Source organism: Vigna umbellata, chromosome 1, assembly GCF_029865625.1.
Source record: "Vigna umbellata cultivar VRB3 chromosome 1, Vumbellata_1.0, whole genome shotgun sequence".
NCBI classification, from domain to species: domain Eukaryota; kingdom Viridiplantae; phylum Streptophyta; class Magnoliopsida; order Fabales; family Fabaceae; genus Vigna; species Vigna umbellata.
The window spans coordinates 19,989,308-20,049,987 of NC_142165.1; the positions used below are offsets into that span (position 1 = coordinate 19,989,308).

General features: G+C 33.8%; 6 protein-coding genes and 2 long non-coding RNA genes across 10 annotated transcripts in view; 6 read left to right on the top strand and 2 right to left on the bottom strand.

Moving 5' to 3' along the window:
• Positions 1-16,688: 16,688 nt before the first annotated feature.
• LOC148204869 (uncharacterized) lies at positions 16,689-17,851 on the top strand. 2 transcript variants are annotated; one of them, XR_015784618.1, is made up of 3 exons: positions 16,705-17,095; positions 17,216-17,414; positions 17,513-17,851. It is a non-coding gene; the product is annotated as an uncharacterized LOC148204869 (long non-coding RNA). The 2 variants fall into 2 exon arrangements; XR_015784617.1 differs by having other exon boundaries at positions 16,689-17,414.
• Positions 17,852-23,402: 5,551 nt separating this feature from the next.
• On the top strand, positions 23,403-24,171 carry LOC124841888 (17.9 kDa class II heat shock protein-like). Its single transcript, XM_047318269.2, has one exon. The coding sequence runs from the start codon at positions 23,530-23,532 to the stop codon at positions 24,004-24,006; it is 477 nt and encodes a 158-aa protein (XP_047174225.1). The 5' UTR covers positions 23,403-23,529; the 3' UTR covers positions 24,007-24,171.
• A 4,294-nt stretch (positions 24,172-28,465) lies between these two features.
• Positions 28,466-29,222, top strand: LOC124841990 (17.9 kDa class II heat shock protein). Its single transcript, XM_047318380.2, has one exon. It carries the CDS (start codon positions 28,564-28,566, stop codon positions 29,038-29,040), a length of 477 nt encoding a protein of 158 aa, XP_047174336.1. The 5' UTR covers positions 28,466-28,563; the 3' UTR covers positions 29,041-29,222.
• Positions 29,223-31,863: 2,641 nt separating this feature from the next.
• On the top strand, positions 31,864-32,618 carry LOC124841981 (17.9 kDa class II heat shock protein). Its single transcript, XM_047318369.2, has one exon. The coding sequence runs from the start codon at positions 31,980-31,982 to the stop codon at positions 32,454-32,456; it is 477 nt and encodes a 158-aa protein (XP_047174325.1). The 5' UTR covers positions 31,864-31,979; the 3' UTR covers positions 32,457-32,618.
• Positions 32,619-33,807: 1,189 nt separating this feature from the next.
• On the top strand, positions 33,808-34,626 carry LOC124841971 (17.9 kDa class II heat shock protein-like). Its single transcript, XM_047318359.2, has one exon. The coding sequence runs from the start codon at positions 33,963-33,965 to the stop codon at positions 34,437-34,439; it is 477 nt and encodes a 158-aa protein (XP_047174315.1). The 5' UTR covers positions 33,808-33,962; the 3' UTR covers positions 34,440-34,626.
• A 12,184-nt stretch (positions 34,627-46,810) lies between these two features.
• Positions 46,811-47,856, bottom strand: LOC148204870 (uncharacterized). The gene is made up of 3 exons (XR_015785079.1): positions 47,447-47,856; positions 47,246-47,361; positions 46,811-47,043 (listed from the first exon to the last, which is right to left on the bottom strand). It is a non-coding gene; the product is annotated as an uncharacterized LOC148204870 (long non-coding RNA).
• A 6,876-nt stretch (positions 47,857-54,732) lies between these two features.
• Positions 54,733-56,104, top strand: LOC124841879 (putative WRKY transcription factor 51). Its single transcript, XM_047318258.2, has 3 exons — positions 54,733-55,078; positions 55,231-55,372; positions 55,835-56,104. The coding sequence occupies exons 1-3, from the start codon at positions 54,853-54,855 to the stop codon at positions 55,956-55,958; spliced, it is 492 nt and encodes a 163-aa protein (XP_047174214.1). The 5' UTR covers positions 54,733-54,852; the 3' UTR covers positions 55,959-56,104.
• Positions 56,105-58,692: 2,588 nt separating this feature from the next.
• Positions 58,693-60,680, bottom strand: part of LOC124841955 (protein PLASTID MOVEMENT IMPAIRED 1-RELATED 2) — a 4,081-nt gene continuing 2,093 nt past the window's right edge. For both annotated transcript variants that reach the window (XM_047318343.2, XM_088099691.1), the window contains 2 exons: positions 60,100-60,680; positions 58,693-60,004 (listed from right to left, as the gene is read on the bottom strand). The exon at positions 60,100-60,680 is cut by the window's right edge. In XM_047318343.2, coding sequence (XP_047174299.2) covers positions 58,948-60,004; positions 60,100-60,680 — 1,638 coding nt within the window. In that variant the 3' untranslated portion in view covers positions 58,693-58,947. The remainder of the gene's footprint in view (positions 60,005-60,099) is intronic.

A 60,680-nucleotide genomic window follows, 5' to 3' on the forward strand; every position in this document is an offset into this window, starting at 1 on the left:
CACGACACACGACATGTCGCCTAGCCATGTCGACACACAGTATGTCCAACATACAGGACGCAATGTCATAGAGGGCAGCTACAAATAAGCAGTTACACATGTTACACATAATTAGCTAACCAACACCATGAATCACGGAGGTAGTTGACTCGGTATCAATACACAATCTGGCAGTTACAACTCCTAGGCAGTCAGCTTCGGTAACTGACCGGATTGCCAGGTAACGGTTTATTATTACTGTTTTAAATACACAGAGCATCTGAGAAAAAAGGTACGTTTTTCCCCTAAGAAGAAAGATATTCTTATTTTCAGACAACACCCTTGTTGACTTGAGCGTCGGAGTATCTTTGCAGGTACCCAGCCCACCTTGTTCAAAGGAGACAGAAAAAAGGTAACACAGTGAAAGCAGCACAGAGAGACAGCGCAGAGCAAGTTTGTTAGGTTCGTATCTCGTTCTCCACACCCCTACAGAAACATTTTGGCGCCCACCGTGGGGCCGAGATTACTATCCCAACAACGACCACCGGAGCTATGGAAAATTCAGATACGCACGATTTGATCAGGCAACTGCAAGCGCAAGTTGAGGCACAGGCACAAACCATGCAGGAGATTCAGCGCAAGCATGCAGAGGAGATGGCGGCATTGAGAGCGCAGATCCCAACACCAGAGTTATCTGCTTCAAACAGGCAGGAGGATAACGAAGCGAGCCATCATGGGGGACCCTCCGAACGTGTTGGTGGAGGAAGGAGGGGGCCTACTCCTGCGCGCCTCACCAACCTGCTTCCATTCACGGAAGCCATCATGCAAGCGAATATGCCGGACAAGCCTCCCCCAACTCTGGAACGCTATAATGGATCTGAAGATCCTGATGACCATCTACGCAATTTTATCGATACCATGGCATTCTACACAGACAGCGATCCGGTTATATGCAGAGCTTTCTCTTTATCCCTTAAGGGTGAAGCTTTGGAATGGTTCCATAAACTTCCCCGCAATTCCGTAGATTGCTTCGCAACCATAGAATCCTTATTCCGAAAACAGTACGCAGCCAATCAAAAGCCGGCAATGACTGCTACGGAGCTCGTCCATACCAGGCAGGAGAAGGATGAGACTTTGAAAGCTTTTATGCAGCGATATATAGAAACGGCCAGGCGAGTGCCGGATATTACTCCCACTTTCATCATCAGCAATCTGTCATCCTGCTTAAGGCCGGGACAGTTCTCGGAACAGTTATATGCTGATCCCCCATCATCCATGGAAGAATTGCAATCCACTGTGGCAAAATTCATTCGCATTGAAGACCACCGTAATGCCAATGCCAGAAAGAAGCACCACCAAGATATCCCCAACCAGGAAACTAAAAAAACGAAGCGACCCCCCAACGACTACAGACCGGACCGAGCACCTCGGAAGGAGTCGGGGTGGATATCTAAATATGATCACTACACGACACGGAAGAGTGCAATACGGTAAAAGACGAGTTAGAACGGCTCGTCCGTGCGGGTTATCTCCAGAGTTACATCAAGGAGAGAGTTACCGCAAGAGCAACAACTCCTCGTCGAAGGGACCCTCCCAGGCGAAGTCCCCGGCGATCTCCCCCTAGAGATGATCGACACCGCAGGCGATCACGCAGTCCGCCTCGACGCATAGAGAGGGAACGCTTAGTCCGGGGCCGCATCGACACTATATCTGGTGGTTTCGCTGGAGGAGGCGTGTCGTCTTCAGCGAGGAAACGACATTTGAGACAGCTGAAATCGGTCCATATGGTCGAGCGACAGGCTCGGTCGATCCCGGACATCACGTTCACGAATGCTGACTTCCACGCTCCAGACCCTGATCATGATGATCCTATGGTCATCACGGCTAACATAGCTCGATATGATGTCAGCAAGGTCCTCGTTGATCAAGGAAGCTCGGTCAACATTTTATATTGGTCCACTTTTCAGAAAATGGACCTATCCGAGGATCTCATCGCCCCATTTAATGAGCAGATTGTCGGATTCTCAGGAGAGCGAGTAGACACCAGGGGATACCTTGATTTGCGAACTCGACTCGGAACCAGTCGGGAGGCACCTGAACTTCGAGTTCGATTCTTGCTGGTCGAGGCGAACGCATCATACAACGCCTTGCTAGGGCGTCCCTGTCTGAACGCATTTGGAGCAATTGTGTCTACTCCCCACCTCGCCATGAAGTTCCCAACAAATCATGGTACTATTTGTACGGTGAGGGCCGACCAGCGAACGGCCCGACAGTGTTATGTGGCGGGGTTAAAGGTCACCCCTTTTATTCCAACAAAGAGAACAAAAGTAGTCGACGCAGCAGTAGTCGACCTAGACCCCCGAACCAATGTGGACGAGCGCCTTCATCCGCAAGGCGAAGTCAAGCTCCTATCCCTGACGAGTGACACGTCTAAAACCACCAGCATCGGCAAGGATCTCACCTCAAACGAGGAGCAGGCCCTAAGTCAGATACTGCGAAACAATGCAGACTTATTTGCATGGACAGCCGCCGACATGCCAGGAATTCACCCAGGAGTTATGTCCCACAAATTGTCCATCTTCAGGGAGGCGCGACCAGTCGCCCAGAAGAAGCGTAGGTTCGGAGAAGAAAAGCGTCAAGCCATTCAAGTTGAGATCGACAAGCTGATAAATGCCCGATTCATCAGAGAGTTAACATATACCACATGGCTGTCGAACGTGGTTATGGTCAAGAAGTCAAACGGTCAGTGGCGGATGTGTGTCGATTTCACTGATCTCAACAAGGCATGCCCCAAAGACTCATACCCCTTGCCCAGCATCGACCGCCTTGTAGATGGAGCTTCTGGTCATGTCATTTTCAGTTTTCTGGACGCTTACTCGGGGTACAACCAGATCCCAATGTACCACCCCGATCAAAGCAAGACAGCCTTTATCACTGAACGCGCCAATTACTGCTATGAAGTAATGCCGTTTGGATTAAAAAATGCCGGAGCCACTTATCAACGCCTCATGGATAAGGTCTTCCATCATCAGATAGGGCGTTGCATGGATGTGTATGTGGACGACATGGTAATTCGCAGCAATTCTATAGACCAGCACCTGCAAGATTTGAAGGAGGTCTTCGGGCAACTCAGACGATACAGCATGCGCCTCAACCCTTCCAAATGTACTTTCGGCGTCCCAGCCGGAAAATTCTTAGGATTCTTGCTCACACGTCGAGGCATTGAAGCCAACCCCGACAAATGCAGGGCGGTACTCGACATGACGGCTCCGAAGACCCTAAGAGAGGTACAGCGTCTTGTGGGTCGCCTAACCGCCCTGTCACGGTTTATTCCAAAGCTGGCCGAACACATCAAACCCATCCTGAAGAATTTGAAGAAGGGTTCCACTCAACACTGGGACGAGGATTGTGAGACTGCATTCAACACTGTCAAGCGCATCCTCACTAGTCCTCCAATCATGGCTCGACCAGACGAGGGGTTCGACTTACAGCTATATATCTCAGCTTCCCAGCATGCTGTCAGTGCTGCCCTGATACAAGAAGCACCCTCCTTCAAGTTGATCTACTTCATCAGCCGTACACTGCAGGGGGCGGAGGAACGATATTCTCGAATCGAGAAGCTCGCCTTGGCCCTTCTCAACGCCTCTCGACGACTTCGCCCGTACCTCCAGAGCCATCAGGTGGTAGTCCGTACGGATCATCCCATAGCCAAGATCCTCCGCAAGCCAGATTTGGCAGGGAGAATGGTTGCCTGGTCCGTGGAACTATCCGAATTCGGACTCCGTTACGAGCCACGCGGATCCATCAAGGGTCAGCATCTGGCAGATTTCGCAGCTGACCTCACATCTACACCGGCCGACTCCCCTACCACATGGCTACTCAGTGTCGATGGTTCCTCCGACAAGAGGGGAGGTGGAGCCGGGATCGTTCTAGAAGGCCCGGACGGTGTGGTCGTAGAGCAAGCCATCATATTTAAATTCCCTGCCAGCAACAACCAAGCCGAATACGAAGCCTTGGTTGCAGGCTTATCTTTAGCCCGAGAATTCTCAGTCGATCATTTAGAGTGTCGGATGGACTCAAAGTTAGTAGTCAGCCACGTCAACGGCACCTATCAAGTCAAGGATAATCAACTGCTGCGATACTTCCACAAGGTTCAAACCTTACTACAGGGCTTCGTCACAGTTAATATCATCCATGTACCCAGGGAACAAAACGCAAGGGCTGATCTATTGTCTAAGTTAACTCATTCTAAGGAGCGAGCACAGCTATCATCTGTTATTAGAATGACCCTCGACCATCCTGGGGTGGAAACTTTCGCCATCGATGTGTCGGCGCCCGTAACCGACTGGCGACAGAAAGTCAAAGATCTTATGGAGCAGCAGGACAAAGGAGGTAGCATTACGGCAGCCGACTCCAAGAAAATCGCGCGTTTTGTATGTATAGGCGACGACCTATACCGTCATGGTTTTAGCTATCCTCTATTGAAGTGTATATCCGCAGAAGAGGCAGACTATGTGATACGTGAACTACACACCGGGATATGTGGATTTCACTCTGGCAAGCGGACCTTGAGAGGCCGTGTTCTCCGTGCTGGATATTACTGGCCCACTCTCGACCACGACTGTGAGACATTCGTCAAGAAATGCATCTCCTGTCAAGCACATGGCCACGATATCCGTGCACCTCCCGAAGACTTGCACAATATTGTCTCTCCTTGGCCATTCGCCCAGTGGGGTCTCGACATAGTGGGACCACTGCCAGTCGCCAAAGCACAAAACAAATTTCTCCTCGTGGCGGTCGACTACTTCACAAAATGGATCGAGGCGGAGCCATTATCCATCATCAGTGCACAACGAGTGCAGAAATTCATTTGGCGCCTGATCTGTCGGTTCGGTCTCCCTAAAAAGATCATTACCGACAACGGTCGCCAATTTATTGAACGCAAGTTAGAGGATTTTCTCAGCAGTTTGGGCATTAAGCATGTCACGTCATCAGTCGAACACCCTCAAACAAACGGCCAAGCCGAGGCCGCGAATAAAGCCATCCTGACAGAATTAAAGAAGCGACTCGGCGAAGCCAAGAGTTTATGGGTAGAGGAGCTACCAGAGGTCCTGTGGGCATACAGATGCACACCCCACGGATCTACAGGTGACACGCCATTCAACTTAACATACGGCACCGATGCCATGCTCCCGGTCAAGATAGGCGAACCCTCATTAAGACGACAAATCACTGATATGTCACTTAATGAAGAGCAATTACGGACAAACCTCGACGTACTTCCTGAACGTCGAGAGGTTGCCACCATCCGCGCAGAGGCCCAGAAACGCATACTATCTCGACGATACAACACAAAAGTCAAGCCCAGAGCCTTCAAAAGCGGCGATCTGGTATGGCGAAAGCAGGGAGAGGCTCGGAAAAATCGAGCCCATGGCAAGCTTGCAGCTAACTGGGAAGGACCCTTTCGGGTTACAGAAGACATGTCGAACGGTGCATATCGCCTCCAACAGCTTGATGGACAACCAGTTCCCAATACCTGGAACGCCACTCATCTTAAATATTATTTTAGCTAATATCCGTTTATTGTTCATTTCTTTTCACAACTCTATCAAGTTCAGTTATCAAATAAAGATTACATTCCATCATGCTTATTGTCTCGATTTATTTATCAATGTTATGATGTCGAGTCCCAAGGCTGTCGTACAGGACACTTCCACCTACAAAGGATTTAAGAGCAGACCCATTAATCGATGTTCGCCCTTGAACATCCAACACATGTGGAACACACTCCCATTAATCGATGTTCGCCCTTGAACATCCAACACACGTGGAATACACTCCCCTTACTCGATGTTCGCCCTTGAACATCCAACACATGTGGAATACACTCCCATTAATCGATGTTCGCCCTTGAACATCCAACACACGTGGAATACACTCCCATTACTCGATGTTCGCCCTTGAACATCCAACACATGTGGAATACACTCCCATTAATCGATGTTCGCCCTTGAACATCCCACACACGTGGAATACACTCCCATTAGTCGATGTTCATCCTTGAACATCCAATATCTGGTAGAGGTTCACCCTCGAACACCCAGTATTTTCTTCACTCAACCATCGTTCTCAACTGTCACACGACATGCTATCAACACACTCGACACTCACACTTAGCGATCACTACAGCAAATACATTGCAGAATCAGCTAAGTTAAAAAGCAAACCGCAAAGTCGCCAAACATACAAGTCGAGCATTCATAAAATTATCAAAGTTTAGCATTCATAGTCGTCAACCAAATATTCAAGTATGTATCTACAGACCTTCCCTACATCCTAATCTATTACAATCTTAGACGAGTCGCCTTCAACAGCCTCAGCATTCTCCTTGGCGGGCTCGTCTACTTTCATCGCTCCTTCGGGCTCGTTGTTGACGGCCACCTCTTCATCTTCTTCCCCCTCCAGGACAGCATCCTCTGGTATTTCTTTCAAAGGCTTCAGGTGGCCTTCATGCACGTCCTTACGGACGTCAAATTCAACTCCTTTAGTGGATACTTGAAGCAAGTGCCCGACTTGCCTCAAGGCTTTCCTGAAGCCCTTCTTATGTTCATCCATAACCGCATCTTTCAGCTCCTCAATCAACTCCTTATGTTCAAAGACTTCTACCTTCAGCGCGTTCCTCTCTCGGGCCACTATCAGCATGGAATTCTTTGCTTGATCCAGGTCCCGCGCCATCTGCTCGCGTTCTTGTTGGAAGGCCACATCAGCTTCCTTCAAACGTACCTCGCCCTCCTTCAAACGTTCTTCCATACGCTTCTGCCTGGCCTCACAGCCAGCATGGACCTCGCCTAGTTCTTTCAGTTGGGCGCGCACCTTTTCCAACTCGGACCGCATCTGACCCCTATCCGAAGCATACGCCAGATGCCAAGCCAACGCTTGTGCTCGTGTGTTCATCTCTAGCAAGCTGTCAGCAATCTGTTGCTCGCTCATGTTTTCAATCACCTTCTTCTCTGAAACATCCAGGTTGAGGTCTACCCTATGACCAGGCATGAAGGCACGATCCCATATGCCCTGCGGCAGGGGGCGTTCATTTTCTTCAACCACCTCCTTACTTTTCTTTGTTGCCTCGCGGTTGATGTCGCCTGTCTTGGATTTCCTTTTGCGCACGAAAGGCACCTCAGCTAATGTCGTCTCCGCAGCCGCTGCCACCACGACGGGAGGTGGACCAGATGGTGGCACCGGCTGGCATTGTTGCCCAGCGGACGACCCTGGACGATTACCTTCATCCCTCTCATCGTCGATGGTCTGAAACCAACTGCGACCACTTCCTTTCCTCCCCATTATCTCTGCAAAACACCAAAACCCATCCAGCATGGTCAGCAACAACATAGCAATTTTCAAAAGTAAAAAGCAAAGACACATACCAAACACCCTCGCCCCCGCGTCATCGAACTCGAGACATTCCATAATCTGACGAGAAGAGAAGGGGCGTGGCAACGAGGTCAACACACTCAAAGCCTCCAACTCTTCGATCGTCATCTTATCTTCCGACCACGATGTAAATCTTAGAGGATCCTGGGTCCAGTATAAAGGAAACCTGGGATTCCCCTCACCATCGAAAAAGAATTGTCGACCCACATCGTTGATCGACACCTTGAAAAACTTTTCCTTAAAACCCCTATAGGATTGCAAGTACAGCTCTAGGAGTGCGTTACCCGGGTCAGAAATTAGTGATACCCACCCTTTCGTGGCCAACGGTCGACACCTAAAGAAATACAAAAACAAGCCTACAGTGGGCCTAATGTCTAACGCCCGACATACTACGGCAAAAGCCTGCATATACCCCCAGCTATTAGGATGCAATTGACTCGGTGCAACATTTAGGGTACGTAGAACATCCATTTGGAATGTGGTAAATGGCAACCTCACATACAAATCGTAAAACAAGGCAGCATAACAATAGAAGAAATCATCAGAGGCATTTTCCCTACCATAGCATACCCTTTCGTCATCTCGACAAGCTTTCAACTTTATACATGTCTGATACTCTAGGGTTCTTAACAGGCAACTATCCTCAATCCAGTTTGTTAATATAGCCTTACTCCTAAATTGACTTCTAAGCTCTTTCACCTCACGCGCCGCCCACGCGTACTCATCTCCGCTAATCAGAGATATTGCACGACCCCCGGGGTCCTCACCGCACACATTTCCGTATATAAAGGCCTCTTCCCCATGAGGTATGGTGGTAACCTCAGGATATCCCGCCGTAGATGACGGCCCCGGCATATCGCCACCAGTATCCTGACCCTTTCTTTCCATTATCAATAGTAAGTACACTAAGACAAAAGAGATTCTAGGGTTACCTGGTTGTTTCTCGTAGTAGTGAAGGCAACGAAATTGACGAAGAAACAATCTCGTTCGCAGTATACACTCTCAGTATTTGCTCTTCTGCCAAAGTGAATAAACCTCTTTTGAGTCGTGTTGAAGAAGCCAAACCGTTTAATTATCAGATGCCGTAGGATTATTTTTAATCTAACGGCTCCTAGCTAGCGTCCCCTCCTTTCTCTAAAGGAGCGGGAAAACCCTAAAATTCGTAACGCCGCGCACAGCTGTCATCCACATCTCCTCGTTTCTTCCACGTCTCCTCGTTTCCTCCACGTCACCTCGATTCTTCCAACAATACTCAAAAGCCCTTCGTAACTCGGTCCCCTATTTACTCGGACTTGGGGGGCATGTACTGTAGGATACTTAATTCCCCACAGGTCAATCAACAGCCCGACAACAGTCGATCACCAATAGCCCGACAACAGTCGATCACTGTACTATGGGACACCTAATTCCCCAAAGGTCGACCAATAGCCAGACGACAGTCGATCATAGAGCATGGTCGACCGCTTGGTCCTCGACAACCAACATCGCGATAATTAACAATCACACGACACACGACATGTCGCCTAGCCATGTCGACACACAGTATGTCCGACATACAGGACGCAATGTCATAGAGGGCAGCTACAAATAAGCAGTTACACATGTTACACATAATTAGCTAACCAACACCATGAATCACGGAGGTAGTTGACTCGGTATCAATACACAATCTGGCAGTTACAACTCCTAGGCAGTCAGCTTCGGTAACTGACCGGATTGCCAGGTAACGGTTTATTATTACTGTTTTAAATACACAGAGCATCTGAGAAAAAAGGTACGTTTTTCCCCTAAGAAGAAAGATATTCTTATTTTCAGACAACACCCTTGTTGACTTGAGCGTCGGAGTATCTTTGCAGGTACCCAGCCCACCTTGTTCAAAGGAGACAGAAAAAAGGTAACACAGTGAAAGCAGCACAGAGAGACAGCGCAGAGCAAGTTTGTTAGGTTCGTATCTCGTTCTCCACACCCCTACAGAAACAGGTTGCAAACCATTTTTCATATAAATAATTAGAGGATATAAATAGATTTTAGGTAACCAGAGAAGACTTTTTTTTAATTATCAAATACTTATTAGAAATAAACTATTAATCTCTTATTGTTTTGATTAATCTACTGTAATAGAGAATAGAGCGTCTACTTGGGTATGTTGGATCAAGAAATTTGAAGAGAAATGTGATGATATATTTGCGGGATTGAGAGAAGAGTTGTCTTCACTCGAGTGCGGGAAATAGGAGTTCGGTTTCTCTGTTGTATAAAACATACGGAGTCTATATTATGTTAGTAAAACGGTATCGTTTCACTTTTATAATTTAAAAAAAGTATATATTATATTAAAAATGATAATTTTTTAGTTTAGGATTTATTATTGTTTATATTAATAGGGTTGAGGATATGACTCCTTGCTTGATTGTCTGATTATCTTAAGTATTGTTTTCCAAATAGTTCCTTGTTGTTCTAGAGTTGTTTGACTATAACGAGGATCATCTATAGAAAGCACTCTCACATTCATGTGTAAGCTATTTTCACAATAAGTCTAATAAAAAATAGGTTATGAAAAAGTGTTATTTACCTCAATGTCAAACCTATATTTATAAACATCGTAACGATCTTCTAATTAAATTAGACCCATTAAATGTCAATCAACAGTTGTTATTGTTCTCATTAATCGTCAATCAATGACTTTTATCGTTCCAATTAATTATCCTTTAATTACCTTAATTACCTTAATTATTGCCCTTGCCAATCAGACATTGGGTTATTGGCACCCTTCCCGGTCCATTGATCGAATGGGCGCTCATACCATAAACTGAATTATGATAGTTCTACTGACCACCCCATTATCCTCTCCGCCAGGTCTTGTTTTCTCAAAAATTTTGCTATGAGATGATCGGTTCTGACGACTACTTGGTGGTCTAGGAAATAAGGCCTTAAGTGGCGAGCGACTCTGAGTAGAGCCAAAGTGATCTTCTTTATCCCCTGGTATCTCGCCTCAGTGCTCTGGAAAACTTTACTGATGAAATACACCAGCTTAAACTCTGGAATTTATTGAACCAAAGCAGCACTAATCATTTGCTTCTGAAACGGCCAAGTAAAGCTGCAACTTATAACCCGATGTTGATCGACCCATAATAGGACACCTAGTTAGGATCTCTTTTACCTCTGTAAATGATGCCCCACATTGTTCATCCCACTTGGTTAGGGTATTTTTCTTCATAACCTTCAATATTGGTCTAACCCGCTCTGCTAACCCAGGGATGAAACGAGATAAAGAGGTCAGACGCCCAACCAACCGTTGCACTTTTTCAGATTTTGAAGGCTTCTTATCTCCATCACTACTCGGCATTTATTTGGGTTGGCTTCGATACCTCAAGATGTCAGCATGAAACCTAAGTATTTTCTCGCAGCTACCCCGAAAAGTACATTTGGTTGGGTTCAATCGCACCCCGTACTTGCGCACCTGGCTGAACACCTCTATCAGATTCTTGACATGATCTTCCACTAAACGGCTTCGGACAACCATATTATCAACATAAATATCCATGCACTTTCCTATATGATGCCGGAACACCTTATCCATCAAACGCTAATATGTGTCCCTTGCATTCTTGAGCCCAAACGACATAACTTCGTAGCAATAGTTAGACCGCTCGGTGATTTAGGCTGTTTTCTCGCTATTCGGATGAAACATAGGAATTTGGGTTAGCTAGAATAGGCGTCTAGGAAAATAAGTACCTGGTAATCAAAGACTACATCTACTAAGTCATCACTACATGGAAGAGGGTAGGCATTCTTAGTACATGTCTTGTTGAGGTTAGTGAAATATGTACACATTCTCCACTGTCTGTTCGCCTTCTTGACCATCACTATGTTGGCCAACCAAGTGGTGTACATGACTTCACGAATAAAGCCAACCTCCAGGATCTTCTTAACCTCTGTGTCCACCGCTCATTTTTTTTCTTCACCCAACCTCCTCTTCTTCTGTGCTACCAGACGTGTTTCCTTAAACAAAGCAAGTTTATAGACATTATGCTTGGATGTATGCCAAGCATGTCCGCTGTTGTCCATGTGAAGAGGTCTTTGTTTCACTTTAGTTCCTTGCAAGTTTGCCTGGGTCATCGTAAGGCCACTCCCAATAGACGTCACTTGTTCCTTCGTCCGCCCTAGACCAAACGATTTCACCTCCCCTAAGGGTTCCATTCGATCATCTACATTGGTACATGAATCTAAGTTAGTCATGGCGACCTCCGAACGTCTGATCTTTCGACGAGGAACAAAGGGTTCTACTTTCAAATATGCTACATAACATTCTTGAGTTACCTTCTCATCAGTTAGAACGGTACAAATGCTCCCTTTTTTCGAGGGAAATTTCATAGTCAAATGGGGTGTTGAAAAATTAGTCCCAAAAGCATTCAAACACGACTTGCTTATCAAAATGTTCTAAGAGGTATTAGCTTCTACCAAGAGGTACCTCACCTTCAACTCCTTCACATCCCGATCGGTCCCTAGGTACGTTCTTAAATCCATGTACCCCTTAATATCCACTCGCTCCCTCACAAATCCGACAATCTGCTCGTTGTAAGGAATGATGAGGTCTTCTGATAGGTCTATTTACTAAAAGGTTTTCCAGTAAAGGATATTTACAGAGCTTCCCTAGTCAATCAACACCTTACTAACACTATAACGAGCTATCACTGTAACGAGTTATCACTGTCTTTATGACCATGGGGTCATTCTGATCGGGGTGTGGGGTGTGGAAATCTTCATCCAAAAAAATGATTACAGGCATCAACCTTTGCTTCCTGTCCATATGGTGAACGATTTTCAAGCCCCTTAGATGTTTTTTTCGTGTCGATGCATATGATCCTCCCCATGCGAAACCAACGAAAATTGTATTCATATGACCGTGCAATGGACGATTTTTGCTTTAGTTTCTACTTCTACTCTGGCGTCGATTCTCATATCAATGCATGTTTCGCTGAGGAGGTCGACCATAATTGCCATGGCCTTTGGCGGCCTGACACACAGGCTGTTGGCGAACGGGTCGACTTTCAACGTCGTCGATAGATTATTAAGTATAAACTCCTGACTCACATCCTTCACCTATTGAATAGTTTTGTTATAATGGTCCATGAAGTTTTTTAACAATTCATTTTTACCTTGTTTGGTGCTTATTAACGCAAGATAAGTAAGACTTTGAGTTCGGCTAGACCATATTGTCTGTCGAACAAGGTACGTATGGTGGTGAAGCAGTCCACCGTGTTTAGTGGTAGCGTATTAAACAAGCTAATGCCTCCCCTTTTAGAGACAAAGAAAACGTTCGACACCATATCGGGTCACTTGATGAATAAAAAGCCATGGTGTTTGCAAAGGATCGAAGGTGCTCGTCAGGATCAGTTGATCCATCATATTTCTCAAACACAATGGGCATTTTGTTTCTAGCATTTGTGCCTCCATAGTTGCAATCGTGAACGGGTGCAAACCCTCTGCCTTATTAGTTTGGACGAAATAGGTTATCCTGATCATGACGCTATTTACCTCCTATCCTATTCTGCCCGACTTTCCTGCCTGATTGTTCTCCCTCGTAGGGACATGAGTAAGCGATATCGACTGTTGGGCAGATTGTTCCCTCCGCCTTACAGTACGCTCGAATCTTAAAGTTGTTATCTCTGCATCACATCTCCTATGCATCTCCTGCATTTGTCGCTGCATTTCTCGAATCAACTCCATCGGATCTGGTTGATCTCCTATGTTCCATGTGGTTACCATTGGGTTTCTTCTCTCATCCTCGACACCAAAATGTTTCTTTCAATAGGGTCGAGGATCTAACTCCTTGCTTGATTGTCTGAATCTCCTGAGTATTTTTCTCTTAATAGTTCATTGTTGTTCGTGAGTCGTGCGGTCTATCCGGTGGTCACCTATATAAAACACTCCGACGAGCTATTTTTCTCGATGAGTCTAATAAAAACTAGGTTATGAAAAAATGTCGTTTACCTTAGTGTCAAACCTATATTCATAAACCTTATAATGATCTTTTGATTCAATTAAACTCATTAAATGCTCATTAATAGTTGTTATTATTCTCATTAATAGCTTATCAATAACTTTTTTCTTGATTAATTACCTTAATTACTACCCTTGCTAATCGGACGTTATTGGCGCCCGCCCGGTCCATTGACCCAACCGCGGTCATAGAGTAAAATTATCTTTCTGGTTATATGTATTTTGGCAACTCTTGAAGTTGGACAACGATGACTTGTGAGAATGAAATTAGGGTCACCAGTGGTTTTTGGGACTGGTTGCAGTGACGACAGTGCAAGCGTTCATTCACTTGCGGAATTCTTTCGTCTTCATGTTGCGTCTCGCCTCCTCCATTGGCACCTTTGCGATGCAATTGTAGAAGCACCGTCTGTTGACCATGTCAGCACCATCGTAGTCTTTACCCCTGTGTGAGGTTTGTTCTCTGTCCAATTGGTTTCTCTTTCCGGTAAACATCCACCACGTTTTTGTACTCACTAAAGGAGGTGTTTCCGATTGCGAATACTAAATCCTCTTTCCCTCTGGTTAATTGACTTTTCTGATTGTGCTGTCTTGGTTATTTGTTGTAGGTGGGTGTTGACTATGATGGTGCCTCATAGAGCCACACCATTTTATGCCTTTTCGGTTGACAGGTTTAGAAACACATATTGATAAGTTGTCAAATGCTCCTACATACTTGATTCATGATTTTGATCTAACTTTCCAATGCTCCTCCCTCTACAAAAGAGAGAATGAATTGTTGCACAGAAACCCTTCACATTTTTTTGGCATAGAAGTTAATTGTAGTACTCTGTTGTATTTAAGTATAATTTTTGTACATATGCAAGAAGTCATGTCGTATATATTTGTGTAATAGTATTTATTATTGTAGCACAATGTATTGTAGTACTTATTGGAGTAAGTAGAAATTGTACTAATCACCTTAATTCTTCTTTTATAGCAGAATGGTCTTATTTTGTATGTCTTTGGAGGAGTCAATTTTTATATTATTTATGTTCATTATCCTCGTTGCAGATATACAGTATCCTTGAAACTATGTCATGCATGCTTTTGAAATTTCAAAAGCCTTTTAAGTCATGTCTAATCAAGAATTATCATAGAAAAAATATGAATGATATTATTTTTCTTTGGATTAAACATGTGTTAGTTTCTTAACTTTGTTAAAAAATAGAAATTTGTTTATATTTCAAATTTTAATAAAGTCTGATTTACAAACTTGAAAAATAAAGAAATATAGTTTTTTTAACTCATTTGTATTAAACTTTTATGACATGTGAAACACGTTTATAATATTTAAGTTGTTTATATCGTTTCATGAATTTTAAATCCGTCGGTCTCAAACTTATAAGCCTAAAAAACACTATTTAACAAGTTCAAATAAATTAGTATTATTGAATTCAAATGAATATATATATTTTTCAAAATTTAAGTATAAAAGTATATAAAAATTCGAATTTTAATTTCGTGTTAAAGTTTACAAAAACGCAAAAATGTTTATCTTGTTTTCATTTTCTATATATTTATGTTATTCTCATCTTTATTATATATTAATAACTAAGTATTTCATTAAACTTAGATTCAATGTAATATAATAATAAAATATAATGTTCATATACTATTTATAATGAGTAGAATATTTAAATAACTGAAATAAAGTAAAATGAGTATGAAATAGCTAATTTATAAACTTATAAGTCTTCCCTTAATCAATACTTACTTGTTATTTGTTATTTAGTGAGTATGTTTATCACTCGAACATGAAATAAATATTATAATTGTGAATGATTTTACATAACAATTCCTCCATCTTTTTTATAAAATTTTGTGGTTATTCTATGATTATGCCAATGAAACAGTGAACATTTTTTTATTATATAGATAACTATTTATGAAATTAAAAATATTAAATACATTTCTTAATTCCTGACAGAAACTTTAAACATTAAATAAAATAAGACGAATTAAGTATCACTCTCTAAATATGAATTTATTAAGTAGGATCCTTATTCTATAAATCAAATATAATTTTTATATGTTCTTCTCTTTAACATCATTAAAGTATTTTTTAAAGAACAAAGTCATGATAAAACTAAACTTAAAGTACAAAAATAAACAATACTTTATATATAACACTAACAATATGATCTAAATATACTTAAAATTAAAGTATTTTATGTGTTTTTTTTTTATGTTAAGTATCATCTTATTTTCTTGTATTACCAAATTTTTTAAATATCTTAAGATACTATAATTGAATTTATTTTACTAAGTGAAGTTTAAACATGGATGTAAAGTAAGAAATAAAACGTAAAATTCACACTAGAAATCATTAGAAATCAAATAGTTGGATAGTTCTGTTCATTTTTCAGTAAAATAGGATAACATGATCAATATACTTAGAAATTTAAATATGTAAATAATATTATTTAATCATTTTTATTTTTTATTAAAATATTATATTCTTTTAAAGTTTTTATTGAAAAGACAAATTATATAGTTTTGTGTTATTTTACAATTTTTAAATTAAATATTGGAGTATCATTTTTTTTATAATGTTATTCTTTCTATTTTGAAAATTATAAATAATTGTAATATCTAATTGCATTGTCTTATTATTATATTTTCTATGTTTTTTTAATAATACCTTACCTAATTTAACTTTAAGGTAGAGATTAATATGATTAAAAAAAATAAAAGTAACAATAATTTTAAATTTAATTAACTTTATTTTCCAGAATATATATATATATATATATATATATATATATATATATATATATATATATATAAAGAGCTGTTGTAAATCATATTTACTTTTCAGTATGAGTTTATGTTTGGATTAAAAGATAAATCTAAAAAATTGAAAATAAAAAAGGGAAAATTTGGAGGTGAAATTGTTTAAACAAGAGATATTGTAAGAGATGAAGAGAAATAAAAGAGATATGAAATATTTTATAAAATAATAAAAAGTAAAAGATGTATACTATTATTTTTTATTAGTATCATTATGATTATTAATTGTTATTATTATTATTATTATTATTATTATTATTATTATTATTATTATTATTTCATTATTAAAATATTAATCTGTTTATTTTATTATTATTAATTGTAATATTTAATTTTATTAATTTTTGGTATTATTATTATATCATGTATAGACTTTTTCTACTTTATATGAGGAAGGAAAATTTAAAAGGAAAAAAATATGACATCAGATTTGACCTAATTTTTTCCACTTTAGTACTCCCCTGTTATCCATTGCTGAAAACAAATAGCGGCTAGGGTTCTCTCTGTTGTTGCATTCTCAAGTTTTCTTCTTTTGTGCCAAATCCTTTCACAGTGAGCCCCCTTTCCCTGACGCTCACAATCTTCTCCACGCTTCTTCTATTTTCCCTTATAAGCATATGGAGATCAAGGGAATTTAGCCCTGAATTTGTCATTCTTTAAGCGTCATTTGTCATGAAAGTTGAGTGCTTTCTTAACCTAATTCAGATAAATCACGTTGGATTTTTGTATTAGTTCAAGAAAGCATTCAAATTCATGACAAGTGATTACACAAGAATATGTCAACCGAATTACTGCCAAGAAAGCATTCATAAGGATGTGGTAATGCACAGCGCAATTATTCACACTATATTCAAAGGTAGAGTTGCAGACGACGGTTATGGTTTGTATTCTGAAATTATTGCCAAGGGAATTTTTCATAATCTTTTGATCTATAATAGTCTAGTTTATGGTTTTTTCATTGCTGATAATTTACCAGAAGCTATTGGTTTTGTAAATGAAATGATATTGAACCGTCTCGGACCGACAAGGTGGATAGCCGGAATGTGATCGATCCGGCTTCAGAAGAACCTTGATCAAAATAAAGGTTAATCTTAAGTTGGGATTGGGCCTTCACCGATCCATCGGTACACCAACTATCTCTATATAGACAGAAGAGGAGGAAAGGGAAAAAAAAGGTTAACTTTTCTTTCATCCCTTTACTATATTTTGCTGACTAGATCGGAATGTTTTATTCTTTTTAGAGGTACCGATGGTGGGAGTGTTATTTTGACAGGTACCTCTGACAGGTACCGATTAATGGACTAATGAAAGAGTGGATGAGGCCATGAATCTTTCAGGAAATACATGGAGGAATGAGGAATATGGTTCCTGAGATAGTGACTTATACTTCTCTTATCGATGGTTTATGCAAAATGTGAAAGAATCCCTTCTGTTTAGATCTTATATTGATGAGATGCATGATTGAAATCAATAACCAGATAGCTTTTCTGTATTGTAGTAATGATTTTAATGTATTGCTGTGTTTTACATCTATTACCATAGAACCTGTAGCAGGGTGAAAGACAAGATTGCATTAATTTATAGTAACCAAACTAATGTTATTTTTCCTGTCTCTCTGCATAATCGTTTGTGTTACTTCAAGTGCTTCAGATGCTAACCAAACTGGTTTATGGTTTTAATGTAGTTTCTACTTTTCAAACCTCGGTTTCAAAAGTAGAGAGATAGTTACAACAACCAGGATATTGACCAACATTCTTTTGTCAAAACATATAAATAACAATAAAATAGTTAAACTAAAAATTTAGGCATAATAAGAGATATGAAGCATAATTTTTCTTGCAAAATGAGCAAACCATAAATATGTTATCATCTATACCCAACATGTGTTAACTCAAGGAGATGAATTAGATTTTTTTTTAAATCTAAACTGATACTTATTCTCTAATTGTAAACTGGGTTACAATAATCTAAAGAAATCTGTAAAAGTTTAAAACTACCCATATCATGTGTCATATGGGTGATTACCTAAAAACCAGGAGCTAAATTTTACCATCCTAGTCTTGAATCAAATCTAAAACAACTTAAATACAAAATAAAAGTTTAAATAACTTAACTACTAACAATCCGTTCTTTAAACTAAATGATTAAGACATCTAGTTTACTTTTGAGGCTTCAATCATATCTAACATACTTCTAAACTTCAGAAATTGTTGCAATTTGAGTGACTTAATCATTATATCAGTTACTTAATTTTGAGTGTTGCAATTATTCAACTTGATTCTTCATTTTTTAACAATATCTCTTAAAAAATGAAATCTAAAATCAATATGCTTGTTTCTAGCATGAAATACTAGATTTCTAGACAGTTTAATAGCTGAAATACTATCACATAAAACTAGATGTTTCGGTTTGTTAAATCCAATGGTCTCCAATATTCTCTTAATCCAAATGCATTGGCATGCATCTGATCTAGCAGTTATATATTCTGATTCTCTTGTAGAAAGTGTTACTATTGGTTGCTTCTTGAAGGACCATAAAACTGCTCCAGTTCATAGAGAGAATACAAAACCTAATGTACTCTTCTTATCATCTATGTTTTCTTTTTATCATCTATGTCTTCAGCAAAATTACTATCAATATAAGCCATCAATATTGTATCTTCTTGGTTCTTCTAGAAAATTCCAAATTTGGTAGTTCCTTTCAAATATCTTACAATATAGTATATTATATTTAACCAAAGTGTAATGTGAACTTTGTATTTCTAACAATCCTTCACAACTTGACCGAGCAAGAACACCAACTTCTTCCCCATCAGAGCAAATTCCTGATTTGAACGGTCCAAAAGGTTTATTGATAACGACATCAAGGTTCTGTGACATGCCTTCTTACCTTTATGCTTGTGTTTTCTTTCAATGTTTCTAACCTCATCAAGTCGGCAACTTCTATTTTTCTTACCTTTATGCTTGTGCATGCAATTTAATGTTAGGTTCGTGATATTTAATTATGATGTTGCTTTTTCATCCTTGGAAGTACTTATAGTGAGTGCATTGGTTCAGGTACCAAATACCAGAGACTCTCATACTTAAATACATTATATTTGTTTGTCTATCTATCTATATATTGTGCTCTTTGGCAATATTATTAAGTTGCATTGTGTTGCCTTACAAGTTAATATCACTGTGATTTATATCATCGTGTTATATCAATGTGGTTATTAGTGTTTCTATGAATAAATCTCTGATATTTCATGTTATCTCAAGGTCCTTATTTTTATTTTATTTTTGCTTATATTACTGTTAAACAGTTCTTCCAATGTTAATAATGGTCTTACAATATGCTTTCCCATTCGGTTTAGGAAAGTTAGCTGTAAGATTCTTTGCTATTCCTTGAGCATAGTTTTTTATGCTATTCCTTGAGCATATTTTTTTGCTCTCTGTTAGTCACTTTGTGCTTTGAGTTTGACATTTTTGCTATTTGACTACTTATATGCTCTCTTTGACTCAGGAAAACTCTGCTGTTTTACAAGTAGTTTTAGCCTAAAATAGAGTAGTTGAATATTCCATAATTATGTTTTCTACTCAATAAATTGAGTAGCTCTGTTGTGGTCTAAACATACGAAAAAATGATATACAGAGAAATAGATATCGAAGACGATGATTATATCCCTGATAAAAATAATTAACACCAAAAATTGATAAATGTTATTATGTAACACATTGTACCTTACATGCTTATTATGTTTATTTTAAAGAAAATGTTTTTTTAACAACTTGTTTTCACCAAATACATGTGTAATAATGTGGTGACTTGTGATTGGTTCATTTTAAATATTTTTTAAAAATAAATTTAAACAAAAATGAATAAAATAATAATACGTGGTTATTGTCAAAAATTGATATGAAAAATTCTTATTTTAATTTTCACCTTTGCACCTACTTGGCTTCGATTGGAACATGGTTGTTTAGTAGACATGCTTTTTGTTTACCTTTTTGTTATCAATCAAAGGAGTGCAAAAGAGGAAAGTATCCACTCGTGATGGATCAAAGTGAACAACCAATTTAGGAAGTAACTACCTAATTATGAACATTGTCATATAAGTATAATTTTGTAAGCACTTCATGTTGTCTCTATCACTCTCTGCCAGGTAATTATTAGAGTGGTTCATGAGATCCTTCTCCTATCATATAGTCTGGAAGCCGATATATGAAGTCGACCTTTTTATGCACGAAAAGAATCTAGAATTTTGAACAAGAATATAAAACTGAATGAGAAAATGTTTTAAAAAATTTACCTCAAGATCTCCAATTCGTAATTCATCTCCATCATTAACTCTAAGAAGGGGAAAACACCATGGTTAAAGATTAAAGATCCAAGGAGAAATGGGAGAGCCTTCTAACACTCCAGAAAACCTCAAAGGGTCTCTTTTAGTCACCCTAGGTCGAAAGTGAAGTGTGAAAGAAAGAAAAATCTTCGAACACTAAAAAAAAAATTGTTGTTACCTACAACCAAAATTCATATACAAGGTTGAAAATTCGTAGGTAAAACAGTGTTACCTACAAATTACATACAGACAAAAATTCATAAGTAAAATGATCGTAGATAACATTACATACGTATTTATCCATAAGTAAAATTTGTATGTAATTACTTACGAATAAATTTGTATGTAACATAATCGTCAGCTTTAATAAAATAGCTTGGTTTTTAGAACAATTATATAGACTTGGACATATATTTAAGTACATATACTATGTATATATAAGAAATACTCATTAAATAAATAATTTCAATACACAACAATTTTCATACATAGAAGCTCTAAAATTCAAATATTGTAAAATACAAATGTCTAATACTAATAAATAAAGTCTAGAGTCGTTAAATACTTAAACATATTAATTACTAAAATATGAAATTCCTTAATTCTAATAATCACTATAAAAATGAAAATATATGTTTCTAATTTTAATTTTATTAATAACTAAATAAATATAATCATAAAAAGATAAAATGAAAAATGAAAAAAAATAGTATAAAAATTATATTTTAAATATAAGTTATTTTAATAATTTATTAAATGACTAATTAATTAAAAACTATAAAAAGATAAAATTAAGAATAAAAAGATAATATAGACAAATTAGTTTTAAAATAAAATAAATAATAAAAGTTTAAAACAAATGTTATATATGCTAGAAAATTAAATCTAAATAAAAATATTAAAATTAGAATAAAAAATAAAAAATAAAATAACTTTCATGCACATGACATCATATAAATAAAAATAAAAAATATGAAATGAGAAAAAAATATTCATTTTTATACACTTATTAACAAAATAAAATAAATAATAAAATAAATTTTAGAAATATATATTTTAAGGTTTTCTATTTAATTTCTAATTAATTTAAAAAATTTATAACATCTTTATAAAAAATAATTTTAATTATGTTAGTTTTTTTTTATTGTAAGAACCTAGAAAATAGAGTACTATAATTGATAAGTGTTTTAAAATAATGAGATTCAGTATTTTAATGTTAAAATAATTCAATAATATAAATAGAATTTTCATAAACTCATTTCATTATCTAAAATACTCATAATTTTTCTAGAACTCTTCCCTTATCTTTTTTATCTCTCTCTAAGATTTTTTATTCCTGAATCATCTGTTTGACGATCAAGAAGTGTTTAGAATATCAGAACAGTGAACTCTCCAATCTTTCGGTTTCTTTGTAGACCAAGTAAGTTTCTGCTCTCTTTTTTTAATTCGTAATTTGAGAGACATGCGACTAAAATTTTCTTGCATGTGTCGTTCACCTCTCTTTTCCAGATTATTGTTGATAAGAGATCTTAAAGACTTCCTTTGATCACGATTTTATGGTTTGTAGGTATTTCTAGAGTTCTCTAAGATGAAACAAAAATAGTATACTTGATAGATCTGCATAATTTTCCAAACAAGTAAGGAAATTGTGTGTTTGTCATAAATTGTTGTTTTACTTTTAAACTTATACATATATATATCACAATAAATCTATTTTAAGTATTTTAGTATTTAATTTTTAATATATTAATGTTTTATACACATTATTTAAATTTTAATATTTATGTGTTATTAATTTTTTAATATGTGTTTTTATTTTTATTTTTATTTTTTTTAATATTTTTTGTTATTTAATATTTCCTGGGGTGTAGGGTTTTGGTTTTCAATTTTCAAATACAGTTTTAGTCAAAAAGTTTGTCTAAAAGTGTGCACAAGTTTGGCTGATTTTGAGAAGGTTATTAAGGTAATCACGGGAATGCAGGTTCAGAACATGAAAGTGCAGTGGGAGAGCTTAAGGTTTAATAGGTATTTTGGTTTAAATATATTTAAGATTGATTTAATATAATTTTTTGTTTTCTTATTTTAATTTTTGTTGTTTTTAATTTAATTTTTTGATTTTTAAAAAATAACTAAAATAAGGATTAAATTAAAAACAAAAGTAATTAAAAACTTACACAAAATAAATTTCTCAAATAAGATAAAATATTAATTAAGTCAATTAACAACAGAAAAGGATAACTAGAAAGAAAATAAATATTTCTATTTTTTAAAAAAAGACATATAAATAAAATATATTAAAAATGCTATTTTTAAAATTTTGTTGTTACCAATTTATATTCTATTCTATTAATAAAGTTTATAATGGTTTCTAAGATAGTAATCACAAATAGTATAAATATTATCTATTAAAACAAATAGTATAAATACTATCAGAATGTGCAAAAATTTGTAATGTTTCGAATATTAAGTCAGTTTTTAACACTTCATAAGAACTGACTGCTTTTAGAATGGATAACAATTTTAATACTTTCGAAAATTACTTCAAAAGTAACTTCAGAAAATTACTTTCTACAAATAGTTGTTAATACAATAACTTATATAAATTCTACAATATAAAAAGTATATTAATATGACTTTAGAAAGTTAAAAAATAGTGGCTAGCCCAATAATGACAGTCTCTTGTAATTGTAAAAAGTTTCAAACCAGATAGATTTTAAATAAAGAAAAAAAAATAGCAAAATTCTATAACTCTCTAGAAGCGTGAGAATCTCTGTAGAAGATGTAAATGACTGAAGCTACTAGAATATAGAGAAAGATTCCACAATACGCTTTGATTTTGTCCAGAAAGTTCCATTTCTTTCTGGAATAATCTGTCCCCCTTATAAATTGCTCTTTCTAATCCCTCCTCATCACAGAAACGTAGCAAATCAAATACAGAGGAATATTCGCAGATTCAAATACAGAAAGAGATGGATTTCAGAGTGATGGGTTTGGAATCTCCATTTTTCCACACGCTGCACCGCATGATGGACATGTCAGAGGAGGGTGCAGGGGAGAAGACAAACAACGCTCCGACACAGAAATACGTGCGAGATGCGAAAGCGATGGCTGCAACAGCTGCGGATGTGAAAGAATATCCGAATTCCTACGTGTTCCTGATCGACATGCCGGGGTTGAAATCTGGTGACATAAAGGTTCAGGTTGAAGACGATAACGTGCTTTTGATTAGCGGGGAGAGAAAGAGGGAAGAAGAGAAAGAAGGGGTGAAGTTTGTGAGAATGGAACGAAGAGTTGGGAAATTCATGCGTAAGTTTGTTTTACCTGAAAATGCAAACACTGATGCAATCTCTGCTGTGTGTCAAGATGGTGTTCTCAGTGTTACTGTGCAGAAATTGCCTCCTCCTGAACCTAAGAAGCCTAGGACTATTGAAGTGAAGATTGCTTGATATGGAAGAACTGAACAAATGAAAGTCTGTGTCTCTTAGTGGCAAAGAGTTGTTCATTTTCACTGTTACAAGATGTTTTAGCTTGGTTTTGTTGTAATTTCTTATCAATGTCCTCTTTTGCTTTCTAGTTCTGTGATAATGTCAGCAATGATTTTGGTTTAATCATCTCAAATTTCTAATTCTTCTATCCTTTAATGCAGATCTCTCATTTGTTATGGAATAGCAGAATTTAAGAACAAATTATATTAATCTTGATGATATCATGAATATGTTCATCACATATAAAAGAGAAAAACAGAGTTTTATAATTTCTTAAACATCTTCCCTTCAAAATGTTATAAAGTCTTTATATTACAAAGTCTCGTTTTTTTCGTTTTTTATTTTTGGTAGTTGAGTTAGTATTGGTTGATTTTGTGATAGTTGAGTTTATGTAATTAAGTTTATGGTGGTTGAGTTTGTGTTGATGAGTTTGTGCTATATAATTTTGTTTGTTGATTGAATTCAATTACAATAAATTTATTGTTGGATGATCCTTCTTTCGCTTGATTCGGATAGTTGTAATCACAAATTTTGCAAGGTTGTAAGATAGTGAATTTATATTTGTTCGAAGAAGATTCAAAATATTGTTTTTGAAACTTAGATAATATTTGTGAAACCATTTCAAGATGTGTAAAAAGTTGAAGTGACAAGGATTATTCTTTGATCTTATAAAAGAAGAAGTCGAAGGAAAGTCATTACAATTAAAAATATTTATGACAACATCAATCGTAAACAATTTTTTTTTATTTTTTATTTTTTAAAATTATTTTTTAATCTAATGTCTTCAGGTTTTTCAGGTTTTTTAGGATGTTTTAAATAATTTAAATATTTACACCTAAACATAGAGATACCAAATACATATTAAATATTTTTGAATTATATTATCTGCATTTACTCTTTAAGAAGAATATATATTAAATATTTTTGAATCATATTATCTGCATTTACTCTTTAAGAAGGATTCTCTTAAAGATTATTTCTTAATTATTAATATATTTATACAATAGTTTAGATAATTAAAAATATTTGTAATCTTTTTAATTTAATTTTGAATTTATTTTTGAGTTTTATGTTTTTAAGCCTTTTTTAAGATTTTTTTTTGGGTGGTTGTGCCTATATAAAATATTAGATATATATGTAGACACTTTTGAGTTATATTATATACATTTGTATTATTTTGAGATATGACTATCTTAATTTTTAAATTAGAATTTTGATTATTATAAAAAATTAATGTTTTTACGAAAAATGTTTACTTAACTTATCAATTTGTTAGATTATAGTGTTTAAATTTTTGTCTTATTTTGCATTTTTTTATATTTTTATTATGTCTTTTGAAGATTCAAATTCACAAAAAAATAATATTTTTTTTGGACAGATTGTATCTTTGTCTTTTTTGGATAGAACTTTTGACGCTTGCAAGAACGTGTGTTTATCATATTAAAAATATATGAAGTTGCTAATATTTTCTCATCTTTAAACCCGACTTCAATGTCTCTTCAAAATAAGTTGAAAATTGAATTCATTCAAACAAGGTATGCTGATAACTTATTCAATATGTACGCTTCCTACAAAAGAGTGAAAGACATTTAGGATTCGTTAAGTCTCAAATATATATACTACTGAAGAAGATGTTGTGTGATAGATTCATTATAAGAAACTTTGTCATTAAAAGATTATAAAAGATAATGACATATAGACTTAAAATTATGAAATCAATCTTCAATGACATACAACATTGCAATTTTCTTTGAGATGATAAATGATAATAGATATAAATATTTCACACATGATAAACTATTTAAGAAAAATATTTTTTATTTTTCACTTCATCTTCTTCCTTCTAAAGTCAAGGATTCTTTTACAAATGTCAGAGCTACATATTTATCACTCAACATCATCTTTTTTATCTTCTACTCACCGTAAAAAAGATATCATAATGAATGAAAACTAGAAGCTTTTACTTAAGTTTGAGTTGTGTGAAAGTGTAATTGCAAAATTCAAAACAACTAGTCGTGTGAGAGTTGAATCATAACCACCACTTTTAGGTCCACTCTTCTAGGTTCTCTATCTTAAGTTTGCCTTTAAGTTCACCACAACCAAGCTCGTCACCTCCATAACCTACCTAGGTCCACCACTGCTAATTAAGTTTATTATATCCAAACCCACTACCTTAACCTCTACCAGCCTCACCACCACCAAGGTCTCTTATAACCATCACCTTCAAATCCTCCAATATTGCCAATCACCTTCAGATCCTCCAATATTGCCAATGACATGTGTACATTAATCCCATCATATATAACTAAATTGATGTGTAATTGTAAGAAATAAAATAAAATCCAATTATGTACAACCATGTGGATGTTTGACTATAATTCTATGTGAAAAAATTATTTATCACATAATTTTTTGTCATTTGTTATCAAAGACGCTTTACATTAATTTATAAAATGTAAAGACAAAATTAGTATATACTTTAATTCACAAATGAAATATAATTGAGTCAATAATTCAAAAACCAAAAAATTATTTATTCTTAAAATTTAAAACTATATTAATTACATTAGTGATTATTGTTTTATAAATTATAATTTATTCCACATTTTTTTAGAAGAGGAAAAAAATGACATTTTATAGAAGAATATAACTTATTTATTTTTGTAATAATCTATCTTTATGGTTTAAGTATGATTTTAGTTTTTGAACTTTGACGTAAAATTGAAATTTGTCTGTATATGAAACTTTGATACATTTTGATTTCTAAACTTTAAAAATGAATAGATATAATCATTTTAATTAAATTACATTAAAAAAAATTTATAAACGTGACATGTAAAAAAAATTAAACTAATTAAATTAAAATAGGCTTAAAAGCTTATTTCGTTTTCATGTTAAGAGGTGAATTTCTCTTTAGTACCTGGTTTTAAAAATGAAGACATTGGGTTACTATGTTTATGAAAAGTGTATGAATAAGGTCATGTCCGTTAAGTTGACAGGACATTAAGTCCATGCTGATGTGCTCATACTTTTTCTCTTCTCTCTCTTGCTGTCCAACTTTTTCTCTCGCTTGTTTAGTTTTTTCTTTGATGATTTGTTGAACTTGTTCTTTCTTTGTGTACTTTATTCATATACTTTTGATAACGTAGGGACATACCCAATGTTTTCATTTTTAAAACCGGGTACTAAATAGAAATTCACCTCTTAAGATGAGGACTAAGTAAGCATTTAAGCCATTAAAATATTATATTTATTCACTTTTTAAGTTTAAAGTTTAAATGTATCAAAGTTTCAAAATTTTATTTTTTATCAAAATTTAAGAACTAAAAACATACTTATCATTTTTATAACTAATAATGATGATTATATTTTGTAATTTTTAAGCTATGCATTTGATTATTAATTTTATCCTTATCAATATAAACTATTTTATTAATTATTTTATTTTTTAGATTTTGTAACTTTTTTAAAAATTATTCTTAGATATATGTATTTTATAAATTTAATAGCATTTTTTAAAAGTTTAATAATATTTGTTTATTTTAATAATAGTTAGAAGAATTAATTATTTTTTCATAAGGTAGATGTGGATTAATAGTTTTCATTTAAGATGACAATGTAGATTCACTTGTATCATTTTGACATGTTGATATTTGGTGTACAAAGACTATATTAGGTTAGTCCGTCCTACAGAAAAAATAATAATAAGCCTCCAATTAGATCATGTAAATAAAATTAAATATAAATATTATAATAATAATTTAATTTTAATATTTCAATCTTTATTCATTCCATAAATCTATTATTTACAACAACATTAAAATAAATCAAGTACACAAAAACATTAAAATTCACATTAATAAACAAATATAAAAGTTAATTTTTTTGAATAATAAAATATAAAAATAAATTATTATTTAAAGTAAAAAAAACTATGATAATCAATCAATATTAGTTTCAACAAGAAAACTTAAAAAAAATTACAAAATGAAATAAAATAATTATGTCTGACTTAAAAATTAAAAATTTTATTTACCTCATTCATTATTAACTCTCACTTATTCGAGTCATAAAATTAAAATATTTAGTTCACTGTGAACCTTTCCCAACTAAATACCGATGCCTCTTGTCATACATAATATTTCTAGTAGTTTATAAAAAAATAATGTAAAAATTAAGAATTTATTACAAAGCATAAGTTAATATTTTCATTAGTTAAATAAATATTAAAAGTACTAAGGAGAAAATGAGATAATAGTAATAATGACTTAAATTCTGGAAATTATTAGAAGGATCCGGAAAGTCAAGGACTAATAACATAACCCAGTCTTCTTCTTCCAGTAGCTTCTATTTGCAATTAGCGTATTGGCTTACATCAGAAACTTCCATTTCTATCTGGAACAAGGTACATTCCCCTTTAAATAGCCACATACGTTCTTCCCAACGAAGAAATATCCACAAAACAATTCTCAAACAAAAATTGGCTTTCTAAACAGCTTTCCTCGTATCCGAAAAGTGATGGATTTCAGAGTGATGGGTTTGGAATCTCCATTGTTCCACACACTGCACCGCATGATGGACATGTCGGAGGAGGGTGCAGGGGAGAAGACAAACAATGCTCCGACACAGACATACGTGAGAGACGCGAAAGCGATGGCTGCAACAGCTGCGGATGTGAAAGAATATCCGAATTCCTACGTGTTCCTGATCGACATGCCGGGGTTGAAATCTGGTGACATAAAGGTTCAGGTTGAAGATGATAACGTGCTTTTGATTAGCGGGGAGAGAAAGAGGGAAGAAGAGAAAGAAGGGGTGAAGTTTGTGAGAATGGAACGAAGAGTTGGGAAATTCATGCGCAAGTTTGTTTTACCTGAAAATGCAAACATTGATGCAATCTCTGCTGTGTGTCAAGATGGTGTTCTCAGTGTTACTGTGCAGAAATTGCCTCCTCCTGAACCTAAGAAGCCTAGGACTATTGAAGTGAAGATTGCTTGATATGGAAGAACTGAACAAGTGAATGTTTGGGTCTCTTAGAGGCTAAGAGTTGTTTACTTTCACTGTTACAAGATGTTTAAGCTTGGTTTTGTTGTAATTTCTTATTAATGTCCTCTGTTGCTTTGTAGTTTTGTGATATCAGCAATGACTTTGGTTTAATCATTTCAAATTTCTAATTCTTCTATCCTTTTAGGCCGATCTCTCATTTGTTATGTGTTTAAATAATGGAACAGAAGAATTTAAGAACATATTATATTCGTCTTGTTGATATATGAATATGGTCATCACATATAAAAGAGAAAAACAGAGCTCTATAATTTCTTATATATCTTCCCATCTATATGTTATGAAATCTTTATATTACAAAATTTATTTTTGGTTTTTATTTTCGTTGAGTTAATATCGGTCAAATTTGTGTTAGTTGAATTTATGTGATAAGTTTCTGTTGATTGATTTTGTTTATTAAATTTGTATTGGTTTAGTTTGTGTTGTCTGATCATGTTTGTTGGTCAAACTTAATTACAACAAATTTGTTGTTTAATGATTCTTCCTCTGTTTGATTCGGATAGCTGTAACAATAAGTTTTGTAAGGTTGTTGCTTGTTTTCAATAAGAAGGTACGATTAATAATCTTTATTCTTTTAACCTCGCCTTTAATTCCATCACTAGTAAGTTGGTGACCTTTATAACCCTTCCTAGGTCCACCACTACTAAGTTCATTATATTCAGACTCAGACTCACTACCCTAACTTCTACAAGCCTCACCACAACCAAGGTCTCCCGATAACCATCAGATCCTCTACTGCCACCAACGTCATTTATACATTTAATCCAATCATATTAACGTGTAATTGTAAGAAATAAAATAAAATCCAATTATATACAACCATATGGATATTTGACTACAATCCACCGTGAAAACTATTTGTCACAATTGTTTTTAATGATGTTTGTTGTCAAAAATATTTTACACTCTTTTGTAAAATATAAACATGAAATCACTACATATTTTAATTCAAAAACGAAATACAACTGATTCAATAATTCAAAGACAAAAAAACATATTTATTCTTAAAATTTAAAATTATATTAATTACATTGATTATCATTTGTTTATCAATGGCTTAAATGCCTACTTTGTTCTAAGAGGTGAATTTTTGTTTAGTACCCGGTTTTAAAAATGAAGACTGAGTTCCTATCTTATGAAAAATATATGAATAAAGTCCACAAAAAAAGAACAAGTTCAACAAATCATCAAAGAAAAAACTGAACAAGGGAGAGAAAAAATTGGACAGCAGAAGAGAGAAGAGAATAAATATGGTCACATAAACATGAATTTAACGTTGTTCCTGTCAGCTTAACGGACAGGACCTTATTCATACACTTTTCATAACATAGGGACTCAATGTCTTCATTTTTAAAATCGGATACTAAACAAAAATTTACCTCTTAACATTAGGACGAAGTAAGCATTTAAGCCTTTATGAATTATCTATTTCACATTCTCTTGTATGAAGAAGAGGAAAAATAGATATTTTATAGTAAAATATAACTTGTTTCTTTGTAATATGATTTATATTTTTATAATGGTTAAATATGTTTTTAGTTTCTAAATTTTGAAACAAAATTGATTTTTTTTTTCATGTTTAAAATTTTGATTCATTTAGATCTTCAAACTTTAAAAATGAATGGATATAATTTTTTAATTAAATTACGTTAAATTTTTTAGCATTATAAAATCAGTTGATATTTTAGTAAAACATGTCAAATAATGTAAACAATTCAAGTATTAAGACGAACATATTTAACATGTAAAAGTTAACATAATTGGGTTAACATGACTAAACTCATTCATTTTCTAAGTTTAGGATCAATGTTTTAGATATAGATAAATTTTAATTTCACATTAAAATTTAAAGACTAAAAACATATTTAACCATTTTAAAACTATTAATAATGATAATTGTTTTTTAGTTATTCTTAGAAATACATAATTTACAAATTTAATAACATTTTTATTAGAATAATAGTTTGAAGAATTATTTTTCTTTTTGTCATAAACAGCCGTAGACTGTGTTTTCAGTTAAGGATGACAATGTAATAAATTCACTCATGTTATTTTTACGTGTCAAACGAATGGATTAGGTTAATCCTCTTGCATAAGAATTTTGAACTACTTTTATTGATCTTTCAAAAATAATGATAAACCTACAATTAATCCATCTGAATAAAATTAAATATAAATATTATAATAATAAAAATATTTTAATATTTCAAATCTTTGTTTCATTACATATAAATCTATTATTAACAACAAAATTAAAATAAATTAAGTACACAAAAAATTAAAATTCACATTAAATAAATATATTAAAGTTAATTTTTTTATGAATAATAATATATAAAATTAAATTATTACTTAAAGTAAAAAAACTATGATAATTAATCAATATTATGTTAAAGAAGAAAACTTATAAAAAAAACAATTAACAAAATAAAATAATTATGTTTAACTAAAAAATTAAAAATTTTACACAAAATGTGTTTATCTCTTCCATTACTAGCTCTTATTAAAAATGACAAAAAAATATTTGTGAGGGTGATATTTGTGATAAAATTCTTTATAAATAATTTGTACCTACGAATGTTTATTATTTATAAATATTGGATAATTGTAATAATGAGTTAAATTCCAGAAATTATTAGAAGGATCCGGAAAGTCAAGGACTAATAACGGAACCCAGTATTGTTCTTCCAGAAACTTCTATTTGCAATTAGTGGTATTGGCTTACATCAGAAACTTCCATTTGTTTCTGGAACAAGGTAAGTTCCTCATTTAAATAGCCACCAACCTTCTTCCCATCCAAGAAATATCCACAAAACAAATTCTCAAACGAAAATCTTGGCTTTCTAAACAGCTTTTCTCGTATCTGAAAAGTGATGGATTTCAGAGTGATGGGTTTGGAATCTCCATTGTTCCACACGCTGCACCGCATGATGGACATGTCGGAGGAGGGTGCAGGGGAGAAGACAAACAATGCTCCGACACAGACATACGTGAGAGACGCGAAAGCGATGGCTGCAACAGCTGCGGATGTGAAAGAATATCCGAATTCCTACGTGTTCCTGATCGACATGCCGGGGTTGAAATCTGGTGACATAAAGGTTCAGGTTGAAGACGATAACGTGCTTTTGATTAGCGGGGAGAGAAAGAGGGAAGAAGAGAAGGAAGGGGTGAAGTTTGTGAGAATGGAACGAAGAGTTGGGAAATTCATGCGCAAGTTTGTTTTACCTGAAAATGCAAACATTGATGCAATCTCTGCTGTGTGTCAAGATGGTGTTCTCAGTGTTACTGTGCAGAAATTGCCTCCTCCTGAACCTAAGAAGCCTAGGACTATTGAAGTGAAGATTGCTTGATATGGAAGAACAGAACAAATGAATGTTTGTGTCTCTTAGTGGCAAAGAGTTGTTCATTTTCACTGTTACAAGATGTTTTAGCTTGGTTTTGTTGTAATTTCTTTTTAATGTCCTCTGTTGCTTTGTAGTTTTGTGATAATTGCAGCCGTGATTTTGGTTTAATCATCTCAGACTTCTAATTCTTCGATCCTCTTTTGACATATCTCTCAATCGTGTACTGGAATAGCTGAATTTAAGAGCTAATTATATAGATTTTTTCATATCATGAATGGTCACCATCACATATAAAAGACCAAAAACGGAGCTTTATAATTTCTTAAATATCTTCCCATCTATCACAAACTAATATCATGAAAATTGAAGTGGTAGAATTGAAGTGGTATAACCTTTTGAAACAGAGACTCTATTTTATTTGCTGGTGAAGAACATGATAACATGATGAGAGTGATGGATTTCAGAATTGTTCTATCGTAGATTTCTATTGAGCTAGGTGAATTTATCAGATAAGTGAGTCAGGGAAATAAAATTTTCTAGAAACTTAGTGTATTAATGAACTGGATATTGATATTATGGTAATAAGAACAATAAAATAAAAGATGAAGACACTTTAAAATGAAGAGTAAGATTTCTGATAACGAGTCCTGTTACAAGTTTCTTGGTTAGTCACATTCTTTTTAAGAGTTATAATCGAACCACTCTATTTCCTCCGTTACATTTGCTAAAAAATAAAAAAGTGTTTATATATTTTAAAATTATATATTTTCTGTTTTTTAATTTACAACTATATTACGAGAATTCATATTACCTTATTTTTAAATAAATATGATTATTCAGTCAGAGAATGCTCTCGTGTTAAACTCTATAGAAAGTGCAATTGTCAGATTTTTAAATCATAAATTTCCGAGATGTAGTAAATTTTAAAATTTCAGAAATTAAAAAGAATGTATCACTCAACTTTCGTACAATACTTCTCCTTCCTCCGTTCCTATTAATTTTTTAATTTTGTTTATCTATCATTTATATCAGTTATCATCCTCGTATTAACTATATTATATTTCACATCTTTTTTGGAGAAGAGAAATTTTTTATATTTTATCAAAGAAATTACTTATTCTTTCGTAATAATTTAGATAAATAATATAACTATTATTTTACAAAATTAAGCACTCATTAAAAATTAGAAAAGTTAATATTTGATTAATCAAATAAACCTTAAGCGTATTAAGGAGAAAATGGATAATAATAATGACTCGAACATTCTGGAAATTATTAGAAGGACCCCGAAAGTGGAAGACTAAAATAACCGAGCCTTGTGTTCCAGAAAACTATTTGCATTTAGCGCGTTTTCATCAGAAACGTCCATTTCTTTCTGGAACAATGTACATTCCCCTATTTAAAAAGCCACCTACTTTCTTCCCTACCGAGAAACATTCACAAAACTAAACAAAATTTCAAACAAAAATCTTTGCTTTCTAAGCGGTTTCTTTTGCTCGTATCTGAAAAGTGATGGATTTGAGGGTGATGGGTCTGGAATCTCCTTTGTTCCACACGCTGCACCACATCATGGACATGTCGGAGGACAGTGCAGGGGACAAGACACACAATGCTCCGACACGGTCATACGTGCGGGACGCGAAAGCCGTGGCTGCAACACCTGCAGATGTGAAGGAATATCCGAATTCCTATGTGCTCCAGATCGACATGCCGGGTTTGAAATGTGGGGACATAAAGGTTCTGGTTGAAGATGGTAACGTGCTTTTCATCAGCGGTGAGAGAAAGAGGGAAGAAGAGAAAGAAGGGGCAAAGTATCTCAGAATGGAACGAAGGGTTGGGAAATTCATGCGCAAGTTTGTGTTACCTGAAAATGCAAACACTGATGAAATCTCTGCAGTGTGTGAAGATGGTGTGCTTAGTGTCACTGTGAAGAAATTGCCTCCTCCTGAACCCAAGAAATCAAGGACTATTGAAGTTAAGGCTGCTTGAGTTTGCTAAACTTTTTAAGAACTGCATAAATAAAGATATAAACAGAAGAGACAACAGTGTTGTCTCTGTTTGAGTTCTTATCTTCCTGTTAGAAGAGTTTTATGGTTGACTGTGTTGTGTTTTTGCTAAAGTGATTTGTGGCTTTTAATGATTTCGTGAATATAAGTAAATTATGTTACTTTAACTATCTTCTTCTCCTTTTGCTGTCTGATTAGCAGAGTTGTCCTAATTTTCAAGATGTACTGATCCTTTACCAATTAAGTTGTGATCATATCCAAATTATTACAACATTGAGAATAAATTTTGATATCGTGTTGTATCAGTCCAGTATCCTGCAGAAAGTACAAATAAGTCACCAATATGAGCATAACATTCCAAGTAACATCATGATACAAGGTTTTACAAAAGCACTGTAATGGTTTTTAAGGGGAGTTTTACTTTAACTGAAGAGGGTACTACTATCAGCATCTATCTCTAATACATTCAAATCTAATAATTTGATTGAAATCTCCTACTGACATTGGTGCAATTCGTAAGTTTAGTGACAATTCGATTCTCAAAATACTTGTTACATGTGCACCAAATGATCCACAGCACAAGAACGTCATTGTAAGCTATATTCCCTCATTTCTTGTCGACTGTAACACGTTCAAGATTTATGAGGGAAGACACATATTGTCCATTCCCAAAGCTTGTCAAGGTTGGGTTGCTCATCCACTGAAGTATATAGTGTCATAACATCTTGACCATAGCTAATGAGGATAAAATGCCAATAGCTATTAAGGATGAACTATAATTAACATGGAAGGTTTAGGCATAAATCACACTAACAAAATCTTAAAAAACTAAAGGTAAATTATCTACACAACCTAGGTCCAACTAAATTAAAATCCATAACTTCATTCACAAGCTAAATTACTACACATTCAATATAACATTTATTATGATTTGATTTAGAGTTAAAGTATGTTTTAGAGACACACTCCACCTTGAATGTTGGAGATAACTCAATCCTACCATATTTTAGACTATTTGGAAGTGAAGTGGAACATCACATATTACGATGTGAAGACTGAAAAGTGTGAAGAAGTATTTTACGCATATTTGATCTGTGTATGAAATATATATATATATATATATATATATATATATATATATATATATATATATATATATATATATATATATATATATATATATATTCAAGGTCAATATAGACAAATGAATCTATTATTAAGCTTATTTTTTAGAGTGTGAGTATAGTTAAAATATCAAAATTAAAACATACTTGTACTTAGAAGTGAATAATTGAATGAATTTATCTTAGCTAGAATAACATAGTTGTCATTGAAAAAATTAAAATATTTGTAGGTATTTTAAATTTCCACAATCCAGTTTCAGTTGTCTGAAAATGAATTCCTATAACCAATTATAGAACCTAGAAAAGAAGAAAAAAAATTGATAGATATTATGAAAAAACACAACTTTAATGAAGTAACTTCTTGCAATTCTATAATTTTAATATAGACTTAATTATATATTTAGTTCTCGTAGTTTCGTTGGTTTATTTCGCTTAATTTTTTTTTTTGGTTAATTTAGTTCTTTTACTTTTTAAAGTTGACATAACTGTCGTACGTGTAACACGTCAATTCACGAATTTTTTTATTTTTTATTTTTAAGTTTTTATTTTATTTTCAAAATTTTATAATTTTAAAAAATTATATAAACAGTCATATCTTAAATCATATATAACCGTGCAAGTAATAAAATAATAAAATGAATAAGTTCTGATATTGGTTTTCTACATAGACTTACGTTGTTTAGAAAAAAAAATATATTTATTCATTAATTTACGTTAAATAACTTTTGAATAATAAAAAGATTTAAATTCTTTTAGAATAATTCTAAGATCTAGACCGCCATTAAATGTATAAAAATGCTTATGAGAACTACTTCATGTATCAAATTAATATGAAATCACTAAATAATATATTTCTAATGTCTATTCTAATATTTTCATACCATTATTTATTACGGATTAGAGACAAGTCTAAATTTATTAATAAAAATCTTAATTTTTAGATCTTTTTATTAAAATTTCACATTAAGTATTAAGTTTGGATGTCTACATACGCAGTCAATTAATTATTTTATTCTAGTCTAGGTCTCAACATTGTGACCAATAATAAGATATCCATAATGCACTTAATAAATTATTATGCAGTTATCAACGAGAATAGAAACTGTTTCGGTGGAAAGTTTTGGGACCGAGAAACTAACCTGTTGATGTGTCGGGGCTGCTCGCTCGCCTCCAAACTCCAGCTGCTGGTCGATCGGTGTTGGCGCAAGCCGATCGGTCTCCTTTTGGACGGGGGTGGATATACCTGCAAAAGGTACTCCGACGCTCAAGTTAGGCGTGTGATTTGAAGAGCCTCGGCTCTTGGTTGAATATTTAGTGAATGATGCGTAAGTGAAACGTACCTGGCTTTTGGCCCTGGCTTTGTATTTATAATTTACCTCATGGATCCTGAGCTGATATAAGCCCAATAAAATATAAACAGAATAAGATATAAACAGATTACCTAAATATCTGGTTGGTTGTTTGTAACCGCTCGGTTAATATTTCATACTATACATTATGCCCCCCAAGTCCGAGTTAAGCGTTTGGCTTTAGCCATGGTTAACTATAGGACTTATGAGTTTGAGGGAGGGTGTGTTTGTTGTATTGGTGAGCTTCTGCCGCTCTTGTCGGTGGTTGAAGAGAGTTCTTTTTAGAACTTTTTCCATGTAAAGACAGACCGATGGCGTTTTACCGCTCGTCCTTCAACAGGAATCGAGAGGAATTTTACCTCTCGGTCTTCGACAATAAGCGAGCGGATTTTACCGCTCGACGATCGACGCTCGACGATCGACATTAACCGAGCTGGATTTACAGCTCGTCCTTCAACAGAAACCGAGAGGAGTTTACCTCTCGGTCTTCGACATTAACCGAGAGGGCTTTACCTCTCGACCTTCTACTTTAACCGAGAGGGGTTTACCTCTCGACCTTCGACATTCACCGAGAGGGATTTACCTCTCGACCTTCCATTTTAACCGAGAGGGGTTTACCTCTCGACCTTCGACTTTAACCGAGAGGGGTTTACCTCTCGACCTTCGACATTAACCGAGAGGGATTTACCTCTCGACCTTCCACATTTACCGAGAGGGGTTTACCTCTCGACCTTCAACATGAACCGAGCGGGATTTACCGCTCGTCTTTCAACATGAACCGAGAGGGATTTACCTCTCGGCCTTCGACATTAACCGAGTGGGATTTACCGCTCGTCCTTCAACATGAACCGAGAGGGATTTACCTCTCGGCCTTCGACTTTAACCGAGCGGGATTTACCGCTCGTCCTTCAACATGAACCGAGAGGGGTTTACCTCTCGACCTTCGACTTTAACCGAGAGGGGTTTACCTCTCGACCTTCGACATTAACCGAGAGGGATTTACCTCTCGACCTTCTACTTTTACCGAGAGGGATTTACCTCTCGACCTTCGACATTAACCGAGAGGGATTTACCTCTCGACCTTCCACATTAACTGAGAGGGATTTACCTCTCGACCTTCCACATTTACCGAGAGGGGTTTACCTCTCGACCTTCGACATTCACCGAGAGGGATTTACCTCTCGACCTTCTACTTTTACCGAGAGGGATTTACCTCTCGACCTTCGACATTAACCGAGAGGGATTTACCTCTCGACCTTCCACATTAACTGAGAGGGATTTACCTCTCGACCTTCCACATTTACCGAGAGGGGTTTACCTCTCGGCCTTCGACATTCACCGAGAGGGATTTACCTCTCGACCTTCCACTTTAACCGAGAGGGGTTTACCTCTCGACCTTCGACTTTAACCGAGAGGGGTTTACCTCTCGACCTTCGACTTTAACCGAGAGGGGTTTACCTCTCGACCTTCAACATTAACCGAGAGGGATTTACCTCTCGACCTTCCACATTTACCGAGAGGGGTTTACCTCTCGACCTTCAACTTTAACCTAGGACTTACCGTTCGTCTTTGAGAGGGCTTTACCTCTCTCCCGAGAGGGATTTACCGCTCGGTCTTCGACCTAGGAGTGCTTCCTAGGGAACGGGCTTTACCGTTCGGCTTTGAGAGGGTTTTACCTCTGTTTTGAGCTAGGATTGTTTCCTAGTGAACGGGATTTACCGTTCGTCTTTGAGAGGACTTTACCTCTCTTCCGAGGGGGATTTACCGCTCGGTCTTCGACCTAGGAGTGCTTCCTAGGGAACGGGCTTTACCGTTCGGCTTTGATAGGGTTTTACCTCTGTTTTGAGCTAGGATTGTTTCCTAGTGAACGGGATTTACCGTTCGTCGTTGAGAGGGTTTTACCTCTCTCCCGAGGGGGATTTACCGCTCGGTCTTCGACCTAGGAGTGCTTCCTAGGGAACGGGCTTTACCGTTCGGCTTGGAGAGGGTTTTACCTCTGCTTTGAGCTAGGAGTGCTTCCTAGTGAACGGAATTTACCGTTCGTCGTTGAGAGGGCTTTACCTCTCTCCCGAGGGGGATTTACCGCTCGGTCTTCGACCTAGGAGTGCTTCCTAGGGAACGGGCTTTACCGTTCGGCTTTGAGAGGGTTTTACCTCTGTTGGTTGAAATTCTTGATCGACATTGGTAACCGATGATCGAGCGTGAATTGCTCGGTTTTATTCATTGCACAACGAAAGTTTAATAACAAAAGTCTAAATCAAAAATTTAAAGATGACATTAAATAGAGATTTGGATTGCTATCTTCAGTTTATAACTCCGCGAACCGATCGTTCACGATGACGAGCAGGACTGCGACTATAGTCTCGCCTGCGTTCGTTCTTCCGATACGCTCGTTCGGGACTTCTTCTTGTTTCTTGTATGTAATTACGGAGGTGTCCTGCCCGAATGAGACGTTCTATTTCGTTTTTCAGCGTAATGCATTCTTCTGTGGTATGCCCCCGATTCTGGTGGAAATGACAACTCTTCCTTTCATCTGCGTATCTTGGAGATGGCTTCGTTTGGAGTGTGAGAAGTTCAGCGTTTAGAGCTTCTTCAAGAACTTTTGCCCTAGGTGTGTTGAGGGGTGTATAGTGATTAAATTTAAATGTTCGGGAAAGCTCCCCGCTTTTACCATTATTGCCGAACGGTCGTTTACCGTCCTTCCTCCCTCCACTTGCCTCAGTTTCTTGTTGTCGCTTTCGTTGTGAAATTCGCATGTCCTCCATGCGGATGAATTCGGCTATCCGTTCTTGGAGCTCCTCCATTGTTTTTGGCGGTCGTGCATACAATTTCTCAGCAAAGTACCCTGGTTTTAGACAGGAAGGCAAATTGGTGATGATAAAAGATTGACTTACCTCTTTGACTCGTCGTGCAGTTTCCATATACCTTTTCATAAAGGCCTTCAAAGTTTCTCCCTTTTCCTGTTTAGTATTTACCAATTCCGCCGGCGTTACCTCCTGATTACGATTGGAGGCGTATTGCCTTTTAAAAAGGTTTTCCACAGTGGCGAAGCAATCCACTGTGTTTGGGGGAAGAGTGTTATACCACTCTAATGCTTCGTCCTTGAGTGATAAGGAGAAGGCTCTGCACATAACCGGATCACTGTCCGTGTAGAACACCATTGCATTGGTGAAAATCCTGAGATGATTGTCGGGATCTGTCGAGCCATCATACTTATCCAATACAGGAGGGTTCCTTTCTGGCATTGGAGTTTGCATGATGACCGCAGTGAAAGGGAGCAGACTGGAGGGCCGATCGGTTCGTAAGGGGGATGGTTCCCTTCTTCCCCGATCGTTCGGGTCAGTATGCCGAGATGGCTGCTGAGTGCGACTTCCAGCGTTATCATTGTGCCGGTTGTTACCCCGATCGGCTGTAGACTCCGAGTGCTGCGCGGACTGTTCGGCACGACCGCGCTCTGCTCTCAACATTGCAATCTCTTCTGCGTGCCTTCGTTGCATCTCTTGTTGTGCGTGCGTCTGTGCTTGTATGGTTCTGGCTTGTGCCTGTATTTGCGCCTGCATCTGCGCTATCAAATCTCTGGTCTGTTGTTCTTCCTCCATGCTCCTCGTGGTCACCATTTGGGTTTGCCGCTCGGCCCCACGGTGGGCGCCAAAATGTTTCGGTGGAAAGTTTTGGGACCGAGAAACTAACCTGTTGATGTGTCGGGGCTGCTCGCTCGCCTCCAAACTCCAGCTGCTGGTCGATCGGTGTTGGCGCAAGCCGATCGGTCTCCTTTTGGACGGGGGTGGATGTACCTGCAAAAGGTACTCCGACGCTCAAGTTAGGCGTGTGATTTGAAGAGCCTCGGCTCTTGGTTGAATATTTAGTGAATGATGCGTAAGTGAAACGTACCTGGCTTTTGGCCCTGGCTTTGTATTTATAATTTACCTCATGGATCCTGAGCTGATATAAGCCCAATAAAATATAAACAGAATAAGATATAAACAGATTACCTAAATATCCGGTTGGTTGTTTGTAACCGCTCGGTTAATATTTCATACTATACAGAAACAAAAGTAATGGGAACGAAATATATTGAATAACAAAAATCATAAAAAGTTAAGATACATTATGTCTAACCTCGTGAATAAGGGAGTTAGTTACTCTTATACATTGTGAACACTAAAAAATAAATAATGATGAGTGCCTCCGGTTTCTAGAATGAGTTTCTACCCAAGAATTGAATTTCAACTTTGTAAAACCTTCTATTTATAGATTTTTAGAAATGTAGAACACGCTGGATTAAACTTGAAATTGTACTTGAAGTAACTAACTCTATTGATAACTGATTTTGTTGATATATTTTTTAATCCTTAGTGATTTTCACTTATGTATAAAATTATAAACCAAATACTTATCTTTTCCAAATTATTAAAGAAAGCCTTAATTATCTACAAAGATAATAATCAAAATACCAATAAAAGATAAAGTATTATATTTCTTAAATTTATCTATAAAATCTCAATATCTAAACATATAATAATTAAAATATCAATAAAAGAGTATTACTTTATTAAAACATAAGGGTGAATACTTCATTTATTGAAGAAACAAAAATAATTATCTGTATAAAGATACTTATATCTTTTCTATTTAGAAATTATCACGATTTAATCAAGGTTAATATGCATTTTTCATACATTAAAAAACAAGTACTTGAAATAAAATTCAAAATTAATTATTCAAAATATTTGTTTCAAATTTGAATCATACTTTAATTTATTTGTTATATCATATATCACAATTAATTTACTATTATAGACTTTAGATTATTTAAATATTTTATTTGTGTAAAATTTTAGAAAATCATGTTTTAAAATTGTTAATGAATTTAAAATAGTGAAACTCAATTATTTTAATACTAAAAGTTTAACGTATAAATAGAATTCTTATAAACAACATTCATTATTCTAAATCACGTCATATCTCTAAAATTCTCTTTCTTTAGAGTTCTCTACCCTCTATAAACTTTCTAACCACTTGTTCATTTGTCTGAAGATCGGAGACCACCTGAGTAATTTTTAAGGCGAGATCTTCAACTGTATCCGATTAGTTTATGTAAAAGAGTAAGTTGGTTTATGCTCTTTTCCTTAGTCTATGCGTGTTTTTGTGCATGCAGATGGTTTTAGCTTGCATGTGGGGTCTGAGTCTCCTATAAGAATCTTTACTGATAAATGGTCTTAATGATGTATTCTGATCGTGTTTATGTTGTTTGTATGAGCATATAGAGTTTCTTGTGCTTTTGGAATTATTGTACGATCTTTAGAGCCATTTTGTCATCTGACACGTAAGAGAAACTAATTACATTGATTTTAACTGATAAACAACTTATAATTTCTGATTATATGCTTGTATGATAGTTGGTTTATGAAATTGAGTTGTTTGTTGAATTATGACCTATTGAGTTAGGTTAGAGTTTTAAATCATCTTTAGTGATCATATGTTGAAATGTTGATATCTTGTATGGTTGAGATTGTATTTGAGGTGAATTTAGTCATTGAATTGTGCATAACTTGATGGTTGGTTGTTTTGACATCTCTGGTGTGTTAAACTGATTTTGCAGAACTAGAATGACATAAATCTATAAAATTTTGTTATGTAGAATTATGCACACTCGTTGGGCGAGGATATTGTTAACTTTATGGCAAGTGAACCAATTCGTTATAAGTATTAAAATGGAAGTCCAAGTATCGTTTTTCTTAAGGGATTTGTGCTTGTTCGTCTAATTATTGTTATTTACTAACTATAGCTTTGATAAAAGTATGGTTTGATTCATAGCAAAGTAAAACGCATTTATGACAACAAATTTATAAGTTTAGTAAAATGATTCACTAAAAGCTTCATTAGGATTGAATTTCATAAATCAAATGATGTAAAAACTCTATACAATATATCTCTATCTAATTCAAGCATTCACATCAAAAGCATACTAGTCCTAATTCCTTAGGGGCAAGTTTTAAATTTATATGTTAAATTACTAATTCCTTAGTCAAATAAGCATACAATTTGCATTAAAATCAAATGTCTAGAATGACTAAGAGAGATTGAATCCATTCCTAGAACCAATCCTCTTGGGTGCTCTATTTGTGTCTATGTTTCAATTCATTCTCCAATGATTAGATACATTAAAAAAGGCATGATATTCCAACATACACATTACTATTCTAGATAAAACATATGAAAAAAAAATTATATTGCACAAGGAAATTTACATCATGTTGAGTTTATTACACCAAATCCTAATTAAATGGGAGTTTAACTACTCCTATGAATCTATAACATACAAGTTTGATGGAAATTGATGATTGAACGAAGTCTTGATTCCCTAGAGTCGTCTCTGACCAAATTTCGAGTTTCTATGCGTTTCCACACACCATAATAACCAACTTCTTTTGTTCATTCACGATTAAATAACCACTTTCAAAAATTACCCTTTTGTTGGGTGAGAATACACATTCATCGGGCGAGAATAAACTTTTGTTTCGCTTTTAAGTGATCTGTCTCACTAAGCGAGTCAATATACTCGCTTAACGAGTATCTTTCTCCTTCATTGAGTGAGCAAATGGTTGCTACGCAAAAAGGGTTGTGGCAACAATCTTCTTTAAATCTCTATTTTTCTACACAACAATCTACAAAAGACCACATAATATTTAAATTAAAATAAATAGAAAAATTTACATCCTTCCATGAGAAAAACATATAATACATGAATAAATACAAATTTAAGGTTAAAAATAGGCATGAATAATAAGTATTTATAACACTTATCACATAATAGTTGTACTGCTAGTTAATTATCATATAATATTATATTTAGTAGTTATACATTATTAAATGAGACGTTACAATTTGCTCTAATTTCCAATTAAGATACAAATTAACTTTCATTTAATTAAATGAAAATAAGAAATAAGCATAAATATTTAAGTGCGCACATACACATACATATATAAAAAACATAATTTGGAATATTTCTAAAAAAACATAAGTAATATAATATTTTGGTTGAAAAATTTTCATTCTTTACTAATCTTTTTGTTCCATGTTCAAATGAGAATTGAAAAAGAAAGGTTAAATTATTTCAATGTTCTCAATTTTCGTATCAAAGTCACAAATCGGTTCCTTTATTCTTTTTTGTGTCAATTGATCCCTAATTTTGAAAAATTGATCCAATCTGGTCTTTGTCATTAAATTGGTTAAACAATGTTACATAAATAGGTGATTAGACATGTCGTTATAGAGTTTTTAAATGTCGTGGCTGAATAAAAACGAATGTGATGTGAAATTTGGTTTTTTAAAAATTGAAAATTGGTGAATAGCAACAACCTCACCACTGGTGCAGCCAACTAACACAATCAGTGATGGAAAGGGAGAACAAAACCTTGCGACACCACAACCAATATCGATCTACTACAGATTGTACATCCTAACAACACGAAACCTTGTGACTAAGCAAGATCTCCACCTCTGGTCTCGCTTGTAGCTCTTCCACAATGCTTTTGCCAGGGAGAAAAAGGAACAGTGTGCCTCCCAAGAATGGCTCCTCAAAAGTAGAACGAAGAGCAGAAAGTGATTTGGAAATTTTCCCAATTTTAAGGTTTTGTAAATAAATTGAGATTTTTCTATTGTTTGGTTGCGATTCGAAACTCACGAGACAAAAGAACAACAACAATGTGAGGGAACAAATGAAACAAAGAAGAACGGGCCAGGAAACAAACACAAAGCAACACAACGCGAACCTAAGCTAGTGAAGAGGGATTTGGAGTCGCTACATGGGACATCCAAGTTTTGTATTTCCTTTTTGTCAATTGTTATATAACAAGACAAGAGCATAAAGCAATTGAGAATATTTTCCAATTTTAGAGTTTCACAAAGAAGTTAAAAATTTCCCAATTGTCTAGTCATGGTTCAAAACTCACGAGACACAAGAGAATATCCACTAGACTATCAATAAGATTTAGTGGTAACCCATGATAAAGATAAAAAGATTTAGTAGTAGCAAAATAAAATCTAGCATTAATAACTTTACTAAAAGACCCTAATTTCAATAATTAATTTTTCAATCCCTAAACTTTCTTAATGAACCTACTAATTGAATTCCTAATTTTTACACAAAATCTATTTTATCAAATATTCACCAATTTTTTATTTTTAAAAAACCAAATTTCATGTCACATCATTCTTTATTAAACCGCGTACATTTTTAAAATTCGCTAGTCAATATTTATTTTACTTCGTTTTAGTTAACGCTAATCTAAGGATAATGACATAATATGTCAGTTTTTTCAAATTATTTAACAAAAGTAAAAGAAACAAAAGTTGTGAAGTTAAAGTGACTATGAGCATGAAAGAGAAAGAAGGTTTAGAAGAGTGAGTGGACCGCACAAATTTTAGTATTTGATGGAACTGTGAAATTCATAATCTTAATCTTCTTTCTTCCAATCATCACCGTGTTTTGGTTTACTATGTTCCAAGTCAATGTGCCTCCACTCTTCTAATCAAATTTTGTTTTGTATAAATAAGGTTAATTTTAGGGCCATTTTTTCAAACATTATTATCTGTTTAAAATCTTCCATCCTAGTGATTTCATTAACTTATAGTTCTGACCAAAAAACAAAATAACATTCAGTTCTTCGTCTTTTCAAAACTTATTATTATAAAGTATTGTTATTAATATCTTGTGTGAATAATACATCAATAATTCTATATTAGAAATTGAATGACGCATACCAATATATTATTATTGTTTGATTTTAAAGCGTGTGAAGATAAACATATATATATATATATATATATATATATATATATATATATATATATATATATATATAATTTTTATTAAAAGAAAACATGAAATTATATAATTAAAAATGGATTTAAGTATTTATTTTTTAAAATATTTTCATGTGATTGAAATTTATTAAAAATTATAAATTTTTGTAATTTTCATCACCGCTGGAGAGAAGAAAACAAAAGGAAAGAAAATATGAGAAAATGGTGAGCTTGATTGGATGGCAATAACACAAAGTATGATGAAATAACTTATGTGGGATCCACTGAAATGTAGATAGGAGAGTAGAAAAGTATGCACGATGAACATTTGTGTGGAGGTTTGTGATTTTTTTAATTGCTACAAATTGATAAGTATGATAGTTTTTATGAATAGAGACAAATTTTGACACTTAAAAAATATAAAATAGCTTAAATGACTTTATTTATTTATAGTCTTATATATGTTATCTATATTCAAATATTTTATATAATAAATCACTTTAGTATTTAAATATTAATTATTAAAATCAGTATCCATCACAATTTGAAGACATAATTAATTAAGAACAAACAAAAAATTCAAAAAAAAAAACAACAAAATTCATATACAAAGATTAAGCAACTTTCCTTTTGAAATACTAGTGATATTTTTATAAATGTCCAAAAATAAATTTTAATAAGGATCATTGCTGACTCTAAATAGTTTTTACAAATAACTATACTAGAGATGATCACAAAGAGAATATTAGAGAGCATATATAGTTTATAAATGTTTTTTTCTAAATTCATTAAACACAAAAATATGTGGTGGGCCCTTCCATAAAAAATATGTGGAACCCTAAAAAGATGACTTTGACCACTTTTGTGGACTAGTATGAATGCCATGTCCATGTTCATGGTTTACTGGATTACCATAAATTGATGTATAGAGTGACGAGTCAACGAAGTTGAGCTTGAAAGTCAAGAAACTTAACATCTAACTACTGCCATTGTTTTTTCGGAAACCATCATTTTTCATCGTATTTTTTTTTATTATTATTGAACTTTTTAGTTAAGACATCATATCAATTTACCCAAATTAAATAAACCATATCAAATTTAAAAGATTGTCATTAGATCTCAATGAATACAATGTACTTTTTATGAAAGATAAAATGTTTTTAAAAAGAGTGCCATTTTGGAAAGTAATAAAAGCACAATAACACGAACAATGTTTTAGCATTCTGGAATGACGGTTCTGAAACGGATGATTTACCTCGTCATTGCCGTTGGGCTGTTTCTGAAACATATTGATATTGAGCACCTGCAACCAGAAACACAGTGCACACAGAAGTAAGTTACGCCAAAACAGTGATCTCCAATGGCAACACAATGCATAACATCGAAAAAAGTACAATAATGGCAACACCGAAACAGTCGTATGAGCACCAATTACAATGAATAAGAGATGAGCAGTGACAACAACCAGAGTCCAATTAGGGATGGCGAGGAAGAGGAACACTCACTTGAGGAACAATGTGCAGCGACTTCACCCAGCGACAAGATTGAAACTCTGTCTTCCGAAACACCTTCAAATTCTCCGAAAGGAAGGACACCAATCTCTCAAACAATCCGGTGATACCTATTAAATCAAAACATTTTGCTCTTTTAATCCCAAAATTTAAGCAAATTTCAATATAACATTTTTGGGTTAGGAAAGTACTAACCTCTTCAAGATGCAATGACAGAGGAAGACAACAAGAATATAGAACTCGAGAATGGAAGACGCGAAGTGCTACGCAAAGACGAACTGCTACCCAACCTACTACGCAATCAAGTAGGGTTACACAATCAGATAACCGTTCCTAGCCTTGCAATTGAGGAGGAAGCTACTGTTGATGAAACCCTCGTGCTTTATGAGTTCGCCAGCGTTGGAGGAGTTCATGTGATCCATCTCGAAAAAGGATGAGGCAGAGGAACGAATATGGAATTAAGTTTCTCACACATGATGGAGAATGGCAAAATAGAAATGGGCAATAATGGAGAGAGCGGAAATTTAGATGTGTTTATTTTAGGGAATGAATTTTGATAAATTTAAGGGGATTTTTGATAAATTTGTATTTATATTTTTAAGTGATTTTAGAGGTGATTAAGAGTAGACTTGAAGATAAATTCTTTTAAAATTTGTGTAAGATTGGATTTATATGATAAATTAAGAAAAAGTTTAATTTTTTCATGTGATTCCACTTTTAGGACAATGGATTTACTTGGTTCTTGTCTACAATCGTGTTAATATATAATAATCTAGTTCATTATTTGTAACAAAACACATTTATAACGTATAATCCATAAGGAATTTCTAATATGAGAATTTGAGATTATGGTTTAGAAAAAAAATTATCGATTTTGGAAGTAGTTAGGGGCCTCCTCCACCACCACATTGGTGTTGGAGCAGTCTTCGGAGTCTCTTGTCGGTGATCCGTAACAATGTATGAGCCTCTCACATGGGGTTCTTCCCGTTTATGCTGAATTGGATTGAGATGTTGCGTTTTCACAAGATAGAGGTGGACCTTCATGATGCTATTTTTGCTAATGTGGAATGCCATAGAGGATTATGCCACCAAGAATACCGCAACGATGAAGAAGACGATTTGAGACACCTTTTTTAATACCACAATGTTCATGTCCTTCTTCTTTCTTCCCCTTCTTTTTTGGGGTGAAAACAGTGAAAACCCTAACCATAATTTCAAATTGCATCAGGACGATTGTGTCTAGGTTTCATGGGATTTGGAGAAGTAGGCAGTGGGTTGCATTGAGGAAAATTAATGGGGTTTGGTTTAACTTGGATAGTGACCTTGGCACCTTTCCATCTTTTCTTGATGCACATGAAGTAAGGGAGTTTTTGGATTTTACATTGCCACAATGCGAGGAGGTTTTGCTTGTCTTGAATGAGAAAACGTCTTGAAAAATTTGAACTTAATACTTGTTCACTTGACCATTTGAAGTTAAATTTGGGTATCCATGTGTACAATACCAGATTGATTGCATTTCAGTGTAGAATGTAACTTTGATCATTATTATTGTTATTAAGATATGTTTTCCGTTGTGCGGAAAAAATGTGAGGATAATGAGATGTTTCGAGGAATTGATAAAATGTGAGTTAAAAGGAAGAACATATGCAGAGTAAGTGCATGCAGAAATAGAGAAGATAATGATTTGAATTTGATATTTCTGTGTCGCTCTTTTGTTTATTTTTATTTACTATATTTTTATACATTGCAAAATTGTTTTGCCACATCACCACACAATTAATATCGAAAAATTAACCGAATGAATTTTGTATTAATAATTTATTGCTGGGTTGTAGAATAAAAATGAATTTCCTTCTCTAATTAGATACCTGGCATATATCTTGACTATTTTTTCTTGAATATTTAGATTGCATCATCTGGAAGACTAGATGCAATTGCACGTGCACATCATATTCTTACTGGTAAATTTTAGATGTGTTGTTTTAAACAGGTTTTGAACTTGATATGCATTAAGAAAAGGGCCATTTGTTTTAGTTATATTTGAAGGTTAATTTATTGTTGCCTTTTGTTGACAGCAATGTGTGAAAAGCTCTTCACTTTTGAGGGTGAAATTGGTGGTGGCAGGTTTACTTCGTTCTTGCTCTTTTAAAATCTAATATTGCCATTACGTAAAATTCTTTAACTGGACCATTCCTTGTTTTTCTCCCTCTCCCATGAAGTGAAAATAATTAACTTGGATTATAGTCCTAACATTGCCATTGTCATAAGTTAACTTAGATTAACTTAGATTATAATCATAACTTTTATATTTTAAATCTTACCTTTTTATTTGTTTGACTAAAGATTTTATCTACACTATTATTATTTTAAAGAATCTTATATTATTTTATAAATTAGAGTATTTGTCAGTGTATCAGTGAACATACAATAAGTCTATAAGTTGTAATCTAACATACAATAAGTCTATAAGTTGTAATCTAACAGTTTGCAGTATTTTAATGATCATCGGTAATAATTGTTAATTTATTTGTTTGATTTTTTTATTAAATATATTATCGACTAACTATTATGTTATATTTTAGGTATCTCATCAAGGGAGTGGGCCAAACAATGAATGTAATGAAGAAGAAAATTAGATATTGTTATTGAATATCTTTGAGTCATACTTTTAGTATTGAATATTTGTATTGAACATCTATATTGAACATATGTAATGAACATCTTCCTTTTTAATTTTTATGTATGAACAATTAGTTGTATGAATGATATTAGGTTGAACAATGTAATTTATTTTATACAATATTATTCAATTTTAGTTCATATTAATTTATTGTTTGTTTTGTTAATAAAACCATTTTTATCATAATCTAATTTTATTACAATAAAAAAAATAACTATATAAATTCCCGGTGGTTTTAACCCCGGTAAGCTAAACCATGCAAAATAGGGGCGGTTTTGAGATAACCCCAGTTAGTTCTGACGGCTTTTGAGTAACCCAGTTATTCCCAGCGGTTTTCACAAAACCCCTGCTAATTCCGGCGGTTTTTACAAAACTCTTGAAAATTTCGGCGGTTCCTGGAAACCCTGCTAATACCGACAGTTTTTTCTTGAACTGCCGGTACTTGCTTGGCGACGGGAGTTTTCCCAACGGTTTTTCCAACCACGGGAAATATGATTTGCGGGAGTTAAAACCGCCAGTAATATTTAAAAAAATCCCTTATAAAATTACAATTTTTTGTAGTGAAAGCAATCATAAGAGACTAATTTTTTTAATCACAAACTCTAAATCAAATATCCTAATGGTCAAAATAAAAATTTATGTAACTAAGACCAATTGTGAAAATTTTAATTTTATGCAATGAATAATAAATATGAGAATCTTAATTTTCTCGAGATGATTGGTAACAGAAAAACTCACCTAATAGAAAATCAAATTCTATAATTTGCAAGTTCCCAAAATACCAAAAAAACTAATACCAAAATTTTACTAAATCAAAAACATCTCCAACTTCATACTAGGGATTCAACCAAACTTATCTCATTTTCCCCCAATTTTTATATTCGCATACGAACATGCAAATTAGAGATTCTTCTTCTCCCACAAGTTAGGGATTCACTATCATTATTTTCTTTATATGGATTTATGCGTTCATCTTAATAATTTATTTTTATCATTAGTACCAATTTTCTTACATTTTTTTATTCTTGCATTTTGTTTTTCTAGTTTTTCTCTAAGACTTTTGGATGTTTATACTTCAAAATATTTCTTATTCAATTTCCTTCCCTCAAAGAAACTTGAAAGAACTTTCAAAATCTTTTCCGGATTAACATAAAAAAAAGGGTGTTTTATTAAATGGCACCATTATTTTTATTTTAATGTAAATGAAGTTTATTTAATGTAATATATATATATATATATATATATATATATATATATATATATATTTAAATTATTTTAAAAATTTGTGTTTTATTTTCAAATTAAATTATATATTAATTTTGTATAAAATTATCTTAAACATTATTAGGGGTATAAATGTTATATTATAGTGAATTATGAAATTCCGTCCGTTATGTAGAAATACTCTATGTTCTTTTTATTGAGAAGAATATTTTACACTATTTTCATAGTAAGAAAAAAAAAGAGATATATAATTTAATTTGTCATTTAAAAGACTAAATGCTATGTTATATTTAAAAATAATTGTAAAAATATTATAATAAATTAAAAATTTAAAAACTTGTGATATTTAATTAATACCGTGTCTAATATATTTAAATTGAAAATCTTTTGGATTAAAAAATATTAATTTTCCTTGTTGAATGATCTATTTTAATCATTAAGTTTTCATCGAAAACAGTAGATTTTATATATAATTGTATAATTCAATTTATATGATTATATAAATTGATCAGCACAGCTTTACAAAAAAGAAGTATTAATAAGGATGCTTCCCAGAAATAAGGTGCAGATATGTTTTGTTTTGATTAGATAAACTGACAATCACACTTACTTTCTTTTCTGTTCTCACTGAGATGAGAGGAAAGAAAAAAAATAAAATAAACGGTTACTTAAATTGACCAGAAAAAATATGTCTTTTATAAGTTAATTAATTTAAATTTTTGGTATACATATTTAAAAAATATAATCATTGTAATTTTAGTTCCTCAATTAATTTAGTCCATATTTTTTTAAACGGACAATAGTTTGTTACTTCATAATTCAAGTTTTAGCTATTTCAATTATGCAATAAACCAATCAGTTAATTTGTTTCGAGTAATGTCTTTTCATAATTTTATTTACTATTTCATAATTTATTTAATATAAAATAAAATTATTTCATATTAAATAATTTGAGTCCTAAAATTAAATATTTAATGTCACATCCTCCCTTACACAAATCCTTGCATTACCAAACCTGTTAAAAATTGAACTACAAATTCACGATAAAATTTAAAATAATTTTTTAAACGTAGAATAAAATCACATATTAAAAACGACCAAAACTAAATTTACGATGAATAAAAACTGAACCATTTAAATTGTGAAACCAAAATTACCCAAAGGATTAAAAGTATATATAATGAATTGTTTTATATTAATTTTTTCTTTAATTGAGTAATACGTTTCCCTCATCTAAATAAACACTTTTAAGTTTTATTGTCATGTGGTCTCATGAATTAACATGTTGAATGTTGACGTAATGGGTGACGAATCACATGATATCAAACACTTATAATATTAATTATTTTGAACAAAAGAAGATGAAGATCACCACTTGTTCTTTCAAACATGAAAGGTCGTGGAAGATACCTAGGAACTTCCTAGAACTGTGTTTTTAAGATTTCTATTACCTGAATTTGGTATAAATTCATCTTCATTGTCATAACTTAATGTGCATCTCTGTGAAGCAAACTAAAGTCAACGCATACAGATTCTTGATACTAACTTGGGACACATGAATGTGAAAGAACTTGCTAAAACACAAGCTTTTTGGAAATATATATATATCTCATATGAATGTAATAATGATAAAAGAAAACACTTGCAAGTAGTTGATCCAAATAATATTGAATTTTGTTACTTGAAATAAGATGTTGGATTAAAGTTTTGTGGTGAAAAAATTGTTAGGGCAACAAAACAAAGTATTGTTTCCTCAGATATGGAAGAATACTTTACACTCTTTTCAAAGATTTTTCTATGGTATATCCATAGCAAGTATTGGAAACAAACATGATCGTATTACAAACTAATAATATATACAAGAGTGAAAGAAGGCAAGAAAAATGTCTCAGTGTAACAAAAAAATAATAGAAAACAACAAAGGTAATGAAAGATAACTTTATGAGAAAAATCTGTCGATTTCGTGAGAAATGTTTGACAAAAATATTAGATAACTTTATGTTTCTATTTATTTATTTTTAATTCATTTTTCTGTTCTCAATATCTACACTTTCTTTAAGCGTTTACTTTAATTTATCAATTTTTTTTTTCTTTCTCAAAACTTCGATTTAATATTTCTATGAATGTTAAGTTTTAGAAATATTTATAATTGAAAATCTATATGAAAGTGATAATTTTTTATTGTTAAGAAAATGTGCTAATAGTCATGAAAGTGAAGTTTAATTCTTTTAATAATGAATTAAAAAATAAAGTTAATTACTTTATGTAAATGATCGTCATCATCCAAATTTGAAAATTCTTATTTTAAATAAAAAATATAAGTTATATATATTTTGTATCGAAGGGAAGACTTATAAACCCAGACAATATTATTAATCTCAGGTAAAAAGTTGAAACAGCTAAGAATGAAAACCAAAAATTTCTTGAAGTTAATTTGATACGTCTCATCCAAATCAATTGAAACCATTTTATAGCAGCTTGCTGTAAAGGAATATCATGATATATTAAAAACACTATAAACATACATACTATATATATATATATATATATATATATATATATATATATATATATATATATATATATATATATATATATATATATATATATATATATATATATATATAATTGAAAATAATGCATGCACTGGCAGCAACATATAAACAGTGCAAAGAGTTTTCATATAAACAGTGCAAAGAGTTTTCTTTCTAGTGACTAATTAAAATTTGTCTGATAATTTGAAACTTTTAAGAAAAGAAATTTTAACAGTGATTTCCTAACCTAATTTCTGTGTAAGAAAAACACTTTACAAGGTACATTGAAATTAATCTCTTGTTTAATAATTTTGCTACCAGGAAAGAGAGAAAAAGGAGTCAGACTTTCACTTTCACTCTCTATTTTCTTTGATTTTCACTTTTTTGGAGTAACCACTTAGCCCATTAATTAATGTTTGAATGGCACACTAAAGATAATCTAGAAGGAAGAGTTTGATTCCTCCACTTGCACAACGTAAAATAGTAACTTTTCGAAAACCCTATTTTGTGTAAACAACTTAACAATTTTATTATAATATATACACATAAATGAAAGTGAGCTTGACACTTATGATTCTAAATATAATTTCAATTTCACTTAAAACAAGATTTATATTCATTTTATATTCTGGAAATTCGTCGTTATATATATATATATATATATATATATATATATATATATATATATATATATAAAGAAAAGAAAGGTCAAAAACATGAAGAACATACGTAACAGTGATGAAGTCAGTTTTGTAGTGGCTGTGATGAAAGTAGCGTCTTGTGGTTCGAAGAAACTTGCACAAGACCATACGAAAACACAATCACTTTTGACTTGGACTTGTACTGTTAAGCGTTAATTGGTCTAACAATCAATCAACATTAGCATCTCTTGAAAGTCTTCCCCAAGTCATCCCAAGGTGTACCCCACTAATGCTTTGTCTTCTATTGATCTCTATTCTTAGATATTCTTTTTCATCCACATCAATTGGTTTGTGCCATTGTTTTTTCTACTGCTTCTCATTACCCTTGAAACTTCCTAGATTTCTTGCTCCTAGGAAGCTACCATGAAGCAGCCTTTCAAATAAAACCATCACTGTGGCGTGTCTTTATATATTGTCTCCGCCGTGATCCTTTCTTTTCATATCATTCAGTGTTGTGCCAAAATGACAGACAACAATCCAAAACCACCACCTGATACACCTGACAGTGATGATTTCTGCAACCAGTGGCCTTTTGAGCTCTCTGAGTACATGCAATTCGATGATAACCAATGGATGCATGACGATATTCCGTCTTTTTCTTCTGAGAATGTCTCCAACCAGGTTCATCAACCCAGTAATGTACGTGAGTTTGAAGGAGACGAAAGCTACTTTGAAGGGTCTTCTAGCAGTAAGCATATATAAACATATGTAGTAGTTCCTCATGAGACGAAAGTGTGCTTTGTTTTGTATACCTTGAGTATGTTTATTTAGCCATTTTTAAATATTAGTCTCCCTTTTGCTTATAGTTATTGACTGATGTGAACATGTGTGCAATTTTAGGAGAAACTGGTGGACGTGAGAATCGGCAAGTTGTTAGAGAGAGATTTGCATTCAAAACAATTTCAGAGATTGAAGTGCTAGACGATGGATACAGATGGAGGAAGTACGGAAAGAAAATGGTGAAGAACAATCCCAATCCAAGGTATGTATATATATGCTTATGATAGAATATGTTAACCTTAAACATTTTTCTACTAGTGTTCATAATATATATAAATAGTTAATTATCATGCTGCTAAATAAACGTAAACAACTGATGAAATAGATTAACGAAACCGATGAGGGAAAAGATAAGCACATAAAATCACATACGTACTTGCATATAAGAGCTATAATTAGCATGTTTGGTTATGCTTCTATACCAAGTTTTATCATCTTGAAGCTACAGCTTCTGCATCATTCTAAGATTTTGACGTGAAAATTGAAGGGTAGGTGCATTCAGAAAGGTTTCTCACACGCACTCTAATGAACAAATATAGGTTGCAATACTACATAAAACATCAATAAGGAAGATGAAGATACAAATTTCTCAGGAAATATTTTGTTTTCATTTTTTATGTTTTTACTTTATAGCATACTTATCATTAAAAGTGTTTGATCACAGGAATTACTATAGATGTTCAGTGGATGGATGCTCTGTGAAGAAGAGAGTGGAGAGAGATAAGGATGACCCTAGGTGTGTAATAACAACCTACGAAGGAAACCACACTCATCCAAGTTCTTCCTAGGTTGAATATGAATAAGTTTTGGCACTGTATAGAAGTTTTGTTGGCCACAGCTACTACTACTTTCTTATTAATGCTTGCTTGCCAAGTTTTGTCATGTGCATACATGTTTAATTTCACCTTATATATCGTTTACATGTTTGATTTCATGTTCTATAATATAATTAACTATGAATTTTAAATTGATTTTGAATTTAAGCCAGTTTTAAGTAGCTTTCTGTGCTGAATAACAATCTGCACTTTTAGAATGAAAACATCAAACACAAAGCTCGTCACTTCCATGAGTTCATTTAAAATCTATTTTTTTCAAATGATCGTTCAAACACACAACACTGTTGGTAATAGCTCAACCTGGCAGATTAATCGACCTTCTGAGGATCTTATAATATACGTTTCTGTTGTTATCTATACAGAAATTTCTGACAGGTGCTATGTTGTCTCATCAAGATTAATTCAGGTAAGATTAATGAAAATGAAAAAAAAGAGAGTAAGATGGATCAGTGTCTTTCAATTAAACGATAACAATGAACGTGAGAGGATTAACAATAAGAGTGTGTAAAGAGCTTGTAGCGGTAGGAAGACTCATCTGACTTGTCGTTTATTAAGAAGTCTATCGAACTTTGGTTTCATTCTATCAACGGTTCAGCAGCAGAAATTCACGGTACACTGCGGACAAATCCAATTGCGAGTGGAAAACATAGAATTTCTTATCGTAACTAAACACAAGTCGATAAATACAATAAATAAAACGTGTGATTCATCTGAAAATGACATTTTCCCTTATGTAGTAAGTTTAAGTTTAACTCAAATGATTAAATAAAGTGTGGTTTGTCTCATCTTTAAGTTTGAACATGGAAATTTAGGAGCTCTCGATATCAAATCTCAACTAAAATAAACTTTTATGGTTTTGACACCATTTTAAGACACTGAGTTCAAGTTTAACTCAAAAAATTTATATTATAATTTGATTTTATCTTTTATATGATATATGATCATCAACCCATCTTTCATATTAAAATAATTTAGAATGCTCGATAAAGAGTAATACAATAAACTCATTTAAATTACTATATAATATTAAGGTATGCCTAACTCAAAGTAACAGAAATCTCATCTTACTAAGTGAATTTGGTCAGTTAGATTTAAAAACCTACTACCTTCCTATAAATTTATAGTTACAGTAAGAGTCTATTTTAGTAAGAGTCTATCTTAGTCAAGATTTGAACTTATTTTAATTTTCTTGTTTGAAGAAAGGAACATTTAATGTTATAATTGTGTACAAGAGATTTACGGCAATTAAAAATAATATCAATTTACAATAAATATATATATATATATATATATATATATATATATATATATATATATATATATATATATATATATAATATAATATAATATGAGTTTGTAAGAGAAAACAAATTTTATATTATTAAACTAATTTTATAAAATTGAATTAAGCTTAAACACATTATCCTAATATACACTAAAAGATTATCTACCCAAGACCTAATACATACTAAAATGTTCTCAAACATTTCTTTACTTTGTGTTAAAAGCGGTTTATGTATAATTCAATCGTAGAAAATTTGCCTGCAAAGCAAATTTTGTATTTTAAAATTATATATCATAATTTAATTATATAATTATAGGTAATTCTATACTAATGAACACAATACATCTAAACAAATCTTTTACAAAAGTTATTGTAAAATAAAATTTACACTTATATATATATATATATATATATATATATATATATATATATATATATATATATATATATATATATATATATATAATATTTCTCCATACAAACTCTTATTGTTAACAAGACATGAGACTGTAAAAAACATCATAAATGAAGAACTTATCAAGCATTTAAGGCTTATGCTTATCCTCCTACTTAATTAGTATAGCATCATATCAGTTTTTGCCCCCTTTAGTATCCTAATAAGGCCATTTTAAGAATTAGCACCCCTCCCCTACCTTACAGATTAGAAAAGAATGCTCAAAATCCTTAGTAGGCCCAAATTAAGAAGTTTCTTTGTTCGAGACAGGCCACTTAAACAACTGAAGTGGAAAAGGTTAATGCCCTCTTACCTTCTTGATCAGTCATGGAATAGGGAAAAATTATAATGGTATAACTTTATAACAAAGGAAAAACGTGAGTAAAATGAATAGCCTGATAGAGAGAAAGATTGAATTATGAAAAAGTTTGCAGAAAGTATATCCTCCAATCAGGTAAAGTCTATTGGGATAGGCCATCATATCAGGTCGGTGAGTCAAACTTGTTTCCACTCACGGAGGGTCATGTAAGTAGATTTTCCATTCAATTTTCAAAGAACAAAATTTGTGATAAATTAAGGTTGATTAAATTTCTTAGAGAATACTAATAGTAAAAGAAAATAAGATGAAATGAATTAAGTTTCTCGTACAAGATAAAAATAACATGCAATAGTTAAAATGAGTTGAGAAATTTTCTATAATTTGTGTATTACTTTTTTATCCAGTGTCTTTTCTAATAATAATTGTTCAGAAACTTATTCAAATAGTTACTACAACCTAATCAGCTTCTGGAATACCATGTTCCCGACATACCCACCCGAGTGATTTTGCAGTCACCTTAATACCTGCTCATATGTTTTTATGGTCATGACTTAACTGGCAATTGTGGTTAAGAATTTGTTTTAAGGAACAAGTTCACCATGACAATTGAAAAGTGAAGGCACAATAATTTATACGTAAACTCAGTTACGTTTTATTAATTGCAAATAGTTTTAGCAGTTGCGTGGTGCAAACAAAACAGCCAAACTGTGTACAGTGTTTAATTTTGTGTATACATCACCAAGGGTGATTGGAGGAAGAAAGAATTAAAAATTTGTGCATGCTGACTGGTATAACTTCCTTGACAGTGTACTATAATAACTATATAGATTGAGAAATTTAAAAAAAATTTAATAAAATTGCACGTAAAAAATGATCTGACAGTTCAACTTGGGAAGATGATATCAGGGTTCCGGATGTGTACATTTTCAGCAAGCAGCTCTTTACTATTATTAACACAAGAAATGCTCCAGAGCGTGTCCTCATCCAGCAACTTCTTGGTACACAGCGGAGATGACAAAACAATTGCTTTTGATGTTGAAGTTGAATGTTTGACAGTACTAGCCATGCCACTGGCAAGCAACCACCGGATCCCAGACTGTTGCTGAGTTACAGTACCCCAATGTTGCTTGCTTCCGGATTTGGTAAGGACACCTGAAAGATGAATCTCTCTGATTTTGAATCCAAATCGAGGTGATTCATTTTCGGTATTTGAATCTTCAAAAAACTTGCCACTTATTTCATCTAGTAAGGTCTCATTCTCCATTCCCTTTTCTTTTCTTTCCAGAAAATTGCTGTCATCTTGCTGCATTACATGTATGTTAACCCTTTCCACCTGAGTCAAAACCAGCATTGGAGCACCAACTGGTTCATAATTTCGTAGAGGATTCCTAAGCTGGATCATATAAGCCACCGTTAGGTGGTTCCCCAAGAGTCCATGCTTTCTGCCAAATGTTTTTACCTGGTCCATGGCATTTTTCAACCCTCGATCATGCAGTAACTCTGTGATTTTAGAATGGTGTACTTGTAAGATCTTCAAAATTTGTTCTGAATTCTGATCTCCTTCAATAATGCCAGAATCCAATCTCAACCATTGATCTAATGTTACTGACAGACCCATCAATCCATGATCATCATGACCAATTTCTCCACCATCTTCTAGTTGCATTTTATCACCTCTTTCTGATGTGGGAAACCATTTCCAGTTGGCTCTTCTGCTACCGATGAAAGGCGTCTTTGCATGTTGGGGATGCATATAAGATGGTGCCTCCTCGTACAACATGCCAGACTGCACTCTCAACCCTTCTATCAAAAGGGATTCAATCTTATCAACAGTCATAGGAGCTATTGCTTCTAGAGATACAATGTCCAAGCTCATGCCTTCATCTGTCAAATAGTTACAATGAAATTCATCAAAGGAATCGTGCTGCCATGTCCTCTGCCTGAAACAGAATTAAGAAAGGAGATCTTTAGAAAAATTCAAATACTTCAAACTAAAGAGTTTTTCACTAGTAATGTGACAAACACAGTTGCTTACCTTCCAGGAGTCCCTTTGTTGGTTATGGCTTCCCACGAAATATGCTCAATGGATTTTCCAGTGATATCTTGCAAAGGCAACAATTTATAGATATGATGACACAGCTCTTCAACTCCATCAGATGCCACATGCTGCAGTATATCCAGTATATCATTACCCATTTCTGCAGGTAGAACAACAGGATTAGAAGCCTGAGTGATGAGGTTACCACAATTCTTAGCATTTTTGAAAAGGGAAGGACTCATGGACCTTAAGAAGCCTCCACCCATAATTTGAACAAATGAACCAAGTCCCTGTCCAATTGAAGGTAACGTGCATGATTCTTCATTGGGTAGTTCAATTGGACTTCCAAACCCACCAGAACAAGTTCCCGGAGAATTTTCAAAGTCCCTCTCATTTAAACCCCAGAGTTGCATCAATGAATCTGTCTCCAGGTCTTCCAAAATTTTGGCCTTTCTTCTCTGCATTAACAACTGATTCTCCCTGGCATGCTCCTCTTCAGCAGCTTGAATAAATAAAGACAAATCAGAATCCACAGTACAATCATCGTAGCTATGTCCAAGCGTCTCTGTCTTCAATTC

Excerpts from the sequence above, each read along its gene's own strand:
- LOC124841971 (XM_047318359.2), top strand. The coding sequence starts at position 33,963 with ATGGATTTGAGGGTGATGGGTCTGGAATCTCCTTTGTTCCACACGCTG.
- LOC124841981 (XM_047318369.2), top strand. The coding sequence starts at position 31,980 with ATGGATTTCAGAGTGATGGGTTTGGAATCTCCATTGTTCCACACGCTG.
- LOC124841879 (XM_047318258.2), top strand. The coding sequence starts at position 54,853 with ATGACAGACAACAATCCAAAACCACCACCTGATACACCTGACAGTGAT. Across the intron at positions 55,079-55,230 it reads CTTTGAAGGGTCTTCTAGCA|GAGAAACTGGTGGACGTGAG; the intron begins GTAAGCATATAT and ends GTGCAATTTTAG. Across the intron at positions 55,373-55,834 it reads AAGAACAATCCCAATCCAAG|GAATTACTATAGATGTTCAG; the intron begins GTATGTATATAT and ends GTTTGATCACAG.
- LOC124841990 (XM_047318380.2), top strand. The coding sequence starts at position 28,564 with ATGGATTTCAGAGTGATGGGTTTGGAATCTCCATTGTTCCACACACTG.
- LOC124841888 (XM_047318269.2), top strand. The coding sequence starts at position 23,530 with ATGGATTTCAGAGTGATGGGTTTGGAATCTCCATTTTTCCACACGCTG.